Source organism: Vicia villosa, linkage group LG6 (assembly GCF_029867415.1).
Source record: "Vicia villosa cultivar HV-30 ecotype Madison, WI linkage group LG6, Vvil1.0, whole genome shotgun sequence".
NCBI classification, from domain to species: domain Eukaryota; kingdom Viridiplantae; phylum Streptophyta; class Magnoliopsida; order Fabales; family Fabaceae; genus Vicia; species Vicia villosa.
In genome coordinates, this window is record NC_081185.1 from 29,318,933 (window position 1) to 29,391,021 (window position 72,089).

Consider the following 72,089-nt stretch of genomic DNA (forward strand, 5'->3'; position numbering starts at 1 on the left):
CGGATATTCCAGAAGCAAATGTTGTCACGAGCCCGCTAAGCGGACCCAGGCCGCTTAGCGGAAGCTGCTAATTGCAGAGTTCTTATTTCTTTCCCATGAGTGCAGTTTGGTTCCATGGTTGGAACCGAGCTCCTCTTCGATTAATAATATACTTCGGTATGTTATACGAGTGGTGTTTTATGACACATATTATCGTCTTTTCTGTCCAATTTCATATGTTGCGTGTTATGCATAATTCTATGTGTGCTAATTCAGTAATTCTTGTCTTTCTTTGTGATTGATTATGAATGCTATGATGAGACAAGGTATGAAATGTGTTGATGTCCAATGTTTCGGTTAAACATTCGGATTGGATTGTCTTATATGACTTTACGCTTGTTATGCGTGTGTATGCTTGAATCAAAGCGGGCCAGGGGCTAGGTTGGGAACATGACTCCGACCTTGTGGTCAATGGAGTGTCCCGAACTTTGTGGACCATGATATAGCTCGATCTTGTGATCATTAGGGCTCACACCAGAGCTACCGTTGCAGTGTGCTTGTGAGGTTCGCATGGCATTTTACTCACTTGGTGTTAACACACTTGCGTACTCGGTATGGTGGGGTTATGTGACCATGTAGGCTAATACATAATCGCTAACTCACCTCTAGTGAAGTCAAATAGACTAAGCACTAGGTTTTCGCCCGATGGGCTCATGCGTCAAGACGACGGTTCGGTACTTGGTGTGAACACACGTGCGTAAAGGTGGTCGTCGGGACAATGACGACATTTCGGCTAATGTCATCTCGCAGTCAAATAGGCTTGTGCGAACCCGGTTAACTACTCTTGTAGTGTACTTGTACGAGTCTCTTGGCAATAGGCATGGGTGTAACTCATCGAGAGTGTGTATTTTATAACCTAGTCGAGGCATTAACGCGCTTCTGGATTCCCCGTACATGGGTATGGGTTTGCATACGTGTTTGTTGTACTATTTGTGTACTTGTGATATGATGACTCTTATGGTGGACGATTCAAGTGTTTGCTCCGTACTTGTACCGAATGTGAGGATAAACCCTGAATCAATGGTGAATTCGTTTTGTGATGCATGTACCCTGTAGATCCGAGTGGACCCATAGGATAGGCAGACTCACTGAGATTTAGTAATCTCACCCCAATCATCTTATCTTTTTTAGGTGCAGTTTGTAGAGTTTGATTAGTAGTAGGTTCGGATTGAAGAATTAGAAGTGGTGATGGCTCGAAGACCTTGTTAGATCTTATCTTCCGCTATGCAGATCCATTGAAGACGCGTGTTTTGTTATTTCTAGTAGAATTTCAAGTTGTATTTAATATGGATCTTTCTATACCTATAGCTTTTGTATATACTCAATATTAATTTTTAACGTTTCATGCATAATATACTAGTCAGTTATGTATGGGGTGTTACATTCTATATTTATATAGTCTTTCTATAAAATTTATTAAGTTTCTCTCGCCATTTGTATTTTAAAAAAAATGAAAAAATCTAAAGAAAATAATTTAAAATTAATTTAAACTATATCTAAAGTTATTTTTTGTTTTGTTTTTAGCTTCATTACCACCACCATTCCCATGTAATCAAACAATATCTTAAGTTAAAAATAATTTAAAGTTTGTTTTCTTCGTTAAAAAAATTCAACCAATACAACTACATTGATGGTAAAGTTTGTTTTTTAGTTTTTAAAAAAATTAAAAACTATCTTAAATGTAAACTATTGTGATAATAATAAAATTTTACTTATCATTAAAAATAAATGGTTATAATAATTATAGGCGTCTTAATTAATTAATTTAATATCTATTTTATTTAATATTTTAAAAATGATAAGTTATTATTTTTATAATTAATTATTTTCATTAAAAATATTAATAACAATAAATATCAATATGAGAACATAAATAAAAAGTTATTTATATAATAGTATATTAAAAAATAAAAGTTGAAATATATTTAGAATGTTAAAAAAATTATAATTATTTCATATTTATTGATTTAATTGTCATATATTTGTTGATATTTTTTGAAAAACTTTAATAGAACATCAAGCTCAAAACATTTCCATTCTGCATCTCATTCCACCCATCAACTCATTTCATTGGCCAGTAGAAAAAATCTGCTCTATTCTCTCATGTGAAGTAGGAAGAGTTTTCAATATGAAAATAAAACATTTGTTCTGCAAAAACAACATTACATAAATAAATGAAAAAATCAGAAACATTATTCAAGTCTGCAGCTCACATTCTTTCTATCAAACCCTACTAACACAAACATAAAGCGGAATTAGAAAAATAAACACATAGCAACAACTCACCATCCTTTAATTTCATATCTAAAATTTTTTGTTCCATCTCATTATAGTTCAGATCTACAAAAATTAACACAAAAAATATTAAAGAAATACAAAAAAAAATTGTTCAAAAAAGTAATAAATATAATGGTTGAATCTTCAAAGCAAGAACACAAAACAGAAAACATAACTTAAAAATCATAAAAGTGAATGAAAAAATAGAGAATGAAAGATTTGAAGAAAGCATTTTTCAAATACATAATTCAAGTACATAGTAACAACTCACCTTCCTTTTATCAAATCTTGTTAACACAAACACGAATAAGAAAGATGAACACAAAACCGGAAAAACAAAGAAATAGTAAAGTTAAAAACCAAATCCATCTTGTTAGATATCATAAATATAAAAAAACATCACTGATATTTGCCACAAATCTAAAAAAACACTAAATAAGATTGCTTAATGTTGGGGAAGAAGAAAAATATTGAAATTTTTTAAATTAATTAAATCCATAATACAATGTGAATAAGGTGAAAAAAACACTAAATAAGATTGCTTATTTAAATTTATATATAATATGGGTCATTCATTTTTACTATTTTAAATTAGTTACTTAGTGACGAAGAAACCTAAAATTTGATGTTGGGGAAGAAGAAAAATATTAAAATTTTTTACATCAATTAATCCATAATACAATGTGAATATTGTGAAAAAAACTAATATTAAGGGTGCTTGTTTGAATTTATATATTATATGGGTCATTTGTAACACCCAATAAAATTCTTTATTTAATTTAATTAATTTTTGGATTAAATATTAGAATTATTTGAGTTAACTGAGAAAAATGGAAATAATGAGGCTAATGGGCCAGTGTCGCTTGTAGTAGAAGGGGGGTGTCAGTGGTGAAGCCCATTACCAATGATAAGCTTATTTTCATAAAATAGAAAAATAGAAGGAGTTGTGGAATAGAGAGGGTTACAGCATTTTGGGAAAAAAAGTCTGAACGTGAAAAGAGAAGAGGAGCGGAGAAGTGCGACCCGAGGAAGAGCGAAGAATCAACCTTCAGGTAAGGGGGGACTCTTCCGTTTATCTTCTATTATGGGATTATAGGTAGTATGATAGAATTTGATCGTGTTATTCGGATCAATTGGGTTATGCTTAGGTTGTAGAAATGTTAGGTTTTTGGGAGAATTGATTTATAATGATTGTATTGATCATGCATGGTGATAATTGGATGGTTGAATGTATTATAAATGTGTTATAAAATGTGTTATTTCACTGTATGCGGAATCTGGTTGGGATGAGATTGGTTTGGTAGTGATTCGGTGAAAGAGGGACGAAATCGCAGGCTGTTTTCTGCTATTCGGAGTTCTGGAAATCGCCAGTTCGCGCCGCGTCCAGGGGTTGGCGCCGCGAACTGCTTGGCAGAAGGCCAGGAAGTTTTGTTGTGTTCAGTACGCGCCGCGAGCATATGGCCGCCCCGCGAAGGCGTAGTTCCTTCTCGTTCCGCGCCGCGAAACCTTGTTTGCGCCGCGAAGGCGTAGTTCCGATTCGTTCCGCGCCACGAATGTGTGTGGCGCCGCGTGCTGTTAGTTGTTGCGACAGGCCGTTTTGAAAAGTTTAAAGATGTGTAACTTTTAAACCGTAAACCGGATTTTGGTGCCGTTTCGAGTACAGTGAAGCTAATCAAATAATTTATATACTCAAATGGTGTTTTGAGTGGTGGCTTGAATTATTTTTAAAACACCCGATTTTATTTGTTTGTGGTGGGATATGTTTATAGGTACACTAATGAATGTTTTACCTGTATGATGTTGTGGTTATAACTGGTGTTTATTATACATGTATTGTTGGCGTGAAATGCGTGTTTTATTAATGATTATGACATTGATCGATTTATGTGGGTGATGAGCATGTTATGGTTGATGCATGCATTCATAATCATTATGTGGCTGGTCCTTGACGATGGTGGATCAGTGGTAGCTAATTCCTATTGTGTGGAATTAGTGAGTGGGTGTTACCGTATCCTTGACGATGGTGGGTCGGTGAGTTGGGTTATCCCAGATTTTGGTACCACATGCATGTAGTTGCATTGCATTAGGATGTTTTGCTATTATAACATGAATGGAAGATTGTCCAATGTTATAATATGTGTTAATTTGGTTGTTTGCTTACTGATTGTATGGTTTGAATCTGATCATAACTGTGATTGGGTGAATGGCATGTGAAATGATATTTTATTATCTATATCTTATAACATTAGTTAAATGTGAATGAGTGTTGAATAATTATTGTGGTACTTTTCGTTTATCGTTTCCACAGGGATTATTGCGATATCACTGCCGTTCTATAGTTTACTTTGTCGTGAGTTAAAGTTATCATGGGGTTTGGTTTTGATTCTGGTAACATAATTTGTTTAATCTCAAGCAAGAAATGCTAAACTTGGTATGTGGTTTTAAAAGATGGTAAAAGAATGTCAAGATTAGATTTGTTTTTGATGATTTGCTTCTATCATATTTTCTTGATCAAATACGTGAACTCATGAATGATACATATAATCACAATCCTCTCAATATGTTTCATGTCTAAACCATATTGTGAAATTTGCCATTTTGATCCTTAAATGATCTCTCAACCTAACTATCAAAATGACAACACTCAAAGCTTAATATAGGTAAATATCAACTCACAAAGCTATTTCTAAACTTTACTTGTTGATAGATAAAAAACCTAGGTCAAGACTTGAAAACATTTTCTCAAATAGAATACAAATCTCATAACTAAATAAACACAAGGTTTTTCACCATATATATATCATCACTTGTTCACATACAAAAGATCAAAAGAAATACAAACTAAAAGCAAATCATCTACCTCTAATCTTGACACCAAGAAGGTTTAGCCACCCATTTCCATGGTGACTTGAGTAACAAGCAAACTATCAAGCTTTATGAACATCAAGATGGAAGTCTCCAAGATTGATGGGTAAAAACTTGAATTCTACTAACAATGGAAGTTTTAGGGTTTTCTCACTCCAAATGGTATATTTTGGTTCAAGAGAGAGAAATTAAAGATGGAATGGTTCTCAAAATATCTAACAAGCACTATATAGCATGGCACATCAGCCCAGATTCGCCCGGCGGAAGAACAGCTTCGCCGGGCGAAACCCACTAAACAGGCCACGTGACCTCAAAAGCACACAAAAGAACCCCAAAATAATATCTTCTTCCGCCCGGCGAGACAGACGCTCCGCCGGGCGCTCCAGAGCAGAAAGATGGCCAAAAATTGAGCTGCTTCGCCCCTGGCTCGCCTACCCCTCGCCGGGCGGAGCTTCGCTTCCAAGCTATTCGCCGGGCGAAAACAAGAGGAATACTGACACCTTCAGAGTTGCCAAAATCCTCGATTCTTCGACTTTTTTCCCGATTTTTCTGAACATTTGCTATCACCAATAACTGAAACACTAGAAAATAGATCAAAATACCAAACATTTACATATGACAAAAATCACTTATTTACATAAGCTATTCTTCTAAAAACATAGAAAAAAAGGGTAAAAAAGTGCCTTAAAAACATACGAATAAAAACAACAAAAGACACTCAACAAAATCTCCCCAACTTGCATCTTTGAATGTCCTCAATCAAAGGAAAATTTTTAAAATTAAACCAAAACGATTCAAAGCACAAAATCAACCGAACAAAACTTGAATGGTTCAAACTCGACAAGTGCACGCCCAAGGCAACTTCATAACTTAGATAGATAGATAACACTATAACGAATTAAACCCTAAACACAAACTTCAAAATGCAAATCTTTGCCATAACATGCTCATGTATGAATCACCTAAGTTTCTCACAAAACAGGGATTATACACAATATAAACAATGGACAAAACACTCTCGCTAATAACTATTAACATCCAGAACAATTCATACGTTCATCTCGACATTTCGCAAAAAAAAACATGGAACAAAGATCACAAAGGACTTTTCTCGGCTGTAGCTTGGCTTAGGATAAAAAGGAAAGGATAATATATAAGGCCATTGAAACGAAAATTGGTAAGAAACAAGGAAAACAATTCTCAATCTGATAAATTCATTCTTGCTCAAATCACAACTTCTCACAATTCACTTCCTTTTCTTACAATGCATCTTCTCTTTATTATTATATTTTTTTTTTTTTTTTTTCATTTTCATTCATTTTTTTTTTTTTTCTTTTTTCTATATATATATATATAAAAGATGCATTGCCCACCACACTTTCTTTCCCATGGCAACTTCACAAATAGGAACCACTCTCCCCAACTTCACACTTTTCTATCTCAAAAGACGAGAATTGCTTTTCAAAGTAAGATAAAGGTTCAAGGGAAAGTGTTTACACAAGAAAAATATGAGAATGAATCTTCATTGACTAAATTTACTTGATCAACAACACAACTACTAAGTGGTAATCTTAATAATTTGTTGGCATGCAATGGATTCATTCACACAAACTTTCGGCTCAAAAAGGTTTACAAATGCGCACACACTAATTCGGTTAAATGAAGCCTTTTTGGAATGGTGGTTTTCCTCAATAATACAAACAATGCCTTGATCCCTTCAAAGTTCCATAATTTCAATTGAACACAAGATTTGGCATGAATCGAACGAGTTAAACAATATTACTAGACATCACAATATTTGGTGAACAATGGAAGCTACTCACATTTATGGTTAAGTCCTAATGATTCACACTTGAAAATATATTTACTAGATGATGCATATCACGAATTTGCATAAAGCGTTAATTTAATTATCGTGCTATCATTCTACAAAGCGATTAAAGTAATACCTTCTACGCACACTTTTGAGGATCTTATCATCACCATCCACACTTTTGAGCTGACAAATATTTTTGTTTTTCTTGCTCCTTGCGGAACCAAAATCTTAAACAATCAAACAAAGCTAAAAATTTATACAACTAAAATATATAAAAAGAAATCCAACTAAAATTAACTAACATTATCCAACAAAACATGGCCAAGCGCCAACAACCAAAAGTTATCAAATACTTAAAACATATAAAAAAAAATCTAAGACAAAAACAAAATAACTAGCAAACTCCTAATCAAGGATGTCATCACCAATTTCATCACCCTCTGCATCAGCATCATCCACCCCCTCAGAAAAGAAAGGCCTGCCCTCAGGCCAATTTGCATAAGCAGAATAATCCTCGCGAGAAGGAAAAGGAGGGATCTCACCAGAAGGTGCAGACTGATGCAGATACAACTGCCTCATGGAGTCCATAAGGAATTCACTGGACCTCCTTCCAGCCTCAAGCGCATCCCAAGTATAATTAAAAGATGCTCTCAACCTCGGATCCCAATCTTCATAATCCAGAGTCTCACCATGCTCACCTGCAGCAGAGGACTCACCAGCTTCCTTCTGCTTTTTCTTAGCAGCCAACTTAGCATTACAGTAGCGGTTGATGTAGATATCATCAACCACATCTCTTTTCCTTTCGTTCACCACACTTGGAAAACGAACACCCTGCTTTTGACACAAAGAAGTAATCAAACAAGGAAAAATAATAGGTGCGCTAGAATGTACCCCAGGACGACGAGTGTTCTCGATGAAGATTTTCATCTCATTAGCAATTATTTTAGCAACGTCGACCGTCTTGTTTTCCAAGATGTGATAAACAAGCAAAGCCACATCAAGAGGTGCCGAAGACTTATGAAACCTTGGCCTTATGTTAAACACAATCAGAAGAAGCACCGCTTGCGCCAAAGGAGTCATATCAATCCTGTTGTAACGAATCGGCTCCTGAACATTGTTCAACTCCACCTGCTTTCCCGGTTTAAGGATCACACGAGAAATTACTTCCTGGTTCTGATGAGTTCGTCGTGCAACAGAAAACTCATCAGTCTGGATATTTGGATCAAATGGATTCCAAGGATTGCCAAGGAGCTCACTGATTGCATTCCGCGAAAAATCGATCTCCTTACCACGAACAAAAGACTTATAAGAACACAACTCACCCTCCGGTTGAAGTGCATTAGCATAAAACTCACGGACAATCTCATAATTTATGCAATCAACCGGAGTGAGCAACCTTCCCCACTTCTTTGCATTGAAAATGTTTGCTATTTCTTTGTAGCTTCCCTCAGTGTCAATCACAAACTTCCTCTCCGCCAAAATCTTTTTCTTTTCCAGCATGGGCATACGGTCCTGGTGGATGGCACTACTGAAACGCAATGCATCAAAAGCTCTTGGCGGAGGATTTGAACTACCAGCCGCAGTTGCATCCTTTTGAGACTTGGATCGCTTCCTTTGCCTGCTAAACATCTTTGCTTAAAAATTGAGGAAGAGAAGAGCAAGAGAAGAGGAATGGGAGCAAGGCAAGGAGAGGAACGGCTAGGGCGCACAAGGGAAGGGGGAAACGAAAATTGCTGGTGTGAGGGCAAGAGTGGGCCTCACACAATAAGCCCCTTTTCTAATGCCGGGGTGCCTCCCGACTAGCGCTTTGTTTAACGTCGGTCAGCTCGACGGCTATAAGTGATCAAGGATCACTAAGAGCAAGCACCTTTGTTTCTCTATTAAACTCGCACCCACGGTACACTTTCAATCTTTGCCCGTTAACAGTCCATGTTTCTTTGGATTTCGGGTCTTCTACCACAATCGCTCCAAAATGCTTCACCTCCTTGACCAAAAACGGTCCAGACCATTTTGACTTCAATTTTCCCGGAAAAAGTCTCAAACGGGAATTGAAGAGAAGCACCATTTGACCAACTTGGAAATCTTTTTGCCGAAGTTTGCTATCATGATAAAATTTTACCTTTTCCTTATAAATTTTGTTGGAATTGTAGGCATTAAGTCTCAATTCATCCAACTCATGGATTTGAACTTTCCTTTTTTCACCGGCCAAGTTAGGATCAAAATTTAAAAGCTTTAACGCCCAAAAAGCTTTGTGCTCCATCTCAACGGGTAAATGGCAAGTTTTACCATAAACCATTTGAAATGGAGTTAAACCAATTGGAGCCTTATAAGCGGTACGATACGCCCACAATGCGTCGTCAAGCTTTTGAGACCAATCCTTTCGCGAACTTGACACAGTTTTTTCAAGGATCCTTTTAATCTCACGGTTTGAAACCTCAGCTTGGCCGTTGGTTTGCGGATGGTATGGAGTAGCAACCTTGTGCCTAACTCCATATTGCTTCAACACTTTTTCAAGTGGAGCATTGCAAAAATGCGATCCACCATCACTCACCAACACCCTTGGCGTACCGAAACGCGAAAAAATATTCCTTTTCAAAAATTTGATTACGGTCTTACCGTCAGCTTTTGGTGAAGCAATCGCTTCCACCCATTTAGACACATAGTCCACAGCGACCAGAATGTATTCATTGGCAAATGAGGATGGAAATGGACCGACGAAATCAATTCCCCAACAATCAAACACTTCCACCTCTAGGAAGCTTTGTAGAGGCATTTCATCTCGACGACCAATTCCACCACTCCGCTGACAACTGTCACAACTCGAAACATAACGATAGGCATCTTTAAACAACGTAGGCCACCAAAAACCTGCCTGAAGGGCTTTAGTTGCCGTACGTAATCCATTGTAGTGACCACCATATGGTGAATTGTGACAATGCCACAAAATACTTTGAGATTCCTCACTAGTTACACACCTCCTTAAGAGATTGTCACTACTTAATTTGAAAAGATAAGGCTCATCCCAAACGTAAAAGTTAGCATCGGATAAAAACTTCCGTTTTTGGTTCCAAGTAAGATCTTCCGGTATCCACCCGGTAGCTTTATGGTTAGCCATGTCAGCAAACCAGGGTCTAACCTCTTGGACCATAAACAGTTTCTCATCAGGAAATTCCTCTTTGATCTCACTTTCAAATTGTGTTACCTCGGTATTCACCAACCGAGATAAATGGTCAGCTACCACATTTTCAGACCCTTTTTTGTCTCTTACTTCAAGATCAAACTCTTGAAGCAAGAGAATCCACCTAATCAGCCTTTGTTTTGAGTCCGGCTTAGTGAGCAAGTATTTGATAGCTGCATGGTCAGTATAACACACAATTTTGGAACCAATCAAGTAAGAACGAAATTTCTCTAATGCAAACACTACAGCAAGCAACTCTTTTTCGGTAGTTGCGTAATTGACTTGCGCTTCATTTAAAACTTTGCTTGCATAGTGAATAGCATGAAAAATTTTGTTCTTTCTTTGTCCTAATACGGCACCCACCGCATAATCACTCGCATCACACATGAGTTCAAAATCAAGCGACCAATTAGGAGCGACGATTATGGGTGCGGTTACCAACTTTTCTTTAAGCTCTAGGAAAGCATTTAAACAGGATTCATCGAAAAGAAATTCAGTACCTTTGTTGAGTAGATTACTCAACGGCTTTGCCACTTTGGAAAAATCTTTGATAAATCTTCGATAAAACCCGGCATGTCCTAGAAAACTACGGATGCCCTTCACATTCAATGGAGGAGGCAACTTCTCTATAACTTCAATTTTTGATTTATCCACCTCAAGGCCTCTTGAAGAAACCTTGTGGCCTAGCACAATTCCTTCAGTAACCATGAAGTTGCACTTCTCCCAATTGAGGACCAAATTTGACTCCACACAACGACTTAGCACGGTATCAAGATTTTTCAAACATAAATCAAATGAAGCCCCAAAAACCGAGAAGTCATCCATAAAAACTTCGATGCACTTCTCAATTAAGTCAGAAAAGATAGCTTGCATACACCGTTGAAATGTTGCCGGTGCATTACACAACCCGAAAGGCATTCGCCGATAAGCAAAAATACCGAAAGGGCATGTGAAAGCGGTCTTCTCATGATCCTCGGGATTGACTACAATTTGATTGTATCCCGAATACCCGTCTAAGAAACAATAAAATTGTTGACCGGATAATCTCTCGAGCATTTGATCCATAAAAGGTAAGGGAAAATGATCTTTCCTCGTAGCTTTGTTAAGCTTACGATAATCGATACACATCCTCCATCCAGTCACAGTTCGAGTAGGAATTAGCTCATTCTTCTCATTTCGAATCACAGTCATTCCACCCTTCTTAGGCACCACATGGACGGGACTCACCCAAGCACTATCCGAGATCGGATAAATCATCCCGGCTTCTAACATTTTCACTACTTCCTTTCGCACTACTTCTTTCATCACCGGATTCAAACGTCTTTGTGGTTGAGCCACCGGTTTAAAGTCGTCCTCCATCAAAATCTTATGCATACAAAAGGAGGGACTAATGCCTTTGAGATCGGAAAGTGTCCATCCCATTGCTTCTTGGTTTCTTTCTAGGACCACAAGCAATTTTTCTTCTTCAACCTTAGAAAGGGCGTTGCTAATGATAACCGGCTTGTTTGCATTCTTCTCAAGGAACACATACTTCAAGTGAGAAGGTAACACTTTCAATTCCACCTTTGGTTCTTCAACTTCAAGCTCATCTTTCAACTCATCAATTTGAACTTCAAAAGGATTCATCTCATCACATGCCTCAAGATTTCTCAAGCAATCTTCAATTTCCTTCTCTTGATCTTTTGTAAGCACTTCAAGAGCTTCCATTAAAGTTTTCTCAAGAGGATTAGTCAAGTGCATTTCATTCTCTACTTTCATAATCGCTTTTTCTGTGGCATCGATTCTAAAACAATCATCGTCATCACTAGGATGCTTGATGGCTTCAAAGAGATCAAGACATAATTCTTCATCTTGGTACCTTAATTTCATTAAGCCATCATCAATATCTATCATCATTCGGGCCGTCTTCATAAAAGGCCTTCCTAAGATCAATGGAATCTCAGGATCTTCTTCCATGTCTATGACAATAAAATCAACAGGATACCAAAATTTGTCAACCTTGACAAGCAAGTCTTCCGCAACTCCATGAGGATGAGCTGTGGATTTATCCGCTAATGATAACGTCATTCTTGTCGGCTTCAAATCGTTGATTCCTAATCTTCTCACCATAGACAATGGGATCAAATTAATGCTAGAACCGGTATCTACCAAACCTTTGCCTATGTGAACATTTCCAATAGACACCGGTAAGGTTACCCGCCCAGGATCATTTGATTTTATCGGAGTAGTGCGTTGAATTAACGCATTACAACAAGAGCTCACCGTTACTACCTCCTGATCCAAGAATCTTCTCTTCTTAGTGATGATGTCTTTGATGAATTTCGCATACATCGGCATTTGCTCTAATGCCTCGGAAAAAGGAACATTGATTTGCAACTTGCTAAAAATGTCCAAGAACCGAGCATAGTGCTTTGCATCTTCTTTCTTTGACGGACCGGGAGGGTAAGGTAATTTCTTCACTTGTATAGAATCATCCACCTTCTTCTTTCCCTTTTCACTCACACTCAATTTTTTTCTCTCTTTTTCTACAACTTTCTCAAGAGTTTCTTTTTCCACTAATTCTTTCTCTTTCTCATTTTCAACTAAATCACCCTCAACATTTTTTTCTACTTCAATCACCCTATCTTTTTCACTCTCAACAATTTCCTCCTCAACTATCTCTCCTACTCCCATATCAATATTTCTACCGCTACGAGTTAGAATTGACTTACAATGCTCACGAGGATTTTCTTGTGTAGTAGCCGGAAAAGGACCTTTGTTATGATCGGCAAGTTGCTTTGACAATTGCCCGACTTGAGTTTCAAGGTTCTTTATTGCGGCATCCGTACTCTTTTGGCTTGCAATTTGCAATTGCATGAATTGGCTAAGAGTGTCCTCGATTGAAAGCTTTGTTTGTTGAGGTTGTTGATTGTAACCGCCTTGATAAGGATTTTGACGATTCGATGGGCCCGCTTCCGGCCTCCATCCTTGTTGATAACCTTGATTACCTCTTTGTTGGTAACCTTGGTTATTGTTGTAAGGTTGTTGTTGTTGTCTCCCACCATATCCTTGATTAGGATTAGACACATAATTCACCTCTTCACCCGGTGGAGGACAAAAACCTGTTTGATGGTCACCCCTACACAATTCACAACACAACACATGTTGATTTTTAGAAGGGCTCCCATTTATCTCTTTGATTTGTTGAGGGAGTTTTGACATTTGTTGAGTGAGCAATTCTACTTGTTGTGTCAATAACTTGTTTTGAGCAAGTATTGCATCACTAGTATTCAATTCAAGAACTCCCGGTTTTCTTTGCAATGCACTACGGTTGTGTTGCCCTTGATGATCATTCAAAGCCATTCTATCAATGATAGCAATCGCTTCTGCAGCAGTTTTTGACATCAACGAACCACCCGCGGTCGCATCTAAAAGAGTTTTTGGTTGAGGTTGGAGTCCATTTCTAAAGATATGGATTTGAGACAATTCATCAAACCCATGACCTTTGCATTTTCTAACCATGGACTTGAACCTCTCCCATGCTTCATTGAGAGATTCATTCGAACCTTGAGAGAACACCGCAATAGAAGTTTTCGCTTCCATGAACCTATTGTGAGGAAAGAACCGATCCAAGAACTTCTCTTCTAACTCGTTCCAATTTGTCATGACATTATTAGGTTGATCAAGGTACCATTCCTTAGCTTTTCCAATTAAGGAATGAGGAAAAAGTCTCCTGAACACCTGTTCTTCTTGGTCTTCCGGAGCACCAATTGTTCCGGCGATCTCGTAGAACTTTGTTAGATGAGTAAATGGATCCTCGTGATCTGCCCCTGTGAACGGATTTTGGTATAATAATTGAAGTAACCCCGTCTTCATTTCGGAGTTTCTTCCATTGGCCTGATCACGAGCAAATTGTGCATTTAGACGAGGGCTGTTAACACATGGCCCTCGAGCTGGAGGATCCGCAGCCATTTCTTCCTCAACCAAGTTTTCAACAGGAGTTGAAGAAGAAGAAGATGCCTCTTGCTGTTGTCTTCTTTCCCTAGCTAGTTGTCTCCTCCTACGAGTTTTGCTATTCTCTCTACGAGCAGTCCTCTCAATCTCAGGATCAAAAAGGAGTTGATCTGCAGGTACACGTCCTCGCATAAACTGTAATCTGAAAAACTAACCAAGCAAATTAACAAACACAAGGAAAATAAATTTAGAAACAAGATATTAATTATAAGACTCAATACAAAACAAACTATTGCAATGCTTGCAATATCTAAACAACAATCCCCGGCAACGGCGCCATTTTGTTGAATAATTATTGTGGTACTTTTCGTTTATCGTTTCCACAGGGATTATTGCGATATCACTGCCGTTCTATAGTTTACTTTGTCGTGAGTTAAAGTTATCATGGGGTTTGGTTTTGATTCTGGTAACATAATTTGTTTAATCTCAAGCAAGAAATGCTAAACTTGGTATGTGGTTTTAAAAGATGGTAAAAGAATGTCAAGATTAGATTTGTTTTTGATGATTTGCTTCTATCATATTTTCTTGATCAAATACGTGAACTCATGAATGATACATATAATCACAATCCTCTCAATATGTTTCATGTCTAAACCATATTGTGAAATTTGCCATTTTGATCCTTAAATGATCTCTCAACCTAACTATCAAAATGACAACACTCAAAGCTTAATATAGGTAAATATCAACTCACAAAGCTATTTCTAAACTTTACTTGTTGATAGATAAAAAACCTAGGTCAAGACTTGAAAACATTTTCTCAAATAGAATACAAATCTCATAACTAAATAAACACAAGGTTTTTCACCATATATATATCATCACTTGTTCACATACAAAAGATCAAAAGAAATACAAACTAAAAGCAAATCATCTACCTCTAATCTTGACACCAAGAAGGTTTAGCCACCCATTTCCATGGTGACTTGAGTAACAAGCAAACTATCAAGCTTTATGAACATCAAGATGGAAGTCTCCAAGATTGATGGGTAAAAACTTGAATTCTACTAACAATGGAAGTTTTAGGGTTTTCTCACTCCAAATGGTATATTTTGGTTCAAGAGAGAGAAATTAAAGATGGAATGGTTCTCAAAATATCTAACAAGCACTATATAGCATGGCACATCAGCCCAGATTCGCCCGGCGGAAGAACAGCTTCGCCGGGCGAAACCCACTAAACAGGCCACGTGACCTCAAAAGCACACAAAAGAACCCCAAAATAATATCTTCTTCCGCCCGGCGAGACAGACGCTCCGCCGGGCGCTCCAGAGCAGAAAGATGGCCAAAAATTGAGCTGCTTCGCCCCTGGCTCGCCTACCCCTCGCCGGGCGGAGCTTCGCTTCCAAGCTATTCGCCGGGCGAAAACAAGAGGAATACTGACACCTTCAGAGTTGCCAAAATCCTCGATTCTTCGACTTTTTTCCCGATTTTTCTGAACATTTGCTATCACCAATAACTGAAACACTAGAAAATAGATCAAAATACCAAACATTTACATATGACAAAAATCACTTATTTACATAAGCTATTCTTCTAAAAACATAGAAAAAAAGGGTAAAAAAGTGCCTTAAAAACATACGAATAAAAACAACAAAAGACACTCAACAATGAGACTCACCCTTACTGTTGTTATTTTTCAGATTGAGGAGTAGCTCTCGTACTTGGTGAGGATTAGCTCGTCAAGTAGTTCGTTAGGGTCAGTTGGGTCTGTGTCATGCTCTGGTCGTGTAACACTGGGGGCGTCGTCTAGAGTTACTTGTTAAACTCTTTTTATTTTGGATGGATTGTTATGTTGATGTTTTAAGTCTGTGACTTGGCTGTTTGTTATTCAGATGTTACAGATAATTCCGCTGTGTTAAACATGATAATCTGAATAAATTTGGTTGTCGTTCTCTTTTATGGCATGACATGAGTATTATTGTTAATTATTTGGAAGTTGTAATGCCCTTTTCATGTTTACTCTGATTATTGTTTATTATTTATGCGGGGTATTAGAAGGGTGTTACAATAGTGGTATCAGAGCATAGTCGGTCGTTTGAGTCCGAGTCTTAGTGTCGGTTGACCCCTCGTATGCGATTAGTGTAAGATTGACACTGTCGATACTTCTTGTTCTAATAAATATTGTTTGATATTTAGCAGAACAATGGCCGGAAGAGGAGGAAGGAACGACAACGCGATTGCTGAGGCTCTCGGTATGATTGCTGGTGTGTTGGGAGGGAATGCCAATGGAGCTGGAATTGGTGCTGACAGGCAGCTGAACAGTTTTCAGAGGAACAACCCTCCGTTGTTCAAAGGCACTCACGATCCCGAAGGCGCCCAGAAGTGGCTGAAGGAAATTGAAAGGATCTTCCGGGCGATTGATTGTGACGAAAATCTGAAGGTGAGATATGGTACTCACATGCTGTCTGAAGAAGCTGATGATTGGTGGATGGCTAGTAGGGACGAACTGCAAGCTGCAGGTATTGCAATCACTTGGGCTGTGTTCAAGAGAGAATTCTTGCGGAGGTACTTTCCTGAGGATGTTAGAGGCAGGAAAGAGATTGAATTTTTGGAGCTGACACAAGGTAACATGACTGTGTCGGAGTATGCGTCCAAGTTTGTTGAGCTGGCAAAGTATTATGTCCACTACAACAATGATGAGGCTAGCGAGTTCTCGAAGTGTGTTAAGTTTGAGAATGGTCTCCGTGATGAGATTAAACAGGGTATCAGATACCAGAGGATTCACAGGTTTGTCGATTTGGTTGACTGCAGCCGAATCTTTGAAGAGGACAATATTAAACTGAAGTCGTCACACTCTCGCGAGTTAGTCGACAGGAAAGGGAAAAAGCATGTGGTTCGTGGTAAGCCATATGGCAAGGGTAACCAGAAAGCTGGAGGCTGGAAGAAGCCTAGTGGGGGAGACTCTAGTGCCCCTATTAAGTGCTTCAAGTGTGGAGAACCTGGACATCGCATTCACGAGTGCAAAAGTGAGGAAAATAAGTGCTATAGATGTGGAAAGGCAGGTCACATTGCCATTGAGTGCAAAGGGAATACTGTAACTTGTTTCAACTGCGGGGAAGAAGGTCATATTAGTCCTAAGTGTCCTAAGCCGAAGAAGAATCAAGCTGGTGGTAAGGTGTTTGCCTTATCTGGTTCAGAGACTACTCCAGAGGATCGGTTGATTAAAGGTACGTGTTTTATCCATGGCACTCCTTTAATTGCAATAATAGATACTGGAGCAACTCACTCGTTTATTTCATTGGATTGTGCTAAACGACTGAATTTGGAAATATCTGAGATTAATGGAAGTATGATCATTGACACTCCTGCGTCGGGTTCAGTGACTACTTCGTTTACTTGTTTGAACTGTTCAGTTGATATTTTTGGTAGAGAATTCGGAATGGACTTAGTGTGCCTTCCGTTGGAACAACTGGATGTTATCCTGGGCATGAATTGGTTGCAATTTAACCGGGTTCATATCAACTGTTTCACGAAAACGGTTATTTTTCCTGAAGATGTCAGTGTTGAGGACTTAGAGTTGACGGCTAGACAAGTGGATAAAGCAATGAAGGACGGAGCTGCCGTGTTTATGTTGATTGCGTCCATGGAAGTGAAAAAGAAAGCGGTGAGTAATGACTTACCGGTAGTATGTGAATTTCCGGAAGTTTTCCCAGAAGATGTAAGAGAATTACCGCCAGAGAGGGAGGTGGATTTTGCTATTGAATTAATTCCTGGGACTAGTCCTGTGTCGATGGCACCTTATCGTATGTCGGTATCGGAATTGACTGAGTTGAAGAGTCAATTGGAAGAGTTACTTGAGAAGAAATTTATTCGTCCTAGTGTCTCACCGTGGGGTGCACTGGTGTTACTAGTGAAGAAGAAAGAAGGTTCAATGAGGTTGTGTGTGGATTACAGACAACTGAACAAGGTTACCATCAAGAATCGGTATCCTTTGCCGAGGATTGATGATTTGATGAATCAACTAGTTGGAGCGTGTGTGTTCAGCAAAATTGACTTGAGGTCGGGATATCATCAGATTCGGGTGAAGACGGACGATATTTAGAAAACGGCATTTAGAACGAGGTATGGTCATTACGAATATACAGTGATGCCATTTGGAGTAACCAATGCACCGGGGGTTTTCATGGAGTATATGAATAGGATCTTCCATCCTTATCTGGATCAGTTCGTAGTAGTATTTATTGATGATATTTTAATATATTCTAAGAATGAAGAAGAGCATGCGGATCATCTTCGAGTGGTATTGGAACTATTGAAGGAAAAGAAACTCTATGCAAAACTGTCAAAGTGTGAGTTCTGGTTAAATGAAGTGAGCTTTCTTGGGCATGTAATTTCTAAGGATGGTATTGCCGTTGACCCAACGAAAGTAGAAGCAGTGTCTCAGTGGGAAGCTCCGAAGTCAGTTTCCGAAATCCGTAGTTTCCTTGGTCTTGCGGGTTACTATAGAAAGTTCATTGAAGGTTTCTCAAAGTTAGCATTGCCGTTAACTAAGTTGACTAGGAAGGGTCAAGCTTTTGTTTGGGATTCGAAATGTGAAGAAGGATTCCAAGAGTTGAAGAAGAGGTTGACTAGTGCGCCGATCTTGATTTTGCCGAATCCGGCGGAATCTTTTGTTGTTTATTGTGATGCTTCGTTGTCGGGATTAGGAGGTGTACTAATGCAGAATCAACAGGTAGTCGCTTATGCGTCGAGACAACTCAAGGTGCATGAGAGAAACTATCCGACTCATGACTTAGAGTTGGCAGCAGTGGTATTTGTGTTGAAATTGTGGAGGCATTACCTATATGGTTCAAGGTTTGAGGTATTAGTGATCACAAGAGTTTGAAGTATCTCTTTGACCAAAAAGAGCTAAATATGAGACAAAGAAGATGGTTAGAATTTCTCAAGGATTATGATTTTGAACTGAATTATCATCCGGGTAAAGCAAACGTTGTTGCCGATGCATTGAGTAGGAAGTCCTTGCATATGTCTATGCTTATGGTGAGAGAATTGGATTTAATTGAGCAATTCCGAGATTTGAGTTTAGTATGTGAAGACACTCCTACCAGTGTTAAATTGGGTATGCTGAAGCTGACTAGTGGTATTCTTGAGGAAATCCGAGAAGGTCAGAAGACTGATGTAGAGTTGGTTGATAAGTTGACTCTGATTAACCAAGATAAAGGAGGTGAATTCAGAATCGACGAGAATGGTATAATGAGGTTTGGTAATCGTGTTTGTGTTCCTGATGTTGCCGAATTGAGGAGAAGCATTCTTGAGGAGGGACATCGTAGCGGATTGAGTATTCATCCTGGTGCTACCAAGATGTATCATGACCTGAAGAAGCTGTTTTGGTGGCCTGGAATGGAAAAGGAAATAGCTGAATTTGTCTATGCTTGTTTGACTTGCCAGAAGTCGAAGATTGAGCATCAGAAACCGTATGGAGCTATGCAACCGTTATTTATTCCAGAATGGAAGTGGGATAGTATATCTATGGATTTTGTTTCAGGTTTGCCGAGGACAGTGAAGAATTGTGAAGCTATTTGGGTTATTGTAGACAGGTTGACGAAGTCTGCTCACTTTATACCAATGAGAATGGATTACCCAATGGAGAAGCTGGCTCAACTGTATATTGAAAAGATAGTGAGTTTACATGGTATTCCTTCGAGTATCGTGTCAGATAGAGATCCAAGGTTTACATCCAAATTCTGGGAAGGTTTGCAGAAGGCTTTGGGTACTAAGCTGAGATTGAGTTCTGCTTATCATCCACAGACGGATGGACAGACAGAAAGAACTATTCAATCACTAGAAGATTTGTTGCGTGCTTGTGTGTTGGAAAAGGGCGGTGCTTGGGATAGTTATCTACCCTTGATCGAATTTACTTACAATAATAGTTTTCACTCGAGTATTGGTATGGCTCCGTTTGAAGCTTTGTATGGTCGGAGGTGTAGAACGCCTTTATGTTGGTACGAATCTGGCGAAGGTGTTGTGATTGGGCCGAAAATTGTTCAGGAGACAACAGAAAGGATTAAGATGATTCAGGAGAAGATGAAGACTTCTCAGAGTCGTCAGAAGAGTTATCATGATAAAAGAAGAAGGACACTTGAATTTCAAGAAGGAGATCATGTGTTCTTGAGGGTGACTCCTACAACTGGTGTTGGTAGAGCACTGAAGTCAAGGAAGTTGACTCCGCATTTTATTGGTCCGTTTCAAATTACGGAGAGGGTTGGAGAAGTGGCGTATCGTATTGCGTTGCCACCGACACTTGCGAATCTGCATGATGTATTCCATGTGTCGCAGTTGAGGAAGTACATTGCTGATCCATCTCATGTGATCCAAGTCGATGATGTACAGGTAAAGGATAATCTGACAGTTGAAACTTTGCCTATGAGGATTGAAGATCGGAAGGTGAAACAATTGCGTGGCAAGGAGATAGCATTAGTCAGAGTAGCTTGGGGAGGACCAGCCGGTGGAAATGTTACGTGGGAATTGGAGAGCCAGATGAAGGACTCCTACCCGGAACTCTTTGCCTAAGGTATGTTTTCGAGGACGAAAACTTTTCTAGTGGGGGAGAGTTGTAACACCCCATAAAATTCTTTATTTAATTTAATTAATTTTTGGATTAAATATTAGAATTATTTGAGTTAACTGAGAAAAATGGAAATAATGAGGCTAATGGGCCAGTGTCGCTTGTAGTAGAAGGGGGGGTGTCAGTGGTGAAGCCCATTACCAATGATAAGCTTATTTTCATAAAATAGAAAAATAGAAGGAGTTGTGGAATAGAGAGGGTTACAGCATTTTGGGAAAAAAAGTCTGAACGTGAAAAGAGAAGAGGAGCGGAGAAGTGCGACCCGAGGAAGAGCGAAGAATCAACCTTCAGGTAAGGGGGGACTCTTCCGTTTATCTTCTATTATGGGATTATAGGTAGTATGATAGAATTTGATCGTGTTATTCGGATCAATTGGGTTATGCTTAGGTTGTAGAAATGTTAGGTTTTTGGGAGAATTGATTTATAATGATTGTATTGATCATGCATGGTGATAATTGAATGGTTGAATGTATTATAAATGTGTTATAAAATGTGTTATTTCACTGTATGCGGAATCTGGTTGGGATGAGATTGGTTTGGTAGTGATTCGGTGAAAGAGGGACGAAATCGCAGGCTGTTTTTTGCTATTCGGAGTTCAGGAAATCGCCAGTTCGCGCCGCGTCCAGGGGTTGGCGCCGCGAACTGCTTGGCAGAAGGCCAGGAAGTTTTGTTGTGTTCAGTACGCGCCGCGAGCATATGGCCGCGCCGCGAAGGCGTAGTTCCTTCTCGTTCCGCGCCGCAAAACCTTGTTTGCGCCGCGAAGGCGTAGTTCCGATTCGTTCCGCGCCGCGAATGTGTGTGGCGCCGCGTGCTGTTAGTTGTTGCGACAGGCCGTTTTGAAAAGTTTAAAGATGTGTAACTTTTAAACCGTAAACCGAATTTTGGTGCCGTTTCGAGTACAGTGAAGCTAATCAAATAATTTATATACTCAAATGGTGTTTTGAGTGGTGGCTTGAATTATTTTTAAAACACCCGATTTTATTTGTTTGTGGTGGGATATGTTTATAGGTACACTAATGAATGTTTTACCTGTATGATGTTGTGGTTATAACTGGTGTTTATTATACATGTATTGTTGGCGTGAAATGCGTGTTTTATTAATGATTATGACATTGATCGATTTATGTGGGTGATGAGCATGTTATGGTTGATGCATGCATTCATAATCATTATGTGGCTGGTCCTTGACGATGGTGGATCAGTGGTAGCTAATTCCTATTGTGTGGAATTAGTGAGTGGGTGTTACCGTATCCTTGACGATGGTGGGTCGGTGAGTTGGGTTATCCCAGATTTTGGTACCACATGCATGTAGTTGCATTGCATTAGGATGTTTTGCTATTATAACATGAATGGAAGATTGTCCAATGTTATAATATGTGTTAATTTGGTTGTTTGCTTACTGATTGTATGGTTTGAATCTGATCATAACTGTGATTGGGTGAATGGCATGTGAAATGATATTTTATTATCTATATCTTATAACATTAGTTAAATGTGAATGAGACTCACCCTTACTGTTGTTATTTTTCAGATTGAGGAGTAGCTCTCGTACTTGGTGAGGATTAGCTCGTCAAGTAGTTCGTTAGGGTCAGTTGGGTCCGTGTCATGCTCTGGTCGTGTAACACTGGGGGCGTCGTCTAGAGTTACTTGTTAAACTCTTTATTTTGGATGGATTGTTATGTTGATGTTTTAAGTCTGTGACTTGGCTGTTTGTTATTCAGATGTTACAGATAATTCCGCTGTGTTAAACATGATAATCTGAATAAATTTGGTTGACGTTCTCTTTTATGGCATGACATGAGTATTATTGTTAATTATTTGGAAGTTGTAATGCCCTTTTCATGTTTACTCTGATTATTGTTTATTATTTATGCGGGGTATTAGAAGGGTGTTACATCATTCATTTTCAATATTTTAACTTAGTTACTTAGTGACAATGAAACCTAAAATTTGATATTGGGGAAGAAGAAAAATATTTAAATTTTTTACGTCAATTAAAGCATAATACATTGTGAATATGGTGAACAAAATATAATATTAAGGTTGATTAATTACTTTTAATTATTAAGTAAATATATAAAGTATGTGTCATTCATTTATAGTATTTTAATTTGTTACTTAGTGAACAAGAAACTTAAAATTTGATGTCGGAGAAGAAGAAAAATATTGAAATTTTTTACATCCATAATACAATGTGAATAATGTGAAAAAAACAATATTAAGGTTTATTATTTAGATTTATATATAATATGCGTCATTCATTTTTAATGTTTTAACTTAGTTACTTAGTGACGAAGAAACCTAAAATTTGATGTTGGGGAAGAAGAAAAATATTGAATTTGTTTACATTAATTATACCATAATACAATATGAATATGGTAAAAAAAATATAATATTAAGGTTGCTTTTTTAAATTTATACTTAATAAGGGTCATTCATTTTTAATATTTTAACTTATTTACTTAGTGATGAAGAAACTTAAAATTTGATGTTGGGGAAGAAGAAAAATATTAAAATTTGTTACGTCAATTATCCATAATACAATGTGAATAATGTGAAAAAAACAATATTAAGGTTTATTATTTAAATTTATATATACTATGCGTCATTCATTTTTAATGTTTTAACTTAGTTACTTAGTGACGAAGAAATCTAAATTTTGATGTTGGGGAAGAAGAAAAATATTGATTTTTTTTACATTAATTATAACATAATACAATGTGAATATGGTGAAAATATATAATATAAAGGTTGCTTTTTTAAATTTATATTTAATATGGGTCATTCATTTTTAATATTTTAACTTATTTACTTAGTGATGAAGAAACTTAAAATTTGATGTTGGGGAAGAAGAAAAATATTAAAATTTGTTACGTCAATTATCCATAATATTATGTGAATATGGTGAAAAAAAATATTAAAGTTGATTAATTAATTTAATTATTAAGTATATATCTAATATGAATCATTCATTTATATTATTTTAACTTTGTTATTTAGTGAACAAGAAACCTAAAATTTGATATTGAGGAAGAAAAAAATATTGAATTTTTTTACATCAATTAATCCATAATACTATGTGAGTATGGTGAAAAAAACTAATATTAAAGGTGCTTTTTTAAATTTATATATAATATAGGTCATTCATTTTTAATATTTTAACTTAGTTATTCAGTGACGAAGAAACTTAAAATTTGATGTTGGAGAAGAAAAAAATATTGAAATTTTTTACATCATTTAATTCATAATACAATGTGAATATGGTGAAAAAAATAATATTAAGGCTTATTAATTAATTTTAATTATTAAGTATATATATATATAAAATATGGGTCTTTTATTTATAGTATTTTAACTTTGTTACTTAGTGAACAAGAAGAAATCTAAAATTTGATGTCGGGGAAGAAGAAAAATATTAAGATTTTTTACATCAGTTAATCCATAATACAATGTGAATATGGTAAAAAAAACTAATATTTAGGTTACTTTTTTAAATTTATATATAATATGGGCATTCATTTTTAATATTTTAACTTTGTTACTTAGTGTCTGTCAAAAAAAAAATTGTTACTTAGTGACGAAGAAACCTAAAATTTGATGTTGGGAAAGAAGAAAAATATTGAAATTTTTTACATCAATTAATCCATAATACAATGTGAATATGTTGAAAAAATATAATATTAAGGTTGATTACTTACTATATATATATATATATATATATATATATATATATATATATATATATATATATATATATATATATATATATATATATATATATATATATATATATATATATATATATATATATATATATATATATATATATATATATATATATATATATATATATATATATATATATATATATATATATATATATATATATATGAGTCATTCTTTTATAATATTTTAACTTTGTTACTTAGTGAACAAGAAACCTAAAATTTAATATCGAGGAAGAAGAAAAATATTTAAATTTTTTACATCAATTAATCCATCATACTATGATGGTGAAAAAACTAATATTAAGGTTTTTTTTTTTGAATTTATATATAATATGGGTCATTCATTTTTAATATTTTAACTTAGTTAATTAGTGACGAAGAAATCTAAAATTTGATGTAGGGAAAGAAGAAAAATATTGAATTTTTTTACGTCAATTAATCCATAATACAATATGAATATGGTGAAAAAAATACAATATTAAGTTGATTAGTTACTTTTAGTTATTAAGTATATATATATATATATATATATATATATATATATATATATATATATATATATATATATATATATATATATATATATATATATATATATATATATATATATATATATATATATATATTTATATTTATATAAAATATGAGCCATTCATTTATAATATGTTAACTTTGTTAAGAGGAGGTGACCTATTCGCCCCTCTCTCGATCACTTGCCACACTATCTAATATGATCGTCTTACCAACACATACTCATTTTATTTAAAAATTGTCAAATAGCTTTTGTTCCAAAAGAAAATTTTCAAGATCAAATCTTGAACATAGAAAGTGAAAAAAATAAATGTTAAAAATTTTGTCAATGAAGAAAAGAAAGATACAATCATTGAAAAAATATAGAGCAACAATATGAGAAAAAGTGTGACGCCCCATCATTTCTTATTCATAGAAAGAGTATGACGCCCCATTTATAACAAGTCATAAGTTTCACAACTATAACAAAACAAAGTATGAGAAAAATTATCGAATTACATATTAGCTAGCCATCAAATAAGGAACCCCCACCATCAAAATCATTTAATGTTCCCATAAGGCCATTCCCTAGATTGACCATTGCAAAGAGAAAAATATACAATATGGTTAACATTCTAACGTCCAAGTCAGTTAACTCTACTATTTTTTTAGACTTATTAACTGATTTAGGCTCTAGAGTGTCAACCTTGCAGGTCCACCCTTGTAATCCACTACACTAGAGACTTTCAAGTTGCAACACCGCATCAGAAGTCCAACACCGCATCAGAAGTTCAACATCACGATTCAAGCATAATATATATATATTCCAAGATTTCCAAAAAAAAATTATATATATATATATATTCCAAGATTTCCAAAAAAAAAAGTTATATATATATATATATATATATATATATATATATATATATATATATATATATATATATATATATATATATATATATATATTCCAAGATTTCGAAAAAAAAAATTATATATATATATATATATATATATATATATATATATATATATATTCAAATAAAATATATTATTAAATAAGTTATTAATAAATCAGATTTAAAAATAGGTGTTTCACAAATTATAAGCAAAACTTAAAATTTAAATTATTCAATAAACAAAGTTGATTTCCCTATAATAAAATCTAATAATTGTAAAATATATCCCGAAGGTCAGCACTTCCCGAGTGATTCCCAACAAATCAATAGGAAGTAGGATGCGATGTGTAAAAGGAGTGTGAGAAGTTGAGTAACTGCTTGTGCGTGCGTCTTTCCTCAGCTCAGTTCTTCGATGACGACGACTTCACTTTCGGAGCTTGATGACGACATCGTCCGCACCATGTCTATTGGAGCAGTTTTCTCTGACTTCGTAGCTCTTCCCTTCCTTTACGTTTTGAGTTTCATAATTATTCAACCATTTTGCTGTTTGTTGATAAGCGATTTTGAAATTTGTTTAGTAAATTTGTTTACATTACACCCTCACATTGAAACCCTTGGACGAAACCCTATGTCTATGTTTTTGTAAATCGCGTGGTAATTCATTGCAAAATTTTCTCCTTCATATTGTTTTAATTATGTATGTTGGTATTTGCAGGTTGGGAAGATATATTCAATTGATTTCCATCGTAAGGATGATTTACTTGTCACAGCTAGTGAGGATGATTCAGTGCGCCTCTATGACATTGCTAATGCTAAGTTAGTTACTGCACCTAAACCCTAAACCTTAAACCCTAACTCTATGACATTGCTGATGCTAAGTTAGTTACTGCACCTATGTTTGGGGATGCTTTCTAGCTTGCTGCAACTTTATATGATTTACAGTTTCCTATAGGTGTAATTTCTATAACTAAGCATTTTATGTTATATCGGTGAATTCTAGGTTGTTGAAGACCACTTATCATAAGAAACACGGTACTGATCAAATATGCTTTACTCATCATCCAAGTTCTGTCATATGCTCTTCAAGGTACAATTTGGAGTCTACTGGAGGTGAGCTTCTCTAATTGACACTTTTATTACTGTTATTAATGACTACAATATGTCTGCGCTTATTCACTTCTTTTTTCCTCCTGTGCCAGAATCGTTGCGGTATTTATCAATGTATGATAACCGCTGTCTACGATACTTCAAAGGGCATAAACAGAGGTTTCAACACTTTCTTCTTCTGAATGAATGTTTTTTCCTTGCACCAGTGCTCTTGCTTAGTTTCTATTATCTTCTTTATTTATTCATTTGTTTTTTTTTTTATTATCTTTGTATGATTTCCTTTTTATTTTGGGCCATTTTAGTCTCTGACAGTAGGGCGAATATCAGTATACCTGTGGATTTTCAGTCTCTGATTTTTACTTGATTTTTAGTCTTATTTTCACCTTTTGGGGAATTAAATTAAATTTGTTTTGTCCTTCTCTTTTATTGAAGTAAGACTTGAAAAGATGGAAAATCTGAATATTATTCCTCGATTGATATAAAAATTTAATTTGTATACACCGACAACGTAAAACTTTTTTACTCGCATATCCAATCAAATCAAACCAGGTAGATATTTGCAAAGATATTTTAGGAACTAACCCAAGAAAGTGACACTATGGTGGGATTTGTTGGATGCATATGTAAAAAGTTTTACCTTGTCGGTGGTATTGAAAATAATCTCTTGAGATAGAAGAGCAAGCACAAATTACAGATTGTAGATAACTGTACATATGATTTGAGATAGCCGTTAAAGAATGGATGTCCTAGCTTCCAAGAATGACCAAAAACCATTAAAAAAGTTGAACAGAAACAGCACCATTCAAACCCCATGCCCCACTTGTGGGCACAATAGCTACACTATTCAGCTGCATTTAGAGGCCGCAAGTGCTATGCCTGCTGGACGCACGCCACACCTGTACCAAAAACTCGTGATCGTGCACGGTGACCCTTCTATTGACAGCATAGTTTGACACTGAATCGAAAAGATGGAAAATTTGATAGCTATTCTTGAAATGATTCAATAGTACAACGGACACAAATTGCACTTTATAGATTACTATACATACAATCTACTAATTGCTATCCAAGGGTTAAGGGAAATAAAATCTATCATGATAACCATATATATGAAAATACAAAACTGCACAAACAAATAAAAGGAAATAAGAAAAATTAACCAATGGAAATAGGAGATAACGGGATTTAATCCCATATATTACATAGTAAGTTTTCCTTTACCGCATCCTTTCTTGAAATCAATTCAGATCCAAGATAGATAGTTTTCTCGAGTGAGATTAGAACAATAATGATTGACTTTTGTGCTTGTTGGTTCCTTGCTATATGTGATTGCATTGCTGATTTCTGTTTTATGATTTGTTTTGCAGAGTTGTTTCTCTCTGCATGTCTCCTATCAACGATAGTTTCATGTCTGGTTCTGTAGACCACAATGTAAGGTTATGGGATCTACGTGTAAATGCCTGCCAGGTTGGTCTATTTTTTTCTTCAACATTATATTTGAGTGGCGGTTTAATGTAGTTATGTATCTTTCTAAGACCAGTTAAAAGAATATCATTCTTAGTTCTAATAGTGTAGAGACTAGATGGTACAATATATTATAGTAATAACTAAGTATACTATATACTAGATGATAAACAAGCTACTACTTGTAGTATGTGTTAGAATAAAGGAAAGAAGAAAGAATTCTGTTATTGTATTCCTTGAATGATAGTGATACAATAGGTAACTATATATAGGAAAGAATAACAACTGTTAGGCAAGAGTAAACAACTACTTGACAGCTAAGCAAGTTAGTTACAAACAGAAACCTATAGCATATTATCTATATATCTGGAAAAAGCATCAACACAGGTGAGAGAATAAGTATAACCACCTGAGGATTGGATTGGTGCAGGGCCCCACAGATCATACATAACTAGTTCAAAGGGATGATGGTAGACAGTGTGGTGGACAGAAAGGATGGGAGTCTGTGAGACTTGCCCAATTAACAAGCTGAACATAAATCAGTAGGAGGTTTATGAGGGATGGGAATATTGCATAGTTTGAGAACTTCTGTAAGGGCACGGTGATGAGGATGTCCAAGTCTTGTGTGCCTTAAAGCATATTTGTTATTTGTTATTAGATATGGAATTTGGTCAAGGCACAGTTTGATATGAATTAGGAATATTAACGGTAGAAACATGAGTAGTAGGATGAAACTGACAACCAGAATCAGGAGCATTTTTAGTAATATTTGAAACAGTATTACAAAGAGAGTAGGATGAAACTGACAACTAGAATCAGGAGCATTTTTAGTAATATTTGAAACAGTATTACAAAGAGAGATACAGTTGCAAGTAGCAGCTGAATTACAAGTGGAACTAAGATTATTACAAGGACTATGACTATGAAACTTGGACAGAGCTGAAGTAGGGTTGGCAAATCTATAAAGACCATCAGCTCCAACAGTGCCACGAAGGAGGACTTTAGAAGAATCCTACGATTTGACAAGACAAACTTGAGGATGAAACTCAAAGAAAACACATTTATCTTGTGCGCATTTACTCGACACTTGTGAGGTTCTTAGTGATGTGAGGGACAAGAAGAAGATTGTGTAAAATTAGAGATGAATTAAGATGATTGGATAAGGGAAAATTCATGGAACCTACAAAGTTAATGGACAAACCTTGGCCGTTTCCCATAAACACTTGTTCAGCTCCAGACAGTGAGGAAGAATCACACAAATTTAAAGCATCAGGCGTGACATGGGACCACCACTGGTTGTTGAAACCATGATCTGAATCTGTGATAGAAGCCTGTGGTTGAGGATGCCTAGGTGGCGTTGGCCTTAGAGGAGCAGGGTATCCAAATGAGGGAGGATACGAGGGACGTGGAGCCATCAAGTTAGGATTGAAGGGAGCTCGTGGTGAGGTAAAAGAAGGTGCACCAGAGTAAGAGTATCTGTGATAGCATACAGATGTATCATGTTCAGATTTATGGCAAATCTGACGTGAGACCTTTCCAAAACGGCCACCACCACGACCAGAACGACCACCACCACGACTATATCGACCACCACGTGAACCATAGTCATGATTTTCAGCGTTTGCAGTCACATGACTTGTTCCAATAGGAAAATTAGGGTTCAACACCTAAGATCTCAGTCAAGAGCGGTGTTGATGACGACGGAGCATGTGTGAGATTCACGGGCACAGGTTTTGTGAGTACAACTTTATGATTTTTCTCAAGTCGCGATTCACGTGCAAGAAGGCTCCATTCAATTCATCCAGCGAACACAAATTCTCTTTACTATTTATCGCAGCGATAATAGGATCGTATTCCTTAGGAGAGCATCAAGAACGACCTCAATTAGGTTACGAAGAGGAACTGGATTTCCGACCGAAACAAACGCTTCACTAATATCGCGAACAAGAACAACAAACTCAGCAATCGTGTGCGATCCTTTCGTCAGATTTCGTAACTCAGATCAGAGCTGTCTCGCCTTGGTGGTGAGCAAGGTGTTGAAGTACCCGTGAACTTCAGACCACACTTGCCATGAATACGTGCAATCAACGAGTTTCGGAAGAAGAGGATCGGAGATAATACAGAGAAGCCAGGTGCAAATGAGCGCATCCTGTTGCTCCCAGTCAAGAAAAGCTGGATTCGCACCACCGGTAACAGGATCGGCACCGGGAAGAAAGTGGAGAAACGAGAGGCGCCGTAACAAAACGCTGAAGTTTGTGGCCGTGAGTTACACCATTAATCTGTTGTTTCCATTGTTTGAAATTCTTCTCATCCAGTTTAATGGAGATGAGATGTGAGAGTTTGACGTGAGATGAGGGAAACACGCCCTCAGTACTGAACGGAGACGCCATGGAACCGCTAGATCGAGAAAAGAGCTCAAGATACCATGTTAGAATAAAGGAAAGAAGAAAGATGAAATAATTCTTTTTATTGTATTCCTTTAATGATAGTGATACAATAGGTAACTATATATAGGAAAGAATAACAACTGTTAGGCAAGAGTAACTTACTACTTGACAACTAAGCAAGTTAGTTTCAAACAGAAACCTATAGCATATTATCTATATATCTCTTAACAGTATGCTGCTATTCAGAACTCGAGTGATATTACTGAATTCAGTTTCAGTTGAGCTTCCAAAGATATAAACACGTACACTGCATCAAGGAAAAAATAGAGAGAGAGGGAGAGACAAAATTATGATTTATGCTCACTGTTATAGTTTTCAGGGAATCTTACATGTACGTGGTAGACCTACTGTTGCCTACGACCAACAAGGCCTGGTCTTTGCCGTAGCAATGGAAGGGGGAGCTATAAAGTTGTTCGATTCACGTTCATATGACAAGGTTCTTATCTGTAATTTTTGTTTTTCTTTTCATAATTTCACAACTTTGACATTACTCGTGATGGTTTAGGGTCCCTTCGACACCTTTCTTGTTGGTGGTGATAAAGCTGAGGTTTGTGATATTAAATTCAGCAATGATGGAAAATCAATGCTTCTGTCTACTACTAATAACAATATATATGTTCTTGATGCATATGGAGGAGATAAGGTTAATTTCTTTCTTTCATAATCAAAGCTTCTATGTTAAAATTAAGCTTTAAATATGTTTTTGATCCCTACACATATATTTTTGTCTTTGCTAAATTTGTTTATGTTGAAACTGGTCTATGTAATATGTATATAATGTTAATTTTAGTCCTTATGTAACTCTTTAGTGGGGTCTAAAAGAAAAAAAATGATATTTTTATAGGGGGATAAAAAACATATTTAAGCCAACAATTTATTTATGCAATTTATTCAACAATATGTTTAGGTTTATGGTAGAACTTCTTGTGCAGCGCTGTGGTTTTAGTTTGGAACCGTCTCATGGCACCTCAACAGAGGCGACATTTACCCCAGACGGGAAGTATGTAGTGGCAGGTATATATTTATGTATAGATTTTACAAGTTAGCTTTATTAACATCATTTTGTTGCATCTAACAAAAAAACCCCTCATTAACTTAGGAGACGTCATAAAGTTTATATAAGGTTGTATACCTAAAAAGCCCGGACTCGGACACAGATACGATACTGACATGGACACGAACACAGACACGAGTACACTGCTAATGTAAAAAATATAGGACACGACTATATATATTTTATATAATAATAAAAGAGAAAAGGGGTGATGCACTGACAGTGTAAAAAAGTTTTACACTGTCAACCAATCACGACCATGTATCCTACCAAGTCATACTGTTATTTTTAAATTACTGAGATGACATGGCGGATTGATATATTCTCATTGGATGACAGTGTAAAACTTTTTTACACTGTCAGTGCATCACCATTAAACCCATAATAAAATAATACAATTTATGAGCATAATTTATAAATAGTCTAAAATGAGAACCAAAATTTATGTATATTTAGACTTTAGTACTCAATTAACAAAAAAAAAAAAGACGTAAATTGAGTACTTTCAATTAAGAAAGAAAAAGAATGAGTATCGGAAGAGAAAGAGTGGAACACCTATGGTGGCGACGGAGGAATACCGGCGTGCGGCAAAGATGAAAACAAATAGAAAAGATGGAAAAACAAGGAATACGAGTTGTTTTTATAGTGGAGAAATGAAATCTGAAAGGTAAAAAATATTTTTATTTTTTAAAATTTTGAGAATTTGAGAGGTTGTTGTGTCCGTTATTTGAAATAGTGTGTTGTATCCGTGTCCGTTACATTTTTATTTTTATTTTCCATGGGGCACTTCAAAAAAGTGTCTGATACGCGTGTCGGTGTCCGGTATGGGAACACACCTTTAAATTAGGGTGTCAGAGCTTCTTAGTTGTATACCCTAACCAAAATGCTTAATTCCATAATTTAAAATAAAGTGTTAACTTAACAACTTAAACATATACTTCTATTGAAAAGAATGTTAAAATGCTATTTTAATTTTATTCCTCAGCTCTAGGCTGGTTTATATAGTAGAAATACAATAATTATAATTAACTCTCTTCTTAATGGAGAATAAAAGGGAAATAAAATATTTTCCAACATCCCACCTCAACTTGGTGCATAGATATCTATTATGCCCAACTTGTCTATCAAATGCTCAATGGTAGGTCTTGCCAAACTTTTGGTCAGGATATCCGCAGTTTGCTGACTTGAAGTCACAAAAGGGAGACATATGATTCAACATCTAACTTCTCCTTTATGAAGTGCCAATCAATCTCAATATGTTTGGTTCTATCATGTTGAACTGAGTTATGTGCTATGCTAATGTCAACTTTACTGTCAGCGTATAATTTCAATGGAAGCTTAATTTTCATTTTAAGTTCTTCTAGGACTCTAAGGATTCATAATCCTTCACAAATACCTTGAGACATAGCTCTAAAGTCTAAACTCAGTTTCTGCACTACTTCTTGCTACAACTCCTTGTTTCTTGCTCCTCCATGTCACAAGATTACCCCAAACATAGGTACAATATCCAGAGGTTGATCTTCCATCTGTGATTGAACCTGCCCAATTAGCATCGGTGAAGATATACATTTCTTTCACTCATTTTCTTAAAATGCAAGTCTTTTCCAGGATTTCCCTTCAAATATCTCAATATCTTGTAGACTGCCTCAAGATGTTCCTCGTAAGGAGAATGCATAAATTGACTTACTACACTAACTGAGAAGGGAATATCAGGTCGGATGGATGTGTGACAAATAAATAGTTTCCTAACCAATCCCTGATATCTTCCAGTATCAACAGGAACATTACCTTCTCCCTAAAGTTTAGCATTAAGATCCATAGGGGTATCTGCAGGACAACATCCACTCATTCCTGTTTCTTTCAATAAGTCTAGAATGCATTTCTGCTATGAAACCACAATACCATTCTTTGACCGAGCAACCTCCATACCAAGAAAATATCTCATGGATCCTAAGCCAAAGTCTACTGCTAATTTCTCTTTTACTCTTGCCATTTCAATTGTATCGTCTCCAGTATGGACAATATCATCAACATAAACAATCAGGGCAACAAATTTTTCATCGTGGGAGAACTTTGTGAACAAGGTGTGGTCAGCCTGTCCTTGAATGTACCCTTGTTTCTTCATGGACTGGGTGAATTTTTCAAACCAAGCTCTAGAGGACTGCTTCAATCCATACAAAGACTTATTTAGTTTGTATACATTTAATCCAAATTTGTTTTCAAAGCTAGGAGAAATGTCCATGTATACTTCTTCTATATCGCCTTTAAGAAAGACATTCTTAACATCTAACTGATGTAGGGTCCAATCCAGGTTAGCAGCAAGAGATAAAAGAATTCTGATAGTGTTCAGTTTTCCTACAGGAGAAATTGTCTATGGGTAGTCTATACCATAGGTCTGAGTAAAACCTTTAGCCACCAAACGAGTCTTGTACCTTTCACCCATCTGAGTTATACTTCACAGTAAATACCCAGTTGCATCCAACTGTCTTCTTGCTATCTGGTAGTGTCTTAACACTCCAAGTTTTGTTCTTTTCAAGAGCTTTCATCTCCTCAAGTACAACTTCCCTCCACTTTGGAATTTCTAGAGCAACCTATACATTTTATAGAATTTCTACACTAGAGAATTTTGAGGTGAAGGCATACAAAGATGAAGAAAAATTTGTATATGATATAAATTGGACATGGGATGTTTAGTATAAGATCTAACAGGTTTTCTACTGGCAACAAAATCATCTATATCAGGATACAAAATACGACTTTCAGAAACAGAGATGAAATTACCTTTCCTATTCTTAGGAGGTTGATCATTCCCCGGTTCAGATTCCTGACAGTGTTGAGATGTGGACTCATCTCTTCCTTTGTGGTGTTTTTCACTAAAACCTTCCCTTTCCTAGTCCCGTTTCCTAATTCAAATATGTTTTCTTGTAGTGACTAATTATTTTTGTGGTCAATTAGATCATCATTATCATCGTTTTCAGGATTCTCATTGTTTTCTACATGAGAAAATGTAGGCTCGGATTCACAAAATTCCTTACTCATAACAGGAGTAGGATCATGTAAAGAATCATGACCATTTTCTATTGGTGCAGAAGTATAAGTCTCAGAACTTTCTGATACTGGCAAAGATAAATTATTTAAAAAACTCATGTCCTCGATGTGAAACAAGTCTTCCTTTATATCCCCCCTTGAAGATGAGTGTCATAAAAAAAAAGTTTATTTTCAAAGAATGTAACGTCCATAGTGACAAACATTTTCTTGTTTTTTGGATCAAAACATTTATATTCTTTTTAGGACGAGAGTATCCAACAAACACATTTTATAGCACGTGGTTCAAGTTTTCCAACATTTTTATGTTCATGAACAAAAGCTGTGCAACCAAATTTTTTTAATGTCAGATCAGTTAATACACGAGTGCTAGGAAAACATTCTTTGAAGTTATTAATTGGAGTTTGAAAATTGAGAATTTTGGAGGGCATTCTATTAATAAAATATGCAGCTGTTAAAACAACTCCACCCCCACAAATAGTTTGGTACTTTATTCGAGAAAAGTAGAGCTCTAGCGACCTCCAATAAATGTCTATTTTTTCTTTCGGCAACTCCATTTTGTTGAGAAGTATTAGGACATGAACTTTGATGTACAATCCCATTTTTTATAAAAAAATCATCTAGGATAGTGTTAATATATTCTTTGCCATTATCACTTCTAAAGATTTGGATATTTTTTTGAAACTAGTTATGCACCATTGTAAAAATATTCTTTACAGCCTGACAAATATCCGATTTCCCCTTTAACCATTACACCCAACATACTCTTGTATGGTCATCTATAAATGTGATAAACCATTTTTTGAGAGAGAGTGTACTTGTACGATTAGGACCCCAAACATCACTATGAATAATAGAAAAAGATTTTGATGGTTTGTAAAGCTGTATTGAAAATTGGGAACGATGATGCTTTGCAAACTCACATGCTTCACATTTAAACGAAGAAATTTTTTTATTATGAAATAACTTAGGAAACAAGTGTTTTAAATAACGAAAACTAAGATAACCTAATCTTAAATGCCATACCATAATGTTGTCATCTTTATTATTCAAAACAGAAAAAGACTCGGAGCAGGTAGGGGTGGCAAAACGGGCCGCCCGCCCCGCCTTATGTCCGCCAAAAAACGAGCGGGGCAGGCATGCCCGCCAAGTAAAATGGCCATAAAAGTCATGCCCGCCCCGCCAAGATGGCGGGTTGGCGGGCTTACCCGCCTATTTTTATTTATATTTTTTTAATAGATTAATAGGTTTTTTTTTACCTTTTAATTAAACTTTTCACTTATTTTTTAAAATAATTTTTTATAAAAGTAATTTTTTAACAAATTTACTCAAAAAAAATTACATATATTTATAAATAAATGTATAAAATAAACCATCAAGAATTGCAATTACTAGAATTAACTAAAAAAGAGTGAGTTTTGGAGGAGGAGCGGACTTTGGCGAGGCGGGTATGGCGGGCGGCGGGTTTTGGCGAGCGGCGAGTCTAAAATCTCAACCCAACCCGCCATTTTTTGGCGGGTGCGCGGGCGGCCCGGCGGGCCCCAGCCCGTTTTGCCACCCCTAGGAGCAGGAACTTATTGTTTTTAAAGGTAGTTGTGATGCAGATCCAACGTCAAGGTAGTAGAGTCCTCCACTCTCCTTAGCATTGTCAATCATCTTTCCCGAGTTCAAATCCTGAAAGATACAGTGAGATCGGAAAAAAATTAGTTTGGCAATTCATATCTTGGGTTAATTTACTGACAGACATTAAATTACATGTTAAGTTTGGAACATGAAGAATATTTATAAGAGTTAACACTGGAGACGACACAACTGACCCTTTACATGCAATGGCTGAAAAAGAGCCATCTGCAATTTTTATTTTTTGATTACATGCACATGGACTATATGAAGAGAACAAAGTAGATTTACATGTCATGTGATCAGAGGCACTTGAATCTACTACCCAAGTATGACTGAGACTGACACTTAGAAATGCAGAATTACCTTTTGTTGCTATAGAGCAAGAAAGAGTTAGAGACTCGAGAAGTTTGTACAGTTTGTCTAGTTGTTCCGTAGTGAGTGGAAGTTGAGTCGAAGAGATTTGCTGCCTTTGATCAGAATTACTAGCCTGAAATGCACGACCACGGTAGCCACCGCCCGACTCAGGTGGTAGTTGTTCGTCATGGTTGGATCTGGTGTAGGCCTGTGCTGGGGAAAACCACCTGTTATTCTGATTTGCCATAGGGGGCTAAACAGGTATGTGAAGCGGGTCGGGTAGGAAAGCAGGTCGAACAGAAAGCGGGCTTGGCCTCTAGGGTTTACACCAATGATCTCCCACTAGTATTGGTCTCTAGGGCTTACACCAACAATCTCCCACTAGTTGTGGAAAGTTTTATAGTAACCTAACCTAGTAATCTTGATACCATATTGAAAAGAATGATAAAATGCTGTTCTAATTTTATTCCTAAGCTCTAGGCTGGTTTATATAGTAGAAATACAATAATTATAATTAATTTTCTCTTTAATGAAGAATAAAGAAAAATAAAAGAGAATAATCGAAAAAAAAAAGAAATAAAATATTTTCCTACAACTTGTATCTCATAAGATCAAATTATAGTTCATGTCATAAAGAGTCTAAACTCATGAGCTAATAAGTTAAAAAACGCACAACTTATAAACAACATAGTTCAAAACTGATTACCCTCGTATTCTTCCATCATCAAGATTAATGTCGTTATTATTTCTATCATTTTCATTATTTAGCATTACTATTCCTTGGTCCTCTTATTTAGCATGACTATTCCTTTGTCCTCTTCGGTGTCTGATACTTCCTGGTAATTCCGTTAGAACTAAATGGAGATGTATTTAGCATTGCTATAACTATGGTTGCAGATACAATATGTATAGCGAATAAATCAGAAAAATAGATATAAACTCAAAGAAGAATGGTACTTTTTCCCTAGGCCTGCCAATTTTTTTGTACGAATCTGACATGGTGACACCTCTTTTAGTTCCATTCCCTCCCTCAACTTCCCATGCTTTCAGCACACCCTTCCATCACTGATTGGCTTCAACCTGTCTGTTGTTTTATTAGGCTCCTCCATTACAAATTTCTCCACTTAAATATTCCATCCTGCCTTTTCCATTTCTGCCCTTCTTCTTTCTTTGGTACATTGGCCCAATAAGTCCAGCAATGGTGTGCCTGTCAATACCTGATATGATTCAGTGATGATTGCATAGAATTTAACGGATTGTCCTCTAGTTGATTCTTTCATTAAGATTTAAAGACAAAAAGGATGTTAACTTTATAAAGAATAGTCTTCATTAATTCTTCAATGACACATACTTCTTATTGAACAAGAACGAATATAACTATAAACTTTGTATTGCTTGGATATGGCGCCATGATGATGGAATGGACATTAAGGTACAAACCTTAAAATAGGTTTATAAAATAAATTGACATGGAATGGTAAAGAACAATAGGAAAACAATGGAGTAAGACAGAGATGAAAAGAAGATGCCACACTTGAGCGTTATAAGTCAAGTGAGAATTCGCAGCAGAGAAATGGTAAAAGGCAGGTTTTGGTTCTGAAGGTTGTGGGTTCAAGCCCCACTAGTGTCTTTGGAGGGAGGTTAATTCAAATTCATTTGTGAGTGTTCTTTGAGCTCTAAGGTCTTTCCTGCTTTGGACTGGGGCACCAACACCTCACCCTAAATTTCTCTTGTAAAATAAAACTTCTGAGGTTGCTGCAATTATACCCAGCAATATCCTTCTCCTGGGGCAACAACACCTCACCCTAAATTTCTCTTATAAAATAAAACCGCAGTCATAAACGACCCAAACCTAGGGCCTATCCTGAATAAAATCCACAACCGACAGCAGGATCTATGTCCCACATCCTATCATATTTTCTGTCACTTCTACTATATATTCAATGTTTTGTTAAGTTTGTTAAAAAAGTCTTGTTGAGCAATCATCATTCTTGACATTAAAATTTTATGAATTCAAAAGTTGTTTGTAACCCTAGAGTAATAAATATCTTGCTTCAGAACACCCTAGAATAACTACTATATATTCATGTGGTATTCCTCTTCATTTTACTCCTCTTATCATTGTTTATTAATATATAGATGATTAAAAGTTAAACTAAACTAAATTTTCTAATGTTCAAGGTTCAGGAGGCGGGACAATGCATGCTTGGAGTATTGATAGGAACAGCGAGGTATTAATTTGTTTTATACTAAAACTGAATATGCAGTCCTTAAAAATTTACTTAATTTAAAGAAGTTACTTAAAGTTTCATTTCCAAGCCATCATATTTAGTTCATTAAAGTTGAGGTTAGGGGTGACAATTGAATCTATATTTGGTGGATACCCACAAAAAATACTTATAATAAGTTGGGTAAAAATCCATAAAATGAGTATAGACATGAGCACCGGTAATTATCTGCTAAAATAAGCGGGTATGAGTATTTTCGTACCCACATTAGTCCCGTACGCACACGATATATAATTATATATTTTAATTTATATTATTATTATATAAAAATGTATGTTATCACTTAAAAAAAATACATCACTATTAAACTATTACACGTTTTTATGTAAGTATTCGTTTAGTTCATAATTTAAAATAAAATCTTTGATTTTTTTAATGTAGTTAAAACTTAAAATAATATGATGTTTAATAATTGATTGATTTAATTTTATTAGAATTGCGGGTATGGGCGCTTAAACACCCATAGTGTACGGGTAAAAACGTGAGGAATCTACATGCCACCATCCAGAGCTACGTTTTTACCATTATTCTTTGCCTAAAGTCATTAATTTTCAAAAAATACATGTTTCTATCGGAAATTTGGAGGGTGTATCGGAAATTTTGAAAAAAATATCGGTTTTTTAAAAATTTCCGTGAGTTTTTATCGGAAATTCCAAAAAAATACCGAAAATTTTAAAAAAATTACCGGATTTTTTGAAATTTCCGGTATTTTTTTGTAAATAAAATAAAACTGTGATATCATAGATTTGAAATTTCCGGTATATCGAAATTTCAAATTAATTAAAATTTCCAGTATGATGTACCCGAAATTTCCGGTATTTTTTGCAAAAAAACAAAAAAAAACAGTGATACCATAAATTTGAAATTTCTGATATGTATCGGAAATTTCAAATTAACTAAAATTTCCGGTATGATGTACCAGAAATTTCAGGTATGCTGTATCATAAATTTAACAGTGTATACCGGAAATTCTTTGTATCTCAAGATTTTTCAACAAGGATAAAATTGAATTAAGAAAATATGGGAAAATATGGGGTGCCAAGTATAAAAAAGGAGGTGACATGTAGATTTCTATAGAAACGTTGATGTTCACGCAAGTAATGACTCGGGTAGAGAGGGATTTATTCAAATCACATGTATAGGGATAAGTACTATAACACTCAAACATGCACACTTACCAAAATGGTTAAATATTGTCTATAAATTTCTTTTAGTCTCTTATAAACAAAGTTTCTTTTCAAAGGTGACTTCAACTGATAAGAAAATGTAAACTAGTCATAGAATATTTTGTTTGCAAATGGGGATGGACTAAACAACCAATTTCGGCCACGTAGTATAAAAACAAATAAAAGAAAAAAATACTTCAAATGTGTTTATACATCCAATCCAAGTATGATAGAGCGCTTATAAACATTATGGTTTTCTTCTTCTCTGTAGGTAGCATGTTGGAGTAGCCATATTGGCGTGCCTTGGTGCTTGAAATGGGCTCCTCGTCGAGCCATGTTTGCAGCTGCCTCAACTGTACTCACGTTTTGGATACCTAACAACGAACCAAAGCTGAAAGATGAGGATGCTGACACAGGCGCTGAGCCGGGACTTCAGCCCCAACATTGAACCAGCACAGACGCACGCTGGTACATCAACAAATCAATCAAGGCCTTTTGCTCTTTTGCTTTTGAGGATGCAACTTAGCTGTATATTGTAAATTCCATAAAATCCGACTATTAAATGGATGCTCTTCTAATAGTCAAACAAATTTATTTTTAATTGTTTAAATGGTGAAAGGTTGCCCTGCCTTCGAAAAATTACGGATAAATTGAAAACTTGGTCTTTTTTTCATTGAGCTGTTTTTCCTCTAGCTTTATTCTTCATCCAAAAATTCCCGATTTTTTTATCAGCTGGAATAAATGGCACATTATGCCATATTATTGATATAATTTATGAAACGGGTGTGCAAAATATTCGAATGACCAAATTCATAACTAAATTTAATTAATTCACTTTTAAATATTCGGATATAATTGAATGTTATTAACTGATTTAATTATTATTCATATAATTTGGATATAATTAAATAATTATTAATCGGTTAAATTATTTTAGATTCGGATATAGTCTGATTATTATCCAAATTCAAATATTTTAATTCGAAAATTTTTTTCTAAAAAAGTATTTTTTAAAACTGATTTTTCTTTTAAAAGTCGGTTATATAATATAATTTTTAAAACTGATTTTTCTTTTAAAAGTCAGTTATATAATATAATCAAATTCGATATAAAATCAGTTTTGATTCTCAAAATAATATTTATATAATATAACCGAATTTGGTTATAAACCAGTTTTAACTAAAATAATTATGGTTATAAATCCAAATATTTAAATGGTTATGGTTTGGTACAACCCCAATTTTATTTTAATGTCATCAAATAAATAGTTTTTAATTATACCCTAATTTTATATATAGGGATATTACAAAAAATATGATTTTTTAATGTCATCAATGTTCCACTTTGGTGTATGAAATAGAGAAGTTGGACTAAAAGAGAGATTATTTATTATACCAACATATAACACATTATATTCAACAATGCAAAGCAACGACATAAACTTAACCCAACAATATAACAAACACACAAACCTTTACATACAAAACACTAATTAACAAACAAAACACTAATTAACAAACAACAAACTTTACCTACAAAGCACAAATGCTATCACATGACATAATTTATTATTTTCCCAAACAAACCCCAAAAGCTAACACAGAACCAAACTCTTTCATTTTCTCATGCTGCTGCTGTTGTCCCTGTAGTAGTTGTTGCTGCTGTTGCTGATGTTCGCTTGGATTCCTGAGCCTTTGCCTGTATATCTTGCTTAGATTCCTGAGCCTTTGACTGTATCTCTTGTCCAACTTCCTTAGTCTTCTGCCCTGCCTCCTTGGTCTTCTGCCCCACGTAACTTGCCATGTCCGCCAACCGATACTTGGCGGACTCGAGTTGCTCGGGCACAGTCCCTTGAGTCTGTCGGATGTAGTTTACGACCCATGAAAAGGACGAAAGAGCCGTCAGCCCAAAAGCCCCGGACGTCAAAAAACCGGCAACAGCCAGGCCAATGATAATGGTGGCCGGAACAAGTATAGGACTGAAGAGGATGAAAAGCGGGGTTGCGAGCGCCAGTCCAGTGAGTGTTCCAAGAAAGGAGAGTCCAGAGAGTGCAAGCAGTATGCCGCCTACAGGAAGGCCAGCAATGACAGCAAGCACTTGAGAGGTTGATGGAGTTTTATCAGAATAATGAGTAACTCTACCCTCATATCGCTGTTGAGGGGTAAGAGCGGTGTCGTAAGATCTACCCTCATATCGCTGTTGAGGGGTAAAAGCGGTGTCGTAAGATCTACCCTGTTGAGGGGTAACAGCGGTGTCGTAAGTACTGCGTGTTGTTGTGTGCACTAGGACTTGGTGTGGCGTTGTATGTTCCGTCATTGTTGATGTGTTGCTCGCTCGAGTTTGGATTAAATTATAAAGCTGGTTTGACAAGAGAATTTTTTGTGAAGAATTGAAACAATGATAATGAGGTTGGGGGTGTTATATTTTTTTTTTTATAGAAACAGTGATGTTATTGTGTAATGACACGTACGTGTGACATGGTGAGTAAGGAGGTTTGCATGAGGAACAAATTGCCAACTCATTCTGCGGACTTGCTGTGTTGCAGCCATGTGTTTGCAGCATTCAATGTGGGTATCTAGTAATTTACAATTACATATATTTTTTTTTTTATGAAAAAAAAAACTACAAAATTAACCTCGAAACAAATGTTTCTATAGATCAAAATTCACTAAATATCTAATAGGTGAATTCTTATCTACCCAACTCAAAAAGTTTGGTAAAGTTACCTCCAATGTAAAATGTCTTGGAAACATGAAATAATTGTATTATTTTATAATTAATTAAATATGTTAAAATTAAATGGGATTTTCTGATTGGCTGAAGGTACACTACCCAACTTTTTGAGATGGGTAGAGAAGTTGTCCCCTATCTAATATACTCTGGACATTTTTTCCAAATATCATGCGTCTTTCTCATGCATGGCCCCTAATTTCGCTAAAGCATCCGAAATATTTTTTCCAAATATCATGGCTTCCTCACTCATAGCCCCTAATTTCGTTGAAGCATCACTATAAAAATTTTATTCTTTATAACTATAGGTCACCTTCACCTCTTCGAAGATCTTCACAACTCGCATGATTTTCTTTACTAATAAATAAAATTTTCCCCGATTGTTTTGGACCTAAAACCATCATTGATAGCATTATATACTAGCGTTTCATACAATTTCATGGTGATAGGTTGTAAATTAAGAGAAGAACGGGCCATGATGTATAGGTAGTATTCAAATTATCAAAATGGTTCATTCCATCTATGACAAGTCAAAGCCTAAGGTTCTTCAGTTCATTAGCAAAATCTGAAAACAAGAAATCAATTTTCTTCGATTGCAATGAATCAGCTACATGTCGAATTTTTCCAACACACACTCTTTCATCTACATGTCATCTAGTATTCTTTGCGTCACTAATATTAGCAAACAATCTCTTGAACCCTAGAATTATCGGTAGGTACCACATCACCTTGACAGGAACACTCTTGCTAGTTGCACCATCGTCATCATCAGCACCATAGTCCAAACCCATGTGACACAATATCTTCTTGGCCTCATAAGTACGGTTTGACAACATGTTACCTATAGTAAGCATTTCTTTCAACAATTCAGTGAAACTTTTATCCGTCCACTCACCTCTTGTCTTAAGATTAAATAGTCTTAACACATCTGACAATCTTGTAAAACCTTTACATCCCAGGTACAATGAATCTTCCATGTATCTACCATATTATCTTTCTTGAAAGCATCGACTAAAATATTACGAATGATGTCTTCAAGATTATCAGTCATACATTCATCATCTTCAACTGTTTGTGACAAAGGTATATTTTTTGTCCCTTCATCATGTCATACCCATTTCGTGTAATTTTGAATAATTCCATCACAACCACGATGATTAAATATAACATCCCTCGGATGTTTTCTCGTGTTATAACAATTCATAAAAGGACACCAAAAAATCTCATTGTCGTTAGAAAGGTTTTTTCTGCGAAATCAAAAAATTGTAACAATCATTTCTCATACTCGCTACTTAATCTATTGATTTTCATCCAACTAGGATCCATAATCAAATAAAGCTTTTGAAAATAAAATAAAAAAGAGTACAAAAATATAGCTTCTCAACAACAAGAACAAAACAATGCGCAGAGAACAACAATAACGGAGAACAACATGAACAATAATATTGGAGAAGAACAAGAACAACAAGAACATACCGCGGAGCTCCTTGGAGAAGTAGTGTTCTTTCGTTGGCTAAGATCTAGAAGAAGTGTTCTTTCGTTAGGACTCGAAAATTAAATTAGATGGACACTAGAGTCAAAATTAAAAGAAATTTTATCTCGGTTAAACTTAAAAAATCGAGGTAGATTAGTCGACGTAAAATATATAAAAGAATGCACCTTTTTGGTCTCCAAATGAATAAAAAATTAGGGAGTATTTGTCCCGGTTTTCAAAAAAATCAAGGTAATATATCCGACTTAAAATCGAGAAAACATAATGGGACCTTTTTGGTTCCACATATAACATTAAATATTAGGAATTGAGAATCGAACCTCAAGTATATATTTATGTCGGTTTATAAATAACCGAGATAACCGTTTTATTAATATTTTTTTAAATAAAACAATTCGCTCTGTTCACATGTACGTGCAGTTTTGTTTTATACGTTGTGAAAGCTTCGTCATGAAAAATGATATTTGTTGTAGTGCATAGAAGCGTTCTGGAACTTCACTGAATTTGTAAACACGTCTAGTTTCTTCTAGGGTTAGAGTGTGTTGAGTTCAAAACCTGATGACATCACACGCCTTTTCTTCATAGTCATAACCTATTAGCAAAAGCTACACACTAGACAAAAATTGCTAGAGTACTAAATTATTCTCTAAGATATCATGTAATGATATCATCAAAACCTAAGGCCAGATGCATAACCAAACCTTGTTCTTACACAAACTGTCTTCCATATTACTTTTTTCCTCTTCTGTGCAGTCCTCCCTTGCAAATGCTTGGTAGACTTCAAAAAGTGTTCCTTGTTGATGCTTTGCTCCTGAATTATTGTGCCATACCAAAGGAAGAGGAATAATACATTTGGCCTGCTGCTTTTGTGGCAAATGATTTCTTAAAATTTGTAGTTTCAGACTCTTTTTATATTTTTAAGTTTGTTTCTTAAAGTATGTAGAGAAAACAAGTGACTTCTATTTCTTAATATAAAGAAAAATGAGATTTAGTAGAAAACAAGTGACTTCTATTTCTTCATGTATCCTTATTCTCCACTTTTAACCAAATTGTAGACAATAGGATGTAAGTGTCTCACTTTTTTTTTTCTCATCCAATATGCTATTAATGTGTAAATGGCTCACTTCTTAAAAATTGATATTTCAATATTACAAATTAATTACAGTTCTTAATGTGTAAAGTTGTCATTTTACTTAAAAGTAGATTTCTAAACAGGTTGAGGTACGTGCCAAAAGAGAATTTTTCTTTATATAAAATTAGCGTCAATCAAGACCGCCCACTAATCTTACACGCTTAAGATCATTTGCTTCGTTGAAAACCGACGCTATATACATATAACACTATAACGTCGCATAAGATCGAGACGACATAAACATGTGTAGCAAGCTAGCATGCGACTTATTGAGACTACATAAACAAGTGTAACAAGCTAGTGTGTCTGTGACCGAAACTGCATAAACACATGTAACAAGCGTTGCATTAGACCGATGCTGCATAAACACTTGAAACAAGTTAGCGTCGCCATAGACCGACACTAACATAAAATATAATTCTTAGCGTCTCCACCCATTCATTAGATTCCCTTTAGCGTTTCTTTAAGCTGACACAATTGTAGCTTCGATTGGACGCTACAATTAGCTTCTAGCCTCGAGGTCCTTCGCGACCACGATGCTAACACTCAGTAGCGTCAATTTTTTTGCCTTTTAGAGAGGGCTTTTTGACGATGATACAAAGTTGTTTTCTTTTAGTCCTAGGTCCCAATTTTCTTCCAAACTTTCATCAATACTAGACACTAAAAAAGGAAGTGGAAGATGTCTTCATCTTGTAAAATACATAACACACACTCTGTCATGTATGTTGTGGACGATTCATCTTTTATGAAGTTGTTGCCTAGTTGGGAGTCTATCTTGAAATAGTCTCCAACAGAACACCTTAACCTTTGAGGGGACACTAGCATTCCATATTAGTTATCATACCTACTTTAGAGTCATAATTTCCTGAATCTATCATTTCATGTCTCAATTTCACATTACATGAACTAACAGAGAAGGAAAGGTCATGATTATATGGCCAAATCAGCTCATCATTTACAAATCTCCTAAGAGCTAAATCAACTAATATTATAAGCAGTTTAGTAATATCAATCTTAATTTGTGTCCCTGGCTTATTCAACTTCCATTACCATGAGTCTACTTACCAATCCCTCATTTCTCAAACACTATATGCTTTTTGCTTACTCACCTGGAATAAGATAGGAAATAGAAAGGCCAATGCGTGATAGCCTTCCCATATAATTAACCAGAAAGGAATGTTCTCACCATTACATAGTCTATGAACTATGTATTTTAACATTCCTTCTGATCTTCTGATGCATCCTTGCCTCGTGCCTTCTTTAAATCCTTCCACCATAATTATTCTTTGACTCTTTTATTTTGACCTTCTCTAAACTAAAAATTTTGCTCAGGGTTGCCACTATGTTGAATGATTCCCATCCAAATAGTTTCATCTTCTTTTAGTAATCTCCACAATAATTTGCTCAAAAAAGCTCTATTAAAGACAACCACATCTTTTATACCAAGACCAACTCCTTCTTCTTCTTTAAGCTTACAAATACTTTCCCAACTAGCCCAAGATATACCTTTCCTATCAGCAGAACCATGCCATAACAATTTTCTCTAAATGCTTATAATGTCTTGAACCACCTTAGCTGAAGGTTTGTAGTATGGTTTGACTACTATCAATGATAATAGATATAATATAATATAACACTTTTTAAAACGGTTTTTAAATTAAATTTTATTATTTTAAAAAAAATACAAAAAAGTAATATTTTAATAAAATTTATTTAAAGTTATAAAATATACCTTTAAACAAAGTTCATATCAAATATAAAATTAAATATGTTATTTATCCCTATAAATATTTCAAATTTGACTTTAGTCCCGATAAAAAAATTTAGTTCTTATAAAATTATTTTTGTATGAGGTTTTAGTCCTTCTACACGACTAAAACTATATGTATAAATAATTTTGTAGGATCTAAAACATGATTATTTTTATAAAGACTAAAAAGCAAATTTAATAATTTTGTAAGAACGAAAAACATATTTAAATCTAAAATAGATTCTTATATTATTATTATTATTTATTTTTTTGTAATCAAGAAATAATATATAACGAAGAACTAAGGGTTCTCTAACCCGATTACAAAGGAACACGGGAAAACCCGGCAAAAAGAAATATTACACACCAATTATCATTACGAGAGAAAAAAGCAGATCCTTACTAAACTCGTAAAAAGAGTAATTGGGATGAGTAATTTTCCCATAAAACGACCACTTCCAAACTAAGAACTTGATGTTCCAAATGGTATTTGTTAATGCTCTAAGTTTCCTTCCGAAAACACACACCATTCCTAAGCAACCAAAGAGACCATGTGGTAGCAAGCCACACCACACCCAATTTACAATCTTTAACCTTATGTATACGAAAGAATAAGTGCCAATCCGTAAAATTCGGCAAACACTCATTCTCCAAACTAACCCCTTTACCAACCCAAAAAGCTATCTCACTCCTAACCTTTTTAACCACCAAACAACTAAAAAAAGAAATGCTCACTATCTTCCAAACCAATACCGCATAAAATGCACTTTAAATTATCTAAAGGGAAGGACCTACCTCTATGCACCAAACAATCTTTTGTTGGAAGCCTATCAAGAAAAAGTCTCCACCCAAAAGCCTTGATTTTAAATGGCACTTCCATTTTCCACAAGAGCCCGAATGCTTCATCATATTTGTTAGGAGGACCTAATGGAGTATAAAGGTTCTCATAAAAAGCGTAACACGAAGCTATCGAAAAATCCTTCCCCCTCTTATCGGTCCAAACGACCACATCTTTACCTTGCTTCCAACCTTAAAACGCATCCAACCGGCCCTTCAACAAAACAACTTCCTCCGCTAAAACATTATCGACCAACTTTAAATCGAAATCTCCCCATAGCCACTCAACTTTGGACCAACCCCTCATGCCCGCCACCGATACTCTCTTCAAACTAGAAGCCATGAATAAAACCGGAAATTCCTCTTTCAAACTAGACCCTTCCAACCATTTAGCTTCCCAAAACAGAGTGTTAAATCCGTTATTGATGATAAATATACTACTATCGACAATAGGATCATAAGAAGAAGAAAAGCTTATTTTTAAAATATCCCTTCACCAAAAAGAAGAAGAAGAAGAATGAGAAGAAGAGATTTTACATTCCTTACCATCACAAAACACAAAAGAAGATATATCTCCATAATGGGCTTTCAATATATTATACCAAAGAGAATTTTGGCCTTGTAGAATTCTCCACCTCCACTTGTTAAGGAGAGCTAAATTAAACAAAGCAATATTCTTAATCCCTAATCCCCCTTTCTCCAAAGGGAGATTAACATCCTTCCACTTTACCCAATGAATCTTCCTTTTATCCTCCACTCCCTCCATAAAAACTTACTCTGTATGCTAGTAAATGTTTTCACCACCTTCAACGGCATCTTGAGAAATAGTGAAAATAGAAAGAGAGCTAAGCACCGACTTCAAAAGAGTAATTCTACCTCCAAAATTTAAGAATCGATTCGTCCACCCTTCCAACCGAGTCTTCATCTTACTCAAGAGAGGATATCAAGTAGCTTCCTTCCAAGGATTGTAACCAATTGGAATACCGAGAAAATAAAAGTTGCTCTCCTCCACCTTACAAGACAAAAAGTGAGACGCCACTTCCAAGAAGTGATAGTTGGAACTAATTCCTATCAATTTGATTTTATGATAATTAATCCCAAGACCTGATATAAGTTCAAAAGCCCTAAGAACCGCCTTAATCTCCCAAATATGCTTCCAACTACCATCCCCCACTAATAAAGTATCATCTTCAAATTGAAGGATATCCAGCCGACAAGAATCTTTAATAACAAAACTTTGAAAATCCTCTACTTCAATAGATTTTCTCACTAAGCCCGTAAGACCTTCTGCCATCAAAACATAAAGAAAAAGGAGAAAGTGGATATCCTTGCCTCAACCCTGTAAAAACACCGAACTCTTTAGTTGGGCTCCCATTAACAAGCACCGACTTATTGCTCTTGAACACTAATAGCTCCATCCACTTAATCCATCTCTTCCCAAATCTCATCCTTTTAAGCATATAACTTAAAAAACTCCAACTAACCTTATCATATGCATTTTCGAAATCCACTTTAAAAAGAATGCAATTGCTACCTTCCTTTCTAGCATAATCCACCACTTCATTCGCAACTACCAACCCATCTAGCAATTGTCTACTGGGAACAAAAGCGCTTTGACATGGAGAAATAATAAACTTTAAAACTTTTTTTAATCTCCCCGCCAATAGCTTAACAACCACTTTGTACATGCACTCCACCAAGTAAATAGGCCTATAGTCATCCAAGCTCAAAGGATTATGCTTCTATGGAATTAAAGTCAAGAAAGAAGAAGTAATCCCCTGTGATATGGAACTACCACCAAAAAAATAATTGAAGAAGTTAAAGAAATCTTCTTTAAGAAAGAACCAACATTTCTTTATAAAAAGAAAGGAATAGCCATCTGGAACTAGAATTTTCTCCTCACTACACTCCCACACCACCTCTTTAATTTCACTTTCAAGAAAAGGTTTCTCATTCTCCGCCGCCTCTTCCCCACTTATAGAATTAAAATGGATCCCATCCAACAAAGGTCTCCTCTCTTCTGGTTCCATGAAAATCTCCCCAAAATTCTTGAAAACCGCCTCCTTCACCTCTTCCCCCGACTCCACCAAACCTTCCGTAGATAGAATCGGGCCTAAATGATTGTTTCTTCTTCTTTGTTTCATCACCTTGTGAAAAATACCACTATTAGAATCAACCTCCTTAATCCAATTCAATCTTGATTTTTTTAAGAGCATATTTTCTTTGATCATCAAATTCCTCCAAAACTTACTACATGCTTCCTTCCTAAACTCAATATTTCTGTCGAAACTAGTGTTGTCATCGGAGACTAACCTCTCATAGGCAAAATTCAAATAGCGAACACCTTCCTCCATCTCCAATTCAATTTTACCGAAAATATCCTTGTTCCATCTTCTTAATTTATCTTTTAGAAGTCTTAATTTTTCTTTAAAAACATAATCTCCTCTTCCTTCCACCTTCAAATTTTTCCACTCATTTTCAACAAAAGGAATAAAAGAATCAAAGCAAAACCATTCATTATTGAATCTAAATGGTCTAGGACCCCAATTTTCATGATCCGTCATTATCCAAATAGGAAAATGATTCGAAATATCCCTATCACTGATAAATTGGCCAATCAAATCCCATCTAGTCACAACAGTACTCGACAAAAGAAATCGGTCAATTATGCTCATCGACTTCCTGTCTCCGTTAAATGATGGCTAACCAACTTGATATTTAGCCATTTTTCTCATGATTTGATAAAATTAACAAGCTTGTGATTTTTATATGACAATATAATGTTTGAAGCACGAAATTATATATAATATTGGAGTGAGGCAGAATTGAAACAATGTGAAAATGAAGAAAGAAATTGATGGATAAGAGTAGAAATGGGGCGCCACACTCTTTCTATGATTTAGAAAGGATGATAAGCCTAAATGAAGATCACCACAAGAAACTTGGTTTCTTGATAAGGTTAAAGTAAGGTTCAATCCAGAACCAAAGGAGCAATGCTCTCAAATCACACAAAGTGTTTAACAAAATTCAACTTGATCTTTCATTCATACTTAGCTCCCTATTTATAGGTAAAGGGTAGCTTACAATAATAACTCAATAAATTCTACAACTTTAGTCCATTAACTAATCAATAATGATTTGGAAAAGAAAAGTCACACACTTAAAGGTAGTGGAGAAAGTGGATATTAATTGCCTTGATGAATAATAGCAATTTATAGCCACTTTGATTAATGCATCCCACCTTTCTCCTTCTCCTTCCTTAAAATATTGACCTATTAATTTCTTGAGCCCATTATTTACTTATAAATACAAATACCACGAAAAATCTAAGCTTTAAGAGCTTTAGAATGTTTAAAAACACAAAAAAATAAAATAAAAACAAGTATTTTGGGCCAAATTTTGACAAGTTGGGCCATAACACATTTTATTACAACATAATTGATTAAAAACATCAAAATGAGGCAGCAAGCCCACATGACATGCCCTCTTCATTAGCTTGGATCAAAATGACAAGTCTTGGCTCATTTCCTTTCAATTGATCCCTTGCTCCCGTTGGTTTGTTCATAGATTGTATTAGAGCACCATTGACTCTCCTTACACGTGCCATTGTCATAGGACATCCTAAGCTTTGGATTACTTAATTTATATCTTGTATCTCCATGTCCTCATCATCCCCTCCCTCTTGAAGAGTAATCGACCTCGAATTAACCTCATCATCACCTACATCTAAAGGAGATAAATCAGAAACATTGAAAGTGGTACTTACACCATACTCACCTAAAAGTTCTATCTTAAAAGCATAGTCGTTTAACTTAGAAATCACTTGAAATGGACCATCTCCCCTTGACTTTAATTTGGATTTCCTTTGCATTGGAAACCTTTCCTTCCTCATATGAACCCAAACCCAGTCTCCAGGTTCGAACACAACTTTCTTTCTACCCTTATTTGCATACTTGAAATAACTTTCATTTTTCTTTTCAATTTGTATTTTAACTTGCTCATGTAATTTATTTACAAAGTCAGCCTTAGCTTTTCCATCCTTATGCTTCAAAAGATAAGTGTTAGGCAATGGCAATAAATCAAGAGGTGTTAATGGATTAAAGCCATACACAATTTCAAAAGGTGAAAATTTTGTAGTACTATGAACAACCCTATTATAAGCAAACTCCACATGAGGCAACCATTCTTCCCACATTTTTAAATTCTTTTTAAGAACTCCCCTAAGAAGAGTAGAAAGAGTTCTATTGACTACTTCTGTTTGTCCATCCGTTTGAGAATGACAAGTTGTGGAAAAAGGTAATTTAGTACCCACTTTACCCTACAAAGTCATAAAAAAATGACTTAGGAACTTAATGTCCCTATCTGAAACAATGCTCCTTGGCAGCCCATGAAGGCGTACCACTTCTTTGAAAAAGAGATCAGCAACATGACAAGCATCATCTACTTTCCTCCAAGGTATAAAATGTGCCATCTTCGAAAACTTGTCGACAACCACAAAAATAGAATATTTTCCATTCTTTGTTCTGAGAAGCCCTAAAACATAGTCCATAGAGATGTCAATCCAAGGAAATTCAGGGGTAGGAAAAGGAGTGTAAAGTCCATGAGGCATTACCTTAGATTTTGCTTTTTTACAAACAATACATTTTTCGCAAAACTTTTTCACATCAACTTTCATGTGAGGCCAATAAAAATATTCTTGCAATAAATCTAAAGTCTTAAATACCCCAAAATGCCCCATTAATCCACCCTCATGTGCTTCCCTCATAAGTAATTCTCTAATGGATCCTTTGAACACACATAGTCTTTTTTACTTAAACAAATAGCCATTGTGCCTAAAATATCCATTTTGGGCAGCAGGCTCACAAGAGAAAAATTTAGAAGAAAATTCATAATCACTTCCATACAAATCCTTAATATGCTCAAGACCAAACACTTTAGTTTCAAGAGTAAAAAGCAAGACATGTCTTCTTGAGAGTACATCTGCCACAACATTTGATTTACCTTTCTTATGTTTGATTACATAGGGAAATTGTTCAAGAAACTCAACCCACTCGGCATATCTCTTATTCAACTTACCTTGTCCCTTTAAATGTTTCAAGGATTCATGATCGCTATGAATGAAAAACTCTTTGGGAAGCAAGTAATGTTGCTAGGTTTGTAGAGCTTTCACCAAGGAATACAATTCCTTATCATGATTAGAATAGTTAAGGGCAGCCCCTTTTAGCTTCTCACTAAAATAAGCAATTGGATGACCTTCCTACAATAAAACAGCTCCAATTCCCATATTAGATGCATCACATTCAATTTCAAAAGATTTAGAAAAATTAGGCAAGGCAAGAATATGTGTTTGGGTGAGCTTTTCCTCCAGGGCAGCAAAGGCTTGCTCTTGTTTTTCACCCTATTTAAAACCAACATCCTTTTTAACAATTTCATTGAGGGGTGCTGCCAAGGTACTAAAGTCCTTCAGAAACCTCCTATAAAAACTAGTCAACCCATGGAAGCTTCTTACCTCACTTACATTTTTGGGAGGAGGCCACTCTCAAATGGCTTTCACCTTTTCCTCGTCAACATGGACTTCTTTAGAGCTCACAATGAAACCTAAGAAAATCACATGATCGGTGCAAAAGACACATTTTTCTAGGTTGGCATACAAATTTTCTTGTCTTAACACCTGCAAAACAGCCTTTAAATGAATGCAATGATCATCTAAGTTCTTGCTATAAATCAAAATATCATCAAAATATACAACAACAAACTTACCCAAAAATCCCCTCAACACATGGTTCATTTGTCTCATGAAAGTACTGGATGCATTAGTTAATCCAAAAGGCATAACCATTCACTCATACAAACCAAATTTTGTTTTAAAAGCAATTTTCCATTCATCCCCTTCCCTTATTCTAATTTGGTGATATCCACTTTTCAAATCAATTTTAGAAAATAAGCATGCACCAAACAATTCATCAAGCAAATCATCTAGTCTAGGAATGGGATGCCTATATTTAATGGTAATATTATTAAATGGCCCTACAATCAGTGCACATCCTCCAACTACCATCCTTTTTAGGGACTAGAATAACAGGGACAACACAGGGACTTAAACTTTCTCTTACCCATCCTTTACTTATCAATTCAACAACTTGTCGTTGTATCTCTTGAGTTTGTTGTGGATTGTTTCTATATGCTGGCCTATAAGGCAAAGATGCTCCTGGATTGAGATTAATATGATGTTCAATACCTCTTATGGGTGGTAATCCACTTGGCACCTCTTTCGGAAATAATTTTTTAAATTCCTGCAAAAGAGACTCAATACAACTTGGCAATTTTTTTTCATTAGAAACAGTGGTTAGTAAAGGCACCTCCTTGCAAAAGAGCAAGTATAAGGGCTTGTGTGACACAATTTTTTTCTTCACATCTTTTTTTTTTGGCAATTAAACTTTGTTTCTTTTCCTTTTTATCATTATTTTTCTTTTCATTCTTTTCTTTTTCTTTTTCTTTTTCTTTTTCATTCTTTTCTTTTTCTTTTCTTTCTTGATCATTTTTTTCTCCTATTTTCTTTTGATCTTCTCTCATCTCACAAGGATTTAATGGTTTAAGATTGATTTTTTGACCATGATACATAAAAGAGTACTTATTGGAGTACCCATCATGATTGGTTTTTTTTATCAAATTGCCAAGGCCTACCTAATAACAAATGATTAGCTTCCATCGGTACTACATCACACAACACTACATCCTCATATTTTCCAATTTTAAAACAGATCTTAACTTGTTTATTAACAAGCATTTCTATACTTTCATTAAGCCATTTGAGTTTGTAAGCCTTTGGGTGAGGTTTTGTTTCCAAATTTAGTTTAGAAACCAAACGCGTGCTAGCAACATTTGTACAACTTCCTCCATCAATAATTAAAGAACAAACCTCTCCTTGCACAAGGCATCTTATATAAAAAAGGTTTTCTCTTTAACTTTTATCCGCCTTCTTGATTTGACTTCCTAACAATCTTCTCACCATGAGTAAACCTCCACTAGGTATTTCTTATTCATCTTCTTCAAACTCCTTTTCATAATCATCATCCTCCTCTTCAACAATTTCTTCATTTTCTTCCATAAGCATTATTCTCTTTGTTGGACATTGAGATGCAATGTGTCCTTGGCCTTGACACTTGAAACACTTAACATTTTTGTTAGTTGAAACACTTGAAGCAGGGGTAATAGTTTTACCTTTGTTTTCAACTGTGGCTTCCTTAGATGATGAAGCACTGTCCTTCTTTGTTTTGTCCTTCCAACTTTGAGAATTGAAAGTAGTCGTGCTTCTCCTTCCTAGACTCTTTCTCTTGATTTGTCGTTCTACCTTGATAGCTTGATGTACCAAATCATCTACTTCCACATAATGATGCAGCTCCACTATGTCACTTATGTCACGATTTAGGCCATGAAGAAATCTTGCCATTGTTGCTTTGTTATCTTCCTCCACATTTGCTCTTATATTTGCAACCTCCATCTCTTTGTAATATTCATCAACACTTTTAGAACAATGAGTGAGCCGTTGTAATTTATTATGCAAGTCCCTATGGTAATAAGAAGGAACAAATCTTCTTCTCATAATTCTTTTCATCTCCTCTCAAGTGTCAATGGCTGGTTCATCATATCTTCTCTTGTCTTTGGCACTTTGATCCCACCACACCAAGTCATATTCTGTAAATTCAAGGGTAGCAACCTGCACTTTTTAAACATTACTATAAGTGTTACAAGCAAAAATTTGTTCAATTTTTGTTTCCCACTCTAAATAAGCCTCTGGATCATTTTTCCCTTTGGAAGGTTGGAACTTTAGTTTTTATACCACTCAATATTTCCTTCTCTAGGCCTACCCATTCTCCTTCTCCTCGCTCTTTCCTCCGTTTGTTCTATCATCATCTCTCTCATTTTAGCTGTGAGAGCTTCCAACAATAGTCTATTAGCTTCTATTTGACGAGGGCTACCATCACCACCTGACATGGTTAATCACAAAAGACTAACAACAATAATCCTCACGTGTTTACACTCAAATTTGTTTTTTTTAAATGAACACTCTTGCCTTTTTCCACTCAATTGCTCTTTTTAGTTCTTTATAGAAACCAAATTCAATCACACAAGAAAACAAATTTCAAATGATAAATACTTAAAAGGCTGGAAATAAAAGGAAATGAAAAAAAAAAACAAGGAACTAAGGGAGAAATTTTAGACAAAGGAAAATAACAAGGTAAAGTAGAATGTGGCAGCAAATAAAACTATAAGAATAATCACAAACTCAAATAAGACTAGAGTACTTTTTTTTTCGACTTTTTTTTATGATTTTTTTTTTCAATTTTGTTTTTGTTTTTTATATATATATGATTCAATACAATATAATAAGAACAATATTTAAATTTACAAAAAGAAATGGTCCTATACGAACCGTGCTCTTGATACCACTTGATAGCTAACCGATTTGATATTCAACCATTTTTCTCATGATTTGATAAACTTAACAAGCTTGTGATTTTTATATGACAATATAATGTTTGAAGCACGAAATTATATATAATATTAGAGTGGGGAAGAATTGAAACAATGTGAAAATGAAGAAAGAAATTGATGGAGAAGAGTAGAAATGGGGCGTCACACTCTTTCTATGATTTAGAAAGGATGATAAGCCTAAATGAAGATCACCACAATAAACTTGGTTTCTTGATAAGATCAAAGTAAGGTTCAATCCAGAACCAAAGGAGCAATGCTCTCAAATCACCCAAAGTGTTTAACAAAATTCAACTTGATCTTTCATTCATATTTAGCTCCCTATTTATAGGTAAGAGGTAGCTTACAATAATAACTCAAGAAATTCTACAACTTCAGCCCATTAACTAATCAATAATGATTTGGAAAAGAAAAGTCACACACTTAAAGGTAGTGGAGAAAGTGGATATTAATTTCCTTGATGAATAATAGCAATTTATAGCCACTTCGATTAATGCATCCCACCTTTCTCTTTTCCTTCCTTAAATTATTGATTTCTTGAGCCCATTATTTACTTATAAATACAAAGACCACGAAAATTCTAAGCTTTAAGAGCTCTAGAATGTTTAAAAACACAAAAAAAAGTAAAAAACAAGTGTTTTGGGCCAAAATTTGACAAGTTGGGTCATAACACATTTTATTACAACATAATTGATTAAAAACATCAAAATGGGGCAGAAAGCCCACATGACATGCCCTTTTCATTAGATTGGATCAAAATGACAAGTCTTGGCTGTAAGTACAAGCCTATACTCACCAAGGAGTTTTCGATTCATGGCAAACATCATAAGTGAACAAACAACAAAAGCACAAGTGAATGACTCAAGGAAAAGCAAGCATTGGCTATCCAAGACAATGTAGGTCGACCTACCCTGTGTCAAGGTCAACCTATAAAGCTCAAATTACTCAATATATGGTCTTGCATCAAGTAGGCCGACCCAGTGCATCATTTGGTCGACTCAAATTAAGGCAAACAAAGAAGATTCAAACATGCCACTGTTAGGTCGACTCACTCACCTTCCTAGGTCGACCTAAACTGAAGAGATTTACAAATGTCACTGTTAGGTCGACCTACCCACACTCCTAGGTCGACCTAAACTGAAGAAAAGTCCCAAGAACGTATTTCAACTGACTTTAGGTCGACCTAAACCTTCAACAGGTCGACCTAACTGGCAACAACTGACTTTAGGTCGACCTAAACCTTCAACAGGTCAACCTAACTGGTAACAATTACACTTTAGGTCGACCTAAACCTTCAACAGGTCAACCTAACTGGCAACAATTACAACTTGATTAAATCTGCTTCTGTTAGGTCGACCTAATCAATAAAGTAGGCCAACCTATCTTCTCAAAAACTGCCAAATTGAATGTTTGCTCTGCATCAACATACCAGCTCCCATATATATTGTTTGCTGTCAATTATTGAGAATTAACACCAACAACTGAAAGATACACAAAGGCTTCTCATCTTCGATCATCGACACAACTCCAACACAACTACACACAATCATTTTTACGTTGAGGGTTTGCGTTCAAGATCGATAACATCCATGGAACGGAATTGAAGATTCCTAGTGGGTGAAGATTTGTGGGGTTTTGGTGAATAAAATCTGCGGATTTTGTCCTCCAAGATTGGTGAATTTTGGGGGTTTTTATCAAGAGGCTTTATCAAAGATTCAGCTGAGTGTGAAGATTGAGGAACAAGGGTTCAAGGAATTCAATACACTGCAACAAGGAAATCAAAGTGAAGCTCTTGGAAGACCTTGATCTGGCTCAAGATTAAGGGGGAAGAAGATTCAAAAGATCAACATAATTGGTTTATCGTTTATCGCTTTGTTATCTTCTTTGTATAAACTGTTTTCAATAATAATGAAAGACATCCCAATTCCCATTTGGAATTGGGGGCAGATGTAGTCGTAGCGAGGACGATCGACGAACTGCCTGAACAAATATCGTGTTGTTATCGCTTTATCTTTTCATTTACGTTTTGTTCGTATTTGGTCATAATTACAAATTGATCAACGATTCAAGTGTTAAAATTGTGTATTAAGAACCTTCGTAAAACTCACAATTCACCACATATTGAATCACAATCAATTTGGATATTATCACCAAGTGTTTGTGCTTTTGCTTCATCCTTTATCAAAGCATTGCAAACCAAGTTTATCAAATTAGAAGTTAATCGTTTTTCATTAGAGCAACAAATTGATTCAATAACCTATCCTTTCATTGTTAATCCCAATTATCTTGTGGTTTTATCACATATACAACCTTTTCAATAGCGGTCCGGAATAGACGCAAGTCGATCCTGAACCGCTTTCGCTTAAGTTTGAAATAATTCTGAAAAACTCTGAGAGATCTATTCATCCCCCCTCTAGATCCTTAAGCCTAGCGTCTAACAAGTGGCATCAAGAGCTTTGGTTTATTCTCTGCTACGTGAAACACTTATTGGAAAGATGGCTTCCGGACCTAAAGGGGCTCATAATAGAGCTCCAGTTTTCAACGGTGAAAACTATGGCCATTGGAAGGATTGTATGTGCGTTCATATCAATGCAATTGTTAATGGTCCCTTTCAAATTACCATGACAAATGCAGCTGGTGCTGTTGTCCCTAAACTAGAAAATACTTGGGATGCTGAAGATGAAAAGAGATATGGATACGATTGGAAAGCGAGAAACATTCTAATATCAGCTATAGGAGTTGATGAATACTATCGTGTTTCCCATTGTAGATCCGCTAAATCTATGTGGGACACATTGCAAGTTGCCCATGAGGGTAAGGATGATGTCAAACTAGCTAGAATCAATACGTTAACTCAAGAGTTCGAACTCTTTCACATGGAAGATGGTGAATCCATCGAAAACATGCAAAAGAGATTCGTGCATCTGAAAAATCGTTTAAACTCTCTTGATAGTGTAATACGGTGAACTGACTTTTTATTAATCGGAATGTCGCGGTAAGCAAGAGTCGCCACCGACTTTTATTTTATCCAAACAATATTCGGAAAGGCAAAAAGAAACAGAAAAAAACCTTTAAAGAAAATCTAAGTTCGGGGGGTAATTTATGCAAAGGGAAGGTGTAAGGCACCCTTTGCATCCATGGTTTTCCATGGGCTCTTAATTGCTTTGCTTGCTCGTTTGTTTAGAAAATGTAGATGAAAGAGATAGGGACTTTAGCTTGTGAATAAGCGTTGCCCTTTTGAAAAATTATGAGAAAGAATATAATAAAAAGGTTTGAGCATTGCAAGGCAATTAGGGGCAATTACCTTAAACTCAGATGATAGGTCTCTTTTTAGCCTTTCAGAATGAAAGGGTCTATCCTTGCCATAAGAGGGCAGGAAGCCTTTCGTTTGGAGGTTGAAGGGTCATCGAAGCATCCTTTGCCATAAGACTGTCCCATGCCATAGAAGGGCAGGTAGTCTAAGGCAAGGATCAGAATAAGCCATTTAGTAGGCAGCCAGAAGATACCTCAGCCTTTTTCCGTAGGCAACATCCGAGGGTCGAGGTCATGTTAGTGTATCGAAGGCAGCATCATTTTTAGGGTCTCATAACCTTTATTCGAGGCAACATGGCTGAGGTATCTTCGAATTCGAGGGACGTGGCTTATTCTGCAAAACTGCAAAAACACAAAGGCAACAGGCAACAAGGCAGCAGAGAGGTTACCCAAAGGGTGCGTGTGTGCAACAATCACGTGATTATATTCAAATATTTATCTTTTAATTAGTTATTCTAATTCAATTAACGAGTTGCACTCCCTAAATTACTAACCACGCAGTTATAAAGTAATAAAGGGGGAAGGGGACAATGAAACCAGCGGATCCCCAATGGGGTTTGACACAAGTAATAATAATAATAAAAGGCAAAAACTAGGGTTTAGGGTTACCAGCAACGTAGCTTTGGCAATTGACAAACCCTGAAAAGGAGAAAGAAGAGGCAGAAAGCAAAGAGTGAGTGCATTATCAAGTTCGAGGGCAAACTTCATTAACCACAAAAGAAGATAGAATAATAAATTAAAAATAGAATAGAGAGAAAGTACTTAGCTTTGCCTGACAGGGTTGAGGGCAAGGGTTTTCCAGAAGCGTTGACTCTGACCATTGAGAACTTTTAGTCTGATCGGGTGCATGGTTGGAAGGTGCGTCAAGAGTAACCCTGAAAAAGGCAAGGCAGAGAATGGAGAGTGAATGTATGCACAGTTCATTAAAAGATGAACCCTAATAAAAGGAAACAAAATAGACTTTAAATTAAAGTAAATAGGATACTTAGCTTTTGATTTGATCTGATATGGTTTGTAATCGGAGGTAGCCTCGAGGTTTGTAATCGGAGGTAGCCTCGAGGTTAAACCTGGATGCTAACCTCGAGGATAGAATCAGGTGTGGTCGAATCTTGAAGGATCGCCATGGAACTGCAGGCTCTGAAGCGTTGGATTAATCTGCGCATGCATAAGCTATGAATGTGTGCAAAGCAGTTCAATGCTCACGATGGTAGTACCTCGCAAAATAAATGAATGTTAGTAATAAAATAAAATATGAATAAATATACGCATCAAAATATATTCAAAAGAAATTTACCGATTGATATCAAATTCTAAAAATAAATTAAAACCATCCTTTTTTTAATATAATATTTTTTTATATTTGATTAAAGGGAGAAGGTTAATTAAATTTAAAAATCTAAGAGAAAGAAGAAATAAATAGAATTGATCAACCTAAAGAATGTTATTGGGTTACATTAACATATGAGCTTAAGGCCCATTTTGTTCTTCTTAATAATGCTAGCTAAACTAGATAATAGAAGTAGTATTAACATTTTAAAAGAAAAAGAAAGAAACTTACCATATGTAGATAAGTCAGGCGTCCCATTTTATGATGGGGAAGTTATTGATTTTTCCATTATCGACCCGCCAACGATACACAGACATGTGGCACCTTATTTTTTATTAAATTAAAATGTATATAAAAGACAACAACTTATATCAGTAAGAAAAGCAAATTGAGGATCCAACAACCATTCTTCTCCGTTCAACTCTCAATTGCTTTAGAAAATCACAAAACTATGACCAAACTTTCCTCTTTTTCTCAACTACACGCCTCTGAAGAAAACAAAACAAACATCTCCTCCATGTTTACTCTCATCTAGTAGACACAAAAGCAATACAACCATCACCAAAAGCTATCAACATAACCAAATCGGTCTCGACGAAGATTAACAGAGGCAACATCAACACTTAGTAAAGAGTTAATCACAGTCAATTTAATCAGCAGAAACGTATGGCATATGAGCATCAAACAACAAATCGGAGAGGAATCGGTTTACCGTTGGAGAGAAATCGTTGAAGATTCTTCAAACGATTTGTTGAATCTTCGTGGCCGCGTGAGTTGCCGAAGGATGCTCGAAACAAGATGTTGATACGGTGACGTCGTGAATGGATGAATGTTCTCCGTTGTCGTCGTCACGTGAGGAATTTTGCTGCGGTGACGGTGCTTGCGATCTGAAGTTGAGGTGGAAGTCTTGATTGAATGTGCGTCGTTTCGGTTTTGCGCTGCTGTGATATGGTGATGGTGGTGGTTTCGGCGAGGATTTCCGAACATGCTTCTTCTTTCTTAATGTTTCCTGTTAAAAAAAACAAATTATGTTATGATAACATTGATGTTATGTTGCTGCAAATATTTTCAGATTGTGTTGTTGGAAAAATTTGAGTGCTTTGAGGATGGCCATGTTGTTGCGTTATGCTTCCGCAGATTAAAATCAGTTTGATGGATCATGAACCTGAGACAAAATACCGAGGCAAATAGCGTCAACATAAAAATCAATTAGTAGTTAAATCAATGATAATGATAATGGAGCGGTTTAATTGTTGCTGGTGTGTGAAAAAGTTTCGCAGAGAAGGAATGGTGGTGAAAGCGTGAGAGGAGGCCCTCTCAGTTTTTGGGTTGACAACAAGGTTTTGTACGTGTGTCCCCCCCCCCCCCAAAAATCCTTTAGGTTAAGGTTTGTTAGTTTTATTTATACCAAAAGAATTAGGTTAAATGAGAGATGAAATTATGGACAAGTCCAAGCCCAAAAAAATTACTTATTTTAATTCTAAATAGGAATTAAATCAAATAATTTAAAGAAATTGACTTATCCCCATAAACTATAAAAAATGCTAAAATTAAACTTCTTTTTTTTATTTTTGTTTTTATTATTATTTTTTTTAGAGCTATAAAATAAATTTATGACTTAAATAAAAGAAAGTATTTTTAATTTGCTAAACAAAAATTAAAGATTAAATAATTAAAAACTTGTTTTTTTTGTGTTTTGAATATAAATAGAAAATAAAACTAAAACTAAGTTAGAAACCAAGAAAAAAAAGTTATAAATGAGATTTGAACTCGCGACCTCTCGCTCTTGTACCTTTGACGCCCAAATTCTTACTAATTGTGCTATGTCAATTATCCAAAACGAAATGACATTTGCAAACATATGAGGGCAAATTTTGGGGTATGACAGATAGACCTGTTTCCAATGCAATTGCTACTAACAAAATTTTAAGGTGTTTAAACAGGGAATGGCAACCCAAAGTTACAGCCATAAAGGAAGAAAACGATCTAAATACCTTGGACATCACCACTCTCTTCGGTAAACTGGAAGAACATGAGCAACATCTTAAGTTCCTTGACATGCATGAGAAAAGGGCAAAGAAAGATAAGAACATGGAGAAAGAGGTAGAGAAGAAGTCAATAGCTCTAAAAGCTTCAAGCTCCAAGACCTCAAAGAAAGAGCTAGAGGATAATGATACTAGTGATGAGGAAGACTCGGATAATGAGGAAATGAGACTGTTTGTGCGAAGGTACAACAAATACATAAAGAAAAATGGAGCAAAACACTCCGACTAAAGCTTGATCAACTATAGGAAGCAATTCAACAAGTACAAACAAGATGAGAATAACAAAGGAAAATCCAAAGGTCCTTGTTTCAATTGTGGTAAAGTTAGTCATTACAAACCGGATTGTCCATACCTTAAGAAGGAGAAAGAGAAGAATCAAAGCAAAAGTCACAACAAGCCTATAAGAGCCTACATAGTGTTAGAACAAGATTTGTTCTGATCAATATTCTTAGTTTTGATGATAACAAGGATATGAATTTTGTGTGAGATAATGTGGTACTCTAATACATTGCAATTTCCCTTTTCAGGAAATATATAAAGAGTATGCACAAATCAGCGCTCAGAAGCTTTGACTCAGAAGGTTCAGCATGCAACATCAGAACATGGTTTGGCAAGACATCAGAAGATGGTCAAGCAGAATCAGAACATGGGTCTATGGAAGCATCAGAAGAACTTGAGATCAGAAGCAGAAGCACTGAAGTTCTCATGGTATCACGCTCAGAAGCACTTCAAGGTCAGAAGACAAGAAGATGCTTTGCTCCAAGCTGTTTGACTCTGATGATATTCAAACGTCGTATACACAAACATCAAATAAGAAGCAAGTACAAGATGGCAGGCTACGCTGACTGACAAAAGGAACGTTAGAAGCTATTAAAGGCAACATCAGTAGACACAGCGTAAACAAGGCTCGAGGTAGTTGACAAAAGAGTGAAACATTAAATGCAATGCTGTACGGAATACGCAAAGCATTAAATGCTCCCAACGGTCATCTTCTCAAGTGCCTATAAATATGAAGTTTTGATGAGAAGCAAGGCAACCAAATCTGCTGATAATTAACTTGCTGAAACGCTGTTCAAATCAAAGCTCTCAAACTTCATCTTCATCAAAGCTCACTACATTGCTGTTGTAATATATTAGTGAGATTAAGCTTAAACTTTAAGAGAAATATCACTGTTGTGATTATAGCTTTTCAGAAGCATTGTAATACTCTTAGAATTGATTACATTAATTTGTAAGTAACTAGAGTGATCAAGTGTGATCAGGATACTCTAGGAAGTCTTAGCTTGTGTCTAAGCAGTTGTAACTAGAGTGATCACGTGGTGGTCAGGATACTCTAGAAAGTCTTAGCTTGTGTTTAAGCAATTGTTCCTGGAGTGATCAGGTTGTGATCAGGATACTCTAGAAGACTTAGTCGCGGACTAAGTGGAAAACCATTATAATCTGTTGAGATTAGTGGATTAAATCCTCAGGTGAGGTAAATCACTCCAAGGGGGTGGACTGGAGTAGTTTAGTTAACAACGAACCAGGATAAAAATAACTGTGCAATTTGTTTTTATCGTTCAAGTTTTTAAACTACACTTATTCAAACCCCCCATTTCTAAGTATTTTTCTATCCTTCAATTGGCATCAGAGCGCCGGTTCTAAGGTGCAAGCACTTAACCGTGTTTAGAAAAGATTCAGGAAGAGAAAAACGCTTTAGTAAAAGATGGCTGGTGAAATTCCAACAGACCCACCTGCATCTACATCTGGCTCTGCTGAGCAATACAATGGTAACAATGGTTATACTAGACCACCAGTATTTGATGGTGAAAACTTTGAATACTGGAAAGATAAACTGGAAAGTTACTTTCTTGGTCTAGATGGTGAACTATGGGATCTTCTGATGGATGGTTACAAACGTCCAGTGAAAGCTAGTGGCGTAAGGCTTACAAGGCAAGAAATGAATGATGATCAGAAGAAGCTTTTCAAGAATCATCATAAATGTAGAACTGTTTTGCTGAATGCTATCTCTCATGCTGAGTATGAGAAGATATCTAACAGGGAAACGGCCTATGATATATATGATTCATTGAAAATGACCCATGAGGGAAATGCTCAAGTCAAGGAGACTAAAGCTCTTGCTCTAATCCAGAGATATGAAGCCTTCAAGATGGAGGATGATGAAAACATTGAGAAGATGTTCTCAAGATTTCAAACGCTAACTGCTGGATTAAGAGTTCTGGATAAAGGCTACACCAAGGCTGATCATGTAAAGAAGATTATCAGAAGCTTACCCAGAAGATGGGGTCCAATGGTAACAACATTCAAGATTGCAAAGAATCTGAATGAAGTTTCTTTGGAAGAGCTTATCAGTGCCTTGAGAAGCCATGAAATAGAGCTGGATGCAAACGAGCCTCAGAAGAAAGGTAAGTCTATTGCATTAAAATCTAATTATAAAAAATGCACTAACGCTTTTCAGGCTGAAGAAGTAGATCCTGAAGAATCAGAATCTGAAGAAGAAGATGAACTGTCCATGATCTCCAGAAGGGTAAACCAACTTTGGAAGAGCAAGCAAAGTAAGTTCAGAGGCTTCAGAAGTTCAAAGAGATTTGAACGAGGAGAATCTTCTGGTGACAGAAGATCTGACAAGAAGAAGGTTGTCTGCTATGAGTGCAATGAGCCTGGACACTTCAAGAATGAATGTCCAAAACTTCAGAAGGAGAATCCCAAGAAGAAGTTTCATAAGAAGAAAGGTCTTATGGCAACATGGGATGATTCTGAATCAGAATCAGAATCAGACTCTGAAGGAGAGCAAGCGAACTTCGCGCTGATGGCTACAGAAGATGATGGATCAGAATCTACATCAGAATCAGATTCTGAAGAGGTATTTTCTGAACTATCTAGAGAAGAGTTAGTTTCCAGTTTAACAGAACTTCTGGAACTCAAGGCTCATCTTAGTATCAAATACAAAAAGCTGAAGAAGCAGTTTGAATTTGAGACTAAGAAGCTGGAAGTGGAAAATTCTGAACTGAAGGAAAAAGTTTTAAATCTATCCAAAGATAGTGGATCTCCTTCTGAAACAGAAAAATTCATTCCGAGTCTCAACCACATTCTGAAAGAATATGACTCGAGCTTCAGAAAGTTCTTATCTAGAAGTATTGGCAGAAGTCATCTTGCATCTATGATATATGGAGTTTCTGGAAACAGAAGGTTTGGTTTTGGCTATGAGGGTGATACCTCACATAAATTTGAACCTATTGATGATCTGAAGATCACATACAAGCCATTGTATGATCAGTTCAAATATGGACATGCACATGATATTAGGCTCACTTCACATGCACAGAGTTTTAACACTGTTCACACCAAGAAGCATGTGACACATCCTAAGAAATATCATGCTGACAAACCTAAAGAATATCATGCTGTTCCTCCTGTTAAATATTATGCTAAACCCAAGTTCAATCAGAACTTGAGGAAAACTAACAAGAAAGGACCCAAGAAATTGTGGGTACCTAAGGAAAAGATTATTCCTATTGCAGATATCCTTGGCTGCAAAGAAGACAAAGCACAACATGTCATGGTACCTGGACTCTGGATGCTCGTAACACATGACAGGAAGAAGGTCTACATTCCAAGACCTGGTGCTTAAACCAGGTGGAGAAGTCAAGTTTGGAGGAGATCAGAAGGGCAAAATCATTGGCTTTGGAACCATAAGTCTTGGTAACTCTCCTTCCATAACTAATGTACTTCTTGTAGAAGGATTAACGCATAACTTATTGTCCATAAGTCAATTAAGTGACAATGGTTATGATATAATCTTCAATCAAAAGTCTTGCAAGGCTGTAAGTCAGAAGGATGGCTCAATCCTATTTACAGGCAAGAGAAAGAACAACATTTATAAGATTGATCTTTCTGATCTTGAGAAGCAGAAGGTGACTTGTCTTATGTCTGTTTCTGAGGAGCAATGGGTCTGGCACAGAAGATTAGGACATGCTAGTTTGAGAAAGATTTCTCAGATTAACAAACTAAATCTGGTCAGAGGACTCCCAAATCTGAAATACAAATCAGATGCTCTTTGTGAAGCATGTCAGAAGGGCAAGTTCTCCAAACCTGCATTCAAGTCTAAGAATGTTGTGTCTACCTCAAGGCCGTTAGAACTCTTGCACATTGATCTGTTTGGCCCAGTCAAAACAGCATCTGTCAGAGGGAAGAAATATGGATTAGTCATCGTTGATGATTATAGCCGCTGGACATGGGTAAAGTTCTTAAAACATAAGGATGAGTCTCATTCAGTGTTCTTTGAATTCTGCACTCAGATCCAATCTGAGAAAGAGTGCAAAATCATAAAGGTTAGAAGTGATCATGGTGGGGAATTTGAGAACAAATTCTTTGAGGAGTTCTTCAAAGAAAATGGCATTGCCCATGATTTCTCTTGTCCTAGAACTCCACAGCAAAATGGAGTTGTAGAGCGAAAGAATAGGACTCTACAAGAAATGGCCTGAACCATGATCAGTGAAACCAATATGGCTAAGCATTTCTGGGCAGAAGCAATAAACACTGCATGTTACATTCAGAATAGAATCTCTATCAGACCTATTCTAAATAAGACTCCTTATGAATTGTGGAAGAACAGAAATCCCAACATTTCATATTTCCATCCTTTTGGATGTGTATGTTTTATTCTGAATTCTAAAGATCATCTTGGTAAGTTTGATTCTAAAGCACAAAAATGTTTCCTTCTTGGATATTCTGAACGCTCTAAAGGCTACAGAGTATACAATACTGAAACATTGATTGTAGAAGAATCAATCAATATCAGGTTTGATGATAAGCTTGGTCTTGAAAAACCAAAGCAGTTTGAGAATTTTGCAGATTTTGATATTGATATATCAGAAGCAGTAGAACCAAGAAGCAAAGCTGCAGAAGCTGGCAGTCTCAGAAGCAATGGATCAGAAGATCAAGTTGCTGCATCTTTTGAGAATCTCAGGATTTCTGAAGAGCCAACAGTCAGAAGATCACCCAGACTTGCATCAGCTCATTCAGAAGATGTGATCCTTGGGAAGAAAGACGATCCCATCAGAACAAGGGCATTCCTTAAGAACAATGCAGACTGTCAATTAGGTCTTGTTTCTTTGATCGAGCCAACTTTTGTTGATCAAGCTCTAGAAGATCCAGACTGGATAATTGCCATGCAAGAAGAACTCAATCAGTTTACAAGGAATGATGTATGGGACTTGGTTCCTAGACCAAAAGGATTTAACATCATCGGCACTAAGTGGGTATTCAGAAATAAGCTAAGCGAGAAGGGAGAAGTGGTAAGAAACAAAGCCAGACTGGTTGCTCAGGGCTATAGTCAGCAAGAAGGGATTGACTACACAGAAACCTTTGCACCAGTGGCCAGGTTAGAATCTATTCGTCTATTAATTTCTTTTGCCACTCAACACAACATCACTCTTTATTAGATGGATGTCAAGAGTGCCTTCTTAAATGGTTATATAGATGAAGAAGTTTATGTCAATCAACCTCCTGGTTTTGAAGACTCCATGTCTCCAAATCATGTTTTTAAATTAAAGAAATCATTATACGGATTGAAGCAAGCTCCGAGAGCTTGGTATGAACGTTTAAGTTCTTTCCTTCTAGAAAATGGTTTCACTAGAGGAAAAGTGGACACTACTCTCTTTTGTAAAACCTTTAAAAAGGATATTTTAATATGTCAAATATATGTTGATGATATCATCTTTGGAACATCTAATGCTACACTTGGAAAGGAGTTTGCTGAGTCTATGCAGGCTGAATTTGAAATGAGCATGATGGGAGAACTCAAGTATTTCCTTGGGATTCAAATCAACCAAACTTCTGATGGAACCTATGTTCACCAAACGAAGTATGTGAAAGAACTTCTGAAGAAGTTTAATCTTTTTGAAAGTAAAGAAGCCAAAACTCCTATGCATCCAACATGTGTCCTAGGTAAGGATGAGGTAAGTAAGAAGGTAGATCAGAAGTTGTACAGAGGTATGATTGGTTCTCTTCTATACCTAACTGCTTCTAGACCTGACATTCTCTTCAGTGTTTGCTTGTGTGCTAGATTCCAATCAGATCCGAGAGAATCTCATTTAATCACTAGAGGAAAAGTGGACACTACTCTCTTTTGTAAAACCTTTAAAAAGGATATTTTAATATGTCAAATATATGTTGATGATATCATCTTTGGAACATCTAATGCTACACTTGGAAAGGAGTTTGCTGAGTCTATGCAGGCTGAATTTGAAATGAGCATGATGGGAGAACTCAAGTATTTCCTTGGGATTCAAATCAACCAAACTTTTGATGGAACCTATGTTCACCAAACGAAGTATGTGAAAGAACTTCTGAAGAAGTTTAATCTTTCTGAAAGTAAAGAAGCCAAAACTCCTATGCATCCAACATGTGTCCTAGGTAAGGATGAGGTAAGTAAGAAGGTAGATCAGAAGTTGTACAGAGGTATGATTGGTTCTCTTCTATACCTAACTGCTTCTAGACCTGACATTCTCTTCAGTGTTTGCTTGTGTGCTAGATTCCAATCAGATCCGAGATAATCTCATTTAACTACTGTTAAGAGAATTCTGAGGTATCTGAAAGGTACTACTAATGTTGGTTTAGTCTACAAAAGATCCAAAGAATACAACTTAGTAGGATTCTGTGATGCTGACTATGCTGGAGATAGAATTGAAAGAAAGAGCACTTCTAGAAGTTTTCAATTTCTTGGAAGTCATCTGATCTCATGGTACAACAAGAAGCAAGCTACTATTGCCCTCTCAACAACAGAAGCAGAATATGTTGCTGCTGCTGGTTGTAGCACACAAATGCTCTGGATGAGAAGTCAGCTAGAAGATTATCAGATATATGAGAGTAACATTCCTATCTTCTGTGATAATACTTATGCTATATGTTTATAAAAGAATCCTATCTTACATTCAAAAGCTAAACATATTGAGATTAAACATCATTTCATAAGGGACTATGTTCAGAAGGGCGTTATGTCTTTAAACTTTGTGGATACAGACCATCAATGGGCTGATATCTTTACAAAACCCCTTGCTGAAGATAGGTTTAAGTTCATTCTGAAGAATATCAGTATGGACTTGTGCCCAGAATGAGAAGATGAGAAGATCTTTGTATGAGTACCTTCTGAAATGTGGTAAGACTAGGCAGCCATAAGAAGTTCTGAGTTTAATCAATTAGAAGTAATGATTCTGTTATTACTAACGTTTCATTGTCTAAGTTGATTCAGAAGCTCTTTTAAAGCAAAACAGCTGTCACCAGTCTCTCCAGAAAATGAACACGTATTCACTATCTCTGGAAAAGCATGCGTGCAGTTGAGGGGACGCCTACTACTTAGGTAACTGTGCTAATCACTTCATTTGTCATAAGTCTTTCTCTTCATGTCACGTAACATTAAATGCCATTCATCATTTCAATTCATTTCTTTTTCTTTTTATACTCTTCAAACGTTTCATTTCCCTCTTATATTTCTCTCTCTTGCATTCAGTTTCTTTTTCTCTCTCATTATCTGCATTTCGCATAAACCCTAGTTTATTCATCTTCAACCTAGCAGTCACCATGAATCCTTCGTCAAGCTCATCAAATCAAGAAACTGACCGTAAATAAAAGAGAAAGGCAACCGAAGAATCTGAAAACAAACCAAAAAGGATAAGGATCACCTACGATCCTGTCAAGGTGAATCCTTTTGAAGCTATGATGTCTGGAAACTACTCTAGACGTGTGTTTAAACCCCTTGAAGGTACCCCTCAATCACCTTCCTCTTCACAGACCTCCACCACCTCTTCCTCTTCATTCACCTCTCTGCAACCACCATCATCACCGTCTGACATCCCTTCCCCCTCAACCCATCTCACATATATCTCCTCACCTCTTTCACACCCTTTTCCCACCAGAACACCTAACCCCTACAGCTGTGTGTATCCTGATTCCAGATTCACAGTCAACCCTTCAACATCCACCACTCATACCTATCTAGAGCTTTTACACTCAGATGTAAATAACTGGTTGGAGATTCTGGGTGCTGCACACCTTAATCATCTGGATGAGTCTGCTACCTGCAACCTCTGGGAAGCCTTTCGCCAGGATTTTTTGGTTAGGGCTAGGGATGTCCAGAGAAGGATCATGACTGAAGCACCTGGTGCTCGTGGTCTTCTTTTGGAAGTTGGTGAAAGCAGCTATCACCATCTCATCAGGAACAGAAGAGTTCTTGAAGAGAGGATACCTGCAGATGAGATGGAAGAAGGAAATCCCTGCAGAGACATCGTGGTATAGAGACCATGGTATCCAGTGCTGACTGGAGACTTTCAATGGTTGTTTAATTGGTTCAGAATGAACCCTTCTGAAAGCGCTCCTCACATGGTCTTTCCAGAAGTGGTTTATCCTACAGAAGTTGCTGGTCCAACTCCTCCAACAAACCTTGCAGCTATTCTTCAGGCGTTGGAAGTTGGAGCCTCTGAGTTGCCTGAACCAGAATATGCTGAGGCTGCCTCTGAGTCTGACTCAGATGTTGAGATGGAAGGTGTAGAAGCT

At 36.0% G+C, this 72,089-nt stretch overlaps 2 protein-coding genes across 2 annotated transcripts; one reads left to right on the plus strand and one right to left on the minus strand.

The window, feature by feature from the left end:
* The first annotated feature begins 26,156 nt into the window (after window positions 1–26,156).
* LOC131609059 (protein ANTHESIS POMOTING FACTOR 1-like) lies at window positions 26,157–41,091 on the plus strand. The gene is made up of 10 exons (XM_058880690.1): window positions 26,157–26,360; window positions 26,586–26,686; window positions 26,871–26,980; window positions 27,070–27,136; window positions 28,345–28,444; window positions 31,208–31,324; window positions 31,394–31,531; window positions 31,821–31,902; window positions 39,146–39,195; window positions 40,690–41,091. The coding sequence occupies exons 1-10, from the start codon at window positions 26,283–26,285 to the stop codon at window positions 40,864–40,866; spliced, it is 1,020 nt and encodes a 339-aa protein (XP_058736673.1). The 5' UTR covers window positions 26,157–26,282; the 3' UTR covers window positions 40,867–41,091.
* A 692-nt stretch (window positions 41,092–41,783) lies between these two features.
* On the minus strand, window positions 41,784–42,830 carry LOC131611389 (oleosin Ara h 10.0101-like; the record flags this gene model as incomplete). The annotated part of the gene is made up of 1 exon (XM_058883421.1): window positions 41,784–42,830. A coding segment is annotated over one exon (789 nt), but the record flags the coding sequence as incomplete, so codon positions are not given.
* Window positions 42,831–72,089: the final 29,259 nt, after the last annotated feature.

What these genes read in the sequence shown, in the direction of transcription:
- LOC131609059 (XM_058880690.1), top strand. Translation starts at nt 26,283, where the DNA reads ATGACGACGACTTCACTTTCGGAGCTTGATGACGACATCGTCCGCACC. An exon ending in GAGCAGTTTTCTCTGACTTC is followed by an intron (nt 26,361 to 26,585) that starts GTAGCTCTTCCC and finishes TGGTATTTGCAG; the next exon opens with GTTGGGAAGATATATTCAAT. An exon ending in TTCAAAGGGCATAAACAGAG is followed by an intron (nt 27,137 to 28,344) that starts GTTTCAACACTT and finishes TTTGTTTTGCAG; the next exon opens with AGTTGTTTCTCTCTGCATGT.